Here is a 72089-nt window from a genome sequence, read left to right as displayed (position 1 = left end):
AGACCAAGTCACCTTCTGAGAAGACACAGGGTTTGACATTTTTGTCGAACTGCACCTTGACTCATTTCTTATGGTCTTCGTTAGCCAAAGCAGGCATCACGACGGGTTTCATCCAATTGGATTAATTCCAAGAAACGAGCTTCTTCTTCTAAAGTTCCGGGGAGGAGATCAATTGCGAGTTTGAGAGACAAGATTTCGGACTGGATTGGTAAGACTGCTTCCAGGCCATATACCAGTTGGAAAGGTGTAAACCCTGTTGCATTCCTTACCGATGTTCGGTAAGCCCACAAAGCTGAGTACAGGATTAGGTGCCATCTTCTTTTGTGAACTCCAATCATCCTTTGCAGCATGCGCTTTAGGACCTTGTTGATTGCTTCAACTTGTCCGTTGGCTTGCGGATAATATGGAGTAGAGCTGTCGTGAGACAACCCTAGTTTGGCAACTAATTCGACCATCATGTGATTGTGAAAATGCGATCCATGATCTGTGACTATAGCCTGTGGTACGCCGAATCTGGTGACTACATGATTGAAAAAAAAGAGGGCAGTTGTTTCACCAGTATTATCTAATGTAGGCATCGCCTCGGCCCATTTGGTAAAATAGTCAACTGCGACTATGATATACCCATGCCCCATGGTCGAGGTGGGGTTACATGTCATGAAATCGATGCCCCATTTGGCAAATGGCCCAACAGCCACTATTGGCTGTAGAGGTGCGGGTGGTCTTCTAGTTTTGCTATCAAAAATTTGACAAGCATGGCAACTTCTGACTGCGGTTATGCAATCTTTGAACATTGTTGGCCAGAAGTATCCTGCTCGTAAGATTTTTTGCGCTGTAGCATATCCAGATTGATGCCCCCCACACGTGCCTGAATGACAATCATTCAGGACTTTTTCGGCCTCCTCATGGGTGAGGCACCTTCTCAGAACTGTATCGATACCACGACGGTAAAGTGTATCACCGACGATCATGTAGTCTTTTGCTCGGTATCGAATACGTTTTTGTTCGGAGTGGGAGGTGTTTGGCCTGTATTTTTGGGTTTGGAGATAAATAATTATATCCCCATACCACTCATTGCTTGAAGATATCAGAAACAAATTTTCGTCCACGATTGTTTCTTCTGATGTTTCATCGTTGGACGACGATGGGAGGTCGCACAATAATTCTGCGAAAACTAGAGCTTTCTTCGACTTGGATTTTACAAATTCTAGATCAAACTCTTGTAGGATTGCTATCCATTTTGAATATTTTCCCCCCAGCAACTGTCGTGACAATATATAAGTCATGGGGTTTCAATCTGACAGAATGGTAGTTTTCCGAAAGAGGACATAGTGTCGAAATCTCTGTATCGCTTGAACAGCTGCAAGTGCTAGCTTTTCAACGTAAGAATATTTGCTTTCTGTATCATTTAAGTTTTTACTTAAATAATATATAGGATGTTCAATTCCATCGACTTCTTGAACTAAAACCATTGCGATGGTCGTATCCGTTGCCGCCAGATATAGATTAAAATCTTTTTGATAATCAGGAGTGTACATTAATGATGCTTTCATTAGTGATTCTTTTAAAGCATCAAAGGAAGCTTGCGCAACCTGATCCCAGACAAAGGGCACTTCCTTTTTCAAAAGACGTGTATAACCTTTAACAAGTTCGGCGTAATTTGGAATGAACCTCCTCAGAAAGTTCGCTTTCCCTTGGAGTTTCTGAATCTGAAGCAAATTCGTAGGTGGAGGCAAATTCATGATTGCCTGGACCTTACATGGGTCGAGACGAATCCTGTCCTTTGAGACTACAAAGCCAAGCAAACGACCAAAACTGATGCAAAATACACATTTGTGTGGATTGAGTCGTATCTTGTAATGTCGGCAACGTAGAAATATCGCTCTTAGATGCTGAGGGTGATCAGTCCGCTTTCGCGAATGAGCCGGAAGGTCGTTGAGGTATGGTTGAACGATGTTTTTGATGTCATGGAAGGCATAATTCATTGCCCTCTGAAATGTCACCCCTGCGTTCTTCAAACCAAAAGGTAATTTTTTATATGCGAACGTGCCCCACGGACAAATAAATGCCGTCTTTGACTGGTCCTGTGGGCGGATATTTATTTGATTATACCCGGAGAATCCATCCATGAATGAAAAGATTTCGCATCCGGCGCATTCATCAATTATCTGGTCAATGAAGGCTGTAGGGTAGTTGTCTTTTGGACAAGCTTGATTTACATCCCTATAATCGACGCACACTCTAATTGTTCCTTGTTTTTTCATCACAGGGACAATATTCGATACCCAATCGGTTAGAGGAATCGGGTAGATGAAACCAGCATGGAGGAGTTTTTCAACTTCTGTCTTAATGGCAACGGCTTTCTTGGGGTGCACCTGCCGTAGCCGTTGTCGTACTGGTTTGACATCTGGATACATCTTAATTTCGTGTTCAACGATACTCGAGTCAATGCCTGGCATTTCACTATATGACCAAGCAAAGACATCTCTGAATTCGCGAAAAAGAGCGTTATATATTTCCAGTTCTGAAGGAGAACAACATTTGCCAACATAAATATTCTCTACAACATCTGTTTTGGTCGAGATATTTATGGCGATAGTCTCTTCAATGTTGGACAAGTTTCACTCGAAATCCACCGTGTTTACAGTGTTTGATAGGAAATCAAAAACTAAAGGATGATAAAGGTCATGTTGAGTATCTTCTCCACAATTCGGAAGAAGGGAACGATGGTGGGAATCATTCCATGGTGCCCCTTCAATTACCATTGATTGGACAATTCCTTCGTCGGTGACATGCACTTGCAACCAAGGATCTGAAGGGTTATCATATCCTTTAGACCTATCTATCCAAATGCTTGATGAGCGTTGATTTGGGCTTGCCTCCCATGCTAGGAACATTGATTGCTACAATATTTCCGTCGGGCTTGGGGGAAAAACCATTACATGATCCATGTCGATATCGTTTTCTAAGATCTTTTTAGAAGATATCATATTGCAGGTTCCTATTGACGCTACTTCTGCCAGGTTGATTGGAGGTGGAAGGGCGAAAGTTCCCATTAATATAGGATCTTTTAGTAGGCCTACTCCGATATTTTGAAGCGAATGGGGGCTTCCATGGATCATGGGAATGCTTCCTGTAACTTGAGAACCATTTGGGAGGAAGTTTTGTTGATCGACGATTGTAATCCCTCCTTGAAAGGGAAATGCAATCTTCCTAAAATAGGTCGACACAACAGCAGCCATAGCATATATCCATGGTCTTCCTAGTAGGATGTTGTAGTCAAGATTTCCATCGATTACTTCAACATCTACTTCTACCGTTTTCCCTCCTAGTTCAACTTTCAAGTTACTTAATATACCATATGGGGTATATGTCCTTCCGTCAAATGCTTTTAATGTCGTTGAAGATCGCGACAAGGTTGGAGATCCTAAAGTTTTCCAGTAACTCATCGACATAATGCATGTAGATGCTCCCTCATCAATAATTGTTCGATGAACAGTTTTGTTGAGGGCTTTCACTTGAACAAGGAAAGCTAGTTGAGCTGGTAATTGAGGATCGTATCCTTTATGGTTGAAGGATACAAGATTGGAATCCTTTGGGTCTATCCCACCAATGGCTGATAATAAAGCCTGCCTTTGGGATGGGCAATTCTGTAGTACTTCAAGAGTCGACATAGCGGATGGCGATTGGGCCAAATCTTCCACTATATTATAATGTTGTGCCGCTCTAGCGTGGGGATTAAATGTCGACTTGTGTACTACTCCCTTTGGTTTTTTTATTGTCAATTCAGGAGTGACGGGCGGCGCAACTTCTGTCGAAGTTGTTGTCGAATTACTAGGTTGATCTTTATCCTTGTTGTTCGACAGCTGTGGATTCCCATAATCTTTGTTCCTTGTCGATATCAAAGCATCATTTTGCTGTTCTGAAACCGACAACATTAGCACTTGAGACGAGGAAGCATTTCCACTTTCAACCAGATTTGTTCCCAGATTTGGAAACGGATCAGTTAACACTGCAGAGGCTTTTGAATTCTTGAAGAATTTCTTAAGCTCAGCTCTGTGTGGACAACTTGCGGTCCAATGATCCTCATCGCATATAAGGCATGGATTTTTTGGTTTCCTATCTCTAGGAGGGTTTGAAGAAGATTTTTCAGGTGATGATTCCTCCTGTTTCTTCTTCTTCCCTTTGCCTTTCTTCTTGCTCCCTGGTTGTTTGGTTTCTTTGCCTTTATCTATTGATACGGCATTTACTTCCGAGGCAAGAAGTTCATCTTTTGCATTTTGACCTGAAATCTTACAGGCCTTTTTGGATGTAGCTTTTGTCGATTTCGTGTCTGTTGTGCCAATCACGCCATCGCCGGCATGAGAGTCATTGTTTGATTTAGGAGGAGGAGGAATTGAGAATTCCAGTCTAGGGGCGTCAGGTATTTTATTGTAGAGCGTGCCGCACTGAGTGTAAATCAAGTCCAAATATTGCGCACGAGCGATAACTTGCTCTTCTGTTACGACCCTCCCCTTTGCCACATCTTCCGTGATGGAAGGTAGTAATGACTTGATAAACCATTCAGCTAGGAGCTGATTGGGGACATACGTTTTTACCATTCTACGACGATGTCGCCACTCATGTATATGATCAGATATGTGAGTGGCCGTTGTCTGTTTGAAATTGGTAAGAAGTTCTATTCCCGTTTCGTACCTTATTGGTAACTGAAAATGGGTTAAAAAGGTTGTGGCTAGGGTACTGAAGTTGTCAAACGAAGCTCTAGGCAATTCGATGTACCATTTTGCCGCTGGACCCATTAACGTCCTCTGAAAGAGGCGAAGTCTTATCGAATCATTATTTAGGGTGTTTGATGAACACCATAGATGAAAGGTCATCACATGATTCGATGGATCTTCACCCGGATTTCCATTAAATTTAGGAATATCTGATGGAAGTTTATGCGGGATCGCTGGCCACCAAGGGGCATAAGCGATTGGATCGTTTGTTAACCGATTTAAATCAGGTAACTCTAAAGTTGCCACAAAGGGTAACTGCTGATTCAGGTTAGGCGAAGCATACCCAGGATATGATGGGATTGCCTGAGCAGTTGGTCTTTGCATACCGGCATAATGCATTTGATGCTGGTAACTTTGGTAAGGTTGGTGGGCATGACTATTGTAAAATGGTTGATTTTGACCGTTTTGAATATACAGCTGTCCACTATTTGCAAATATTTGTTGCTCAGAACCTTGGTATACTTGTTGGAATTGCGGTTGTTGGTATTGTACTAGCCATGGTTGTGAAGCCATGTGTTGTTGACCGATACTAACAGTTTGACCAAGATGAGGGGTAATTGTACCCATCTAAACCTGTGTCATTCCACCAGTCGGCGATTGTGGTTGAGTCGCAGGGTCAAGGGGTTGTTGCATGACAACCTGAGAAACCTGAGGTTGGCATACAACAGGCAGCGCTTGAACTTGCGACACCGTCACAATAGCTGACGTAGTTGGTATATTTGACATAGGTAAGCATTGTTACATCGAGTATACAACTCTTGGTTGTTGAGGTAGTATAGGTACCCAACTGCTTGAGGTAATTCCAGTATAACCTGAATGTGGTTGTGAACTCCCATATGGATATCCTCCCGGAGGGGATAATGAAAGGGTATACTGCCCCCCATACGGCGGTAATCCAGAACTCAAGGGAATGGTTTTCCCTTGGGAGCCGGACTGCCCAAATTGAACTCCAAATGGATCAATTTGTTGAGACTCAACATAAGAGTTTCCGGATATTATTCTGGATGAACAAACAGGAACAAACCATACTATCGAAATGGCCCCTGAGTGGGATCCTTCTAGCGGTTGAGAGCTAGTCGGGACAGATGGTATACCGACAAACATTGTCGGAGTGATAGCAGGGAGTTCTGCCGTCACTGTGTCAGATGACACAGTCCTAGATATTGACGGTTGTTCAAACATTTGTAGTCTATCCAAAAGATTACCTAGCGATTCTACAGGAACTTCAGCTGGTGGTAGACTAACTTCTGATGAAGAAGGATATAGAGTGATCTCGACCCCAAATTGCGATGAAGTATTTGTTGGAGGATCTTCTACAATCTCTTCTATGGCAATCAGACCAGGTGGAAGGGGAAGACCGTCAGGTCCGTAGAATATTTATGGTGCCGAAGAAGGTATGAAATCAGCAGCGACAAATGTTTTGTTTATCATTCCTTGTTGTCTATTTCATAAACTTACAAGTAGCATTCGAACTGAATTTGCCATAACAAATGCAAAGTAGATAACTGCTAATTCAATCCATCCACTGGATCTGTTTATGATTTAAACAACTGATTCACAAACTATCTGATTTCCCTTGTGATAGCTCTTAGATCCTCCTTAGATCTACCCCTGATTGTTGCATTACTGATTGCTTTTTGCTCGGCCAAAACGCAAGAACTAAACTGCAAACTGTGACCCCGAACCCGAACAGAGTCTCGTTTCTGGCCCAGCGCAGGTACTGTTCAGAGATTCTGAATTTCAGCGCACTTCTCGAGTGGACAACCTACGCTGCATTTCAGATTCTCTGTGTTACAGGTGCGCTGATCAGACTAGCTCTGTGCAGTTGTGGCTTCTGTGGTTCATTCTTTCCAGTTCTATTCCTAAATTTTGCTGCCTGTGATCAGTATATGTCTGTTTGAAACCCCTTTTCCTTGCTATTATTCCGCCTCCTTTGTACAAAAGAACTGTAGATGTTTTTGTGTGTTTGTTGAGTCATTTACAGTTCTCCTTTGCAAAAGTAGCATAATCGTACTGTCGTCCTTTGATTTGAAACCGTCGCAAGTGTCAATTTCAATCGTAGGAAAGAGTTTGATTGTTGTTGATGGTTGATTATCCTGTTACTATTGCTTTTGGTCTGAATTTGTAATTTTCTAGTGTCGAGAACAAGTATTCAGTTCAAAATCGTAAAGTGTTGTGATCATCTCCATTTTTTGATTTCAAAAAGAAACTTGTTGATATTTGTCGCTTGAAAAGAAATTCAGATTTGTGCATCAACTTTATTTTTAGCATTCATATACTAAGAAAGTCGAAAACAAATACATGCATATGCATTTGCATCTAGACAGTCTGATTGGCTTGATTTAGGAAAGTGCATTTAGAGTGTGCTCTTTGCTCTTTGTGAAAAAATTCTGTCTTTCTTTTCCCTAGTAGCTAGGATTTTCATTGCATAAAAGAGATAAAAAGTTTGTTTATCATCTTAGATTGCATTTTAGGAATTACATCTACATCTCGTGGTGAACCTGAAAGGCAAACTTCATAAACAAGATCAACTTAAAATAAATTCAATGAATCTAACAACGCTTTGGAACTTAACGCACAACATTTAGAAGTCTAGGCTAGAGACGTATTCCGGCGTCGTAAAGCCTGGTAACTATTGTTCTCACTGATGGTTGGGTGATTCCTCCACTTTGAGACGATAAGTGCCAGTACGGACTTGTGCTCCCACGTACCGTCAAGTATATTTTGGGAGACCCCAATAGGCTTAATCCTTTATCCATAGGAAGCCGTGTCTGCCACCCTATCGATCGCAATGCACTGAACACAGCATTCGGGAAGATTGACTGCCATACCGTAAAAAGTATTCTGCAGTTTTGCGATTGGTTTGGTAATCCCTCTACCTAGATTTCCAGAGCAGTCCCTTTCGTTCCTTTTCAAACTCCTTAACGGAAAAGGTCCATCTGAGCACTTTAGGCTCATTAAAAATCGAAGGAGACTAGAGTCATCTTTTGTTTTTTCTCGACTCTTAAAAATTGAAGAAGCAAGTTGTGTCAAAGTGTCTAAAATTCATCTAATTCGGAAACATACTTCCCCAGTGGAGTCGCCATTTTGTTACAGGGAAAAGTGTCTATATAGAACTACTCTATCCCACTAAGGTGTGACAGCTGCCTTAGAAACAAACAGAGAAAAGCTACTTTTGTTTTTCCTTTATGAATTATAGATAGAGAGGAACAGAAAGACCAACCTCTGTCTTGCGCTAATCTCTTGATTCGATCCCTCTCTTCTTTGATAGTCCTCAGCTACCTGCTCCCTTGCACGCCCAGCTTCACAAAGTACTTGTAAGATCATAGCAGCATAGCACTATACAAAGACATGGATCTATAATAATAAACAATCTAGGATCAGATGTAAATTGACCATACAAATGTAACAAGCATCAATGATACAAAAGCATGGAGGAAAACTCAAATAGCTTTTATTGATAAACAAGAAAAGAGCCAAGAGGAGTTACAACCAGTTGTTCTGACCCAGCATCAACCTCCCAGCAAAGAAGCCCCTCTTCACCTCAAACAAAGCTTAGATCACCCAACAATCTGATGTTTGTCTCAAAAAACAACAGCAATTCCTTACAATATGCAAAATTCCAGCCTCTGGATCCCTGGGATGAGGGATCCATATATAGATATCTATAAGGGGGATGAGTCAGCTTGTGATTTGATTAGTGTCTTCTCTCTGATAGTTCTTGCTTCCACTTGGAGACTGATGGCCTCTTACTCATCCTTGGTCGAATTCAGTGAGGCAAGTGTCATAGGAGAAGATTCTGGAAGCTTCCATTGCCTCTCCACCTTGCGGAATGACACTGCCATTTGTCATTTCTCGCCCATCGCACCCCACAGAAGGGACTTTTGAAATGCAATGCACCCTCACATTGTATTTGGGTGAGATGCAACGCACTTAGCCAGTGGAGCAGCTGCAATGATCCTGTTTTGACCAATTCTGAGCAGTTTCTCATGGAGAACTTTTGGGAGAAGCTGTAATCTGTTGACCTTGTTCCTTTAGGGGTTAGAACAACACTTTTATGGACTTAGGAGCCCTTGGTTTATGGACATTTCATGCTTGGGGTTGTAGGGCCCAAAAATGTCTATAACAAGCATGATCTCTAGAAGTTGATGACATAGAACAATGTGAACGAGAAGACCATTCTTCTAAGATCTGAGGAATATCAGGACAATTTCGAAGAAGATGGTCTCTCGTACAAAGTTTGCATGGATATCGAACTTTGTGAGGCTTATATGATGGTTTCTCATTAGACGTTGCATTCAAGGCAATGGTTGCTTGGTTGCCCCCTGCTAAATTTTTTTCTTCTTCTTCTTCTTCTTAGCCACCTAGTTACTAGTGTCAATACTTTCACCAAGTGAAGAGGAAGAAGGGGAGGAAGAAAAAACCGAAGAAGAAGGCAAAGGGTCAACTTTAGGAACAACTGGAGGTTGATTTTGTCCAGCTGGAGGAGTACTCGATTGCAGAGAAATCATGACATTTTGAACCAAGGAGGTTGAAAACAACCATACTAGCAAGCCAATGGTAAATCCCAGAAGGGACAATGTAGCCATATAAGGAGCACCAATATTTATGAAAGGAGGAAAAGGACTAGGATTCCCATCAAAAGGAATTCCTTGATTGGTGGACTTTGGATTTATTCCCATATGTCTCAACCTAAGATCAACTAAGGAGTGAGTGTGGAGGATGTTATCCACGGTCAATTAATTTTATTTTAATCAAAATAACATAACAAAACAAAAGAGGGATAATCTAGGCAAAAAGATTACCAAGCAACTATGAACTGCAATATACTGCCTTAGTAAAAGGACTTAACATACGTGTAGGCAATCTCCCCAAATGTTGTGTTCAATGTATCACAGTGTACAGGGAGGCCGACTCGGTTACCTAAGGATGGATAGTAACCTAATGTAGTCCTCGCATATATACCCGAAAGTACGTGGAGGCCCAATCCACGTTAGCGTTGTCTAATGCGAAACCACACAATGAGAGCATTCCTTTATACTTTACATACTGTAACACCGCCCTATATACCCGAAGGTACATGGACGAACTACAATATACTTACGTACGTGGAACGAGGTATCACACTCGAAATGTATCGCATACAATTTAGCGACAACTGCTATGTTTAACGATGCCAAAACACGTCTCTAGCCTAGACCTCTAAATGTTATGCATTAAGTTACAATGATCCATTAGGTTAATTGAGATAACTTTTAAGTTGATCTTCTTAAGATTTTTCCTTTCAAGGTTCACCACGTGATGTATGTTTGCAATTCCAAGAATGCAACTAACACGAGAAACATTCTTTCATTCAATTAATAATGAAAATCATAGCTAGTAAGGGATAGAGCAATCAGATCTTTGACAAAGAGCACACCTAATGCAATTTCCCTAGCTATTCCTATCAATCATTCACAAACTACAATATGCAAAATGCAAGTTTTTCTTTTCAGTCCCTTTAGTGTTTAGATGAAAAAAAAGGAACTAAATGCATAAACAATAAATCAATACTTTTCACAAGAAACGAAGACTTTACAACAGTTTCTTTTTCAAATAAATGAAGACTTTACGACACTTCCTTTTCAGAAAAGACTAATCGATATAACCTAACTTTGACAATGAATTGATAATGATAAAGAAAACTCTTAAGAAACACTAAACAATCAAGGTCAATTAGGGCTAGGAGAAGAGATATAAGTTGATTTTAGAACCATAGAAACATTGATCTTTAAACAAACAACTTCAGAAGCAAAATTGGAAAAATCCAAGCTAAAGATGGGTTTTTAAGCTTAAGGAGGATCAGTGCAGGTCAAAGTGGGAGTAACTACACTGCAGAGAACTATCTCTAAGCCAAGGGTGCTATTCAAAGCATTGTCCCTTGACCAAGCTTACACTAGTGCCGGAGAGGCCAATAAAAAGACATCCAACCTCAAATTTTCGACCAAAAACACTTCAAAAAGACTGAAATAAGATCAATGAAAGCAAGTAAAGTCTACTATGGTGTACTATGATGAGGATAAAATACCCAGAACGATGGTCGTTTCACAGTATGGTCGCCAATTTCTTATGTGGAATTTTGCATCTACGGATAAACACAACTTCCCTAAGTGGGTAGCTACACTTAGAACAACAAAATTAAAGAGTTTAGCCTTTTCCTATAGAAGATAAATTAGAAAAGGGACCTACTTGTTATCTTTCACTTCCCTTTGTCTCCTTTGAGTATCTCCCATCACTCTTTCTAGAACTGAAACCACTCGATTAGTACCTGCAATCATAGACAAAGGACAAAAACCAATCAAACAAAGAGATCTATCTACTATAAGTAAATGGAATTTAAATAATCTACACATATAATCATCATACATAAAGACAAGAATATGGGAAAAGGTGTAAACAAATTTATTAAGTAGAAGGAAGAGTTACAACCAAAGAAGTCTGATCCCATGTCACTCATCCAGCTTGAGTTCCATCCTTCATCACACCAAAATCACAACACTTCGGCAGCATAACAATACTTGCTTATGATCTCAAACCTCAAACCAACAATATCTCCTTACAATTCTTCAAAGTCTAGCCCCTGATCACTATGATGAGTGCTCAAATTATAGGGAAATGGAGGTGGTTTTGTCATAAATTTGGCATTGAATGGCTTTCAAATTTGGGAGTTAGTTTCCATGGAGGAAGGGATGAGAGCATAAGAGGTTATTTGATTCATTCCCTATCCAATTTTGAGTTCATATGAGAGGATAAGAGGTGGGAATCTTCTAGAATGGTCTAGAATGTAGGAATATTCCCAGAACCCTATGAATATTTCACTCAATCTCACCCAACGCAGGTCAAAGTGGGCCTAGGTGCTCTGTGGAGCAAGCTTGAATGGGCCTAAGTTCTCTGCAGCACATTTACCCCTCACCAAGGCTACGCTAGTCCCTGAATGAGTAATTTTAGGATGTCTTCAGGATAGTGTTAGGTGTGGAGCCTGATTATCTTCTGTATTCAAAGGTATCGCCACATTGGACCCCAGTTCGAAATGGGGCAACAATGCTTCCCATAAAATATTCGCTGCAGGGGGGTCCAAGGGGGGCGGTTGTGACCTTTAGGGAGCCCCCCCCTGGTAGGGGGTTTCGGGGGCAGCGCCCCCGAAGCTAAGAATAGATGTAAAATTGCCTTGTAAAAGTATAGTAATTTCTAGTCAATCTGGGCCGTTCATTAGGCAGAGATCTGACGGTAGAAGTTATGTTTAATTTAGGATCTTTTGCCCTAGAAGGCAACCCCTCACTATATATGAGGGAATTATATTGTGTCTATGTAGATCTGTATTCTGAGTGAGAAAGAGAGAGGAGATTAAGAACGAAGAGGGTGTTATAGCGGATCTGCTGTAGGTTGTATCTCTTCAGTTTGCTGGATAATACAAAAGGAAGGACTAGTTGTTTCTCCATGGACGTAGCCCAAATTGGGTGAACCACCTATATCTGTGTCTCTCTTGTTTTATGCATTTTTTGTGTTTATATTTCTGCAATATTTTATGTGTTCCATTGCTCCGTAATATATAATTTTCTAACAATTGGTATCAAAACTGAAGGTCGATTTGGTTGATAAACTTGCAGGAAAGAAGGGTTCCTTGTTCGAGTGGGAGAAATGGTGTAAGATGGTAAGGTTAGGGTCGAGAAATTTAACGGCCGAATTTTCTCACTGTGGAAGATGCAGATGGAAGATTATCTGTATCAGAAAGATCTGTACCTACCATTGGGCGGAAAAACAAAGATGCCGACGGGTATGACAGATGAAGAATGGAACCGTCTCGATAGAAAGGCACTCGGAACAGTACGGTTGTGCCTCGCAGTGTTGGTCGCCTTCAACATTTCGAAGGAAACAATGACAGAGGGTTTGATTAAGGTGTTGGCGAAACTATATGAAAAACCCTCGACCTCAAACAAGGTATTTCTCATGAAACAGTTATTTAATATGAAGATGTCGGAAGGTGGATTTGTTGCAGACCATTTAAATGATTTTAATACTATTACAAGTCAATTAAGTTCTATAGGGGTAAACTTTGATGATGAAGTTAGAGCTCTGATATTCTTGTGTTCATTGCTAGAAATTTGGAATGGTTTAGTCATGGCCATTAGTAACTCTGTTTCTAGATCTAGTACTTTAAAGTTTGATGATGTTGTCGGTGCTATCCTTAGCGAGGAAATGTGACGGAAAAGCTCCGGTGAGACATCGGGTAATGCTTTGAGTGCAGAGTCTAGGGGAAGAAAAATGGAAAGAAGAAAGAGCTCAGGATAACGCAGTAAATCAAGGAAAGGCAGATCCAAGTCCAGATCAGGGATAGTCTGCTGGAAATGCGGAAGGAAAGAACACCTAAAGAAGGATTGTAGATCTCGGAAGGGAAAAGAAGGAGATGCACAACAAGAAAACTATCATGAAGCAAATGTGACAGGTGAGGTGTTACAAGATGCTTTGATTATTTCTTTTGAAACTATTATTGATTCCTGGGTGATAGATTCAGGGGCCTCATTCCATGCCACACCTGATAAGAAATATTTTCATGACTATGTTCAAGGAGATTTTGGACAAGTTCGTTTGGGTGATGATAAACCTTGTAAAATTGTTGGAATGGGTAAGGTTCTTGTAAAATAGCAGAATGGAAACCAATGGCTACTAAAGGAGGTAAGGCATGTTCCAGATTTGAAGAAAAATTTGATTTCAACAGGGCAGTTAGGTGGTGAAGGTTGTGTGACAATTTTGACAGATAAAGCTTGGAAGGTAACCAAAGGAGCCTTGGTAATAACAAAAGGAGAAAAGGTTGGTACATTGTATTTATGCAATGGTATTTCTAACTCTGTTAATGCTTTAACTTCCAAAGTAGTAGATGCAGCATTATGGCATCATAGGCTCGGACACATGAGTGAGAAGGGGATGAAGATCCTTCAATCAAGGAATTTGTTGATGGGTTTGAAGAATGTCGATTTGGACTTCTGTGAGAATTGCATTTATGGAAAACAGAAGAGATTCAGATTTCTCAGAGTTGGGAAAGAAAGGAAGAGCGAAAAATTAGAGCTTGTTGATACAAATGTATGGGGACCTGCTCAGGTATCATCTCTTGGTGGCTCTCGTTATTATGTTACTTTTATTGATGATGCAACTAGAAAAACTTGGATTTATTGTATTAAGAATAAATCTGATGTATTTGATACTTTCAAGAAATGGAAAGCTTTGGTTGAGATTGAGATAGGAAAGAAATTGAAGTGTCTCAGATCAGACAATGGAGGTGAATATTGCAACAACAAGTTTGATAGGTATTGTTCAGAGCATGTAATTCACAGAGAGAAGACAGTTCCAAGAACACCACAAGAAAATGGTGTGTCAGAAAGGATGAACAGAACAATCATGGAGCGTGCAAGGTGCATGAGATTGCATGCAGGATTGCCTTTACAATTTTGGGCAGATGCTGTAGATACTGTTGTTTATCTAATAAATAGAGGGCCTTCAAGTTCCTTGGATGGTTGTGTTCCAGAGGAATCATGGATAGGTAAAAAGGTAAACTACTCATTTTTAAATCCTTTTGGTTGTGAGGCCTTTGTCCATATTAATAAAGAAAATAGAACAAAGCTTGAGGCAAAATCAAAGAAATGTACCTTTATTGGATATGGTGTTAATGATTTTGGCTATCGCTTATATGATTATGAAAATCACAAAATCATTAGGAGCAGAGATGTAATATTCAATGAAAAGGTCTTGTATAAGAATCAGTTGCAGGAAAAGAAACAAGAAAAAGAAAACAAGGAATACACAGTTCTTGATGAGATCATTGAAAAAGTAAAGGTGCCTGAAAATAATAATAATCAACAAACACAACAACAACAACCACCACAACAGCAACAGGCACCCCAAACACCTGAAAGTGGTGTTAGAAGATCTACTAGGATAAGTAGACCCCCTGAACGATACTCTCCTTCATTATATTATTTATTGTTGACTAATTCTAGTGAACTTGAATGTTATGAAGAAGCAATGCAGGTTGAAGCAGGAAGAAGTGGGAGATAGCCATGGAAGAAAGATGGACTCCTTAATGCATAACCAGACTCGGGACTTAGTCAGGTTGCCTACAGGTAAAACTACATTGCAAAATAAATGGGTTTACAGGCTGAAGGAAGAAGATGGAGGAAAACAGAGGTACAAAGCTAGACTTGTGGTGAAGGGGTTTGCACAGAAGAAAGGTATTGATTTTGATGAAATATTTTCTCCTGTTGTTAAAATGACTTCAATCAGAACTATTCTAAGTCTAGTAGCAGCTGAATATTTTCATCTTGAGCAATTAGATGTAAAGACAACCTTTCTCCATGGGGATTTGGAGGAAGAGATATATATGTAGCAGCCACAAGGATATGAGGTAAAATGGAAGGAGAAACTAGTGTGCAGGTTGAAGAAGAGCTTGTATGGATTAAAACAGGCCCCAAGGTAGTGGTATCTAAAATTTGACAAGTTTATGTCTGAACAAGGTTATACTAGATGTCACTCTGATCATTGTGTTTATCTGAAAAAGCAAAATGATGGCAGCTATATTATATTGTTATTGTATGTGGATGACATGCTTGTTGCAGGGTCTAACATGCAGGAAATAAATGTGTTCAAAAGAAAATTGGCAAATTCATTTGCAATAAAGGATTTGGCAGCTGCAAAACAAATCCTTGTTATGAGAATAACTAGAGACAGAAAAAATTACAAATTAACATTGTCTCAGAATGAGTACATGCAAAAGGTGTTGAGAAGATTTAATATGCACAATGCAAAACCAATCAGTACACCTTTTGCTAGCCATTTTAAACTTAGTAAGGAAATGTCCCAAAGACGCAAGAAGACATGGATTATATGTCTAAAGTTGCATATGCATCAGCAGTTAGAAGCTTAATGTATGCAATGGTCTGCACAAGGCCTAATATTGCACATGCAGTGGGAGTTGTAAGCAGATACATGAACAATCCAAGAAAGGAACATTGGATGGCAGTGAAATGGATTCTCACATATTTGAAAGGTGCCACAATTCAAGCATTATGTTTTGGTGGTTCAAACATTTCTATACAGGGATATGTTGATGCAGATATGGCAGGTGACAGAGATAAAAGGAGGAGCACTACAGGATATGTATTTACTGTAGGTGGAACAGCTGTCAGTTGGGTTTCAAAAATCCAAAGTGTTGTTGCACTTTCAACAATAGAAGTAGAGTATGTTGCTGCTATAGAGGCTAGTAAATAAGTGATTTGGTTACAAAGGTTTATGAGTGAATTGGGTAAGGAGCATGATATGGGCACGTTATACAGTGATAGCCAAAGTGCCATTCATCTTGCAAAGAACTCAACATTTCATTCTAGGACTAAACACATACAACTCAAGTACCATTTCATATGATCAGTGTTGGAAGATAGAGAGTTGAAGTTGGAAAAGATACACACTAGCCAGAATCCTGCAGACATGCTAACAAAAGTTGTAACTAGGGAGAAACTGAGAATATGGTCAATTTCAATTGGTCTTCAAGTATGATGAAGAAGATGAGAAACAACCAGGTCTAAAGAGGAGTCATTATCCAACAAATGAAGCAACGGTGGAGTTGTTATAATCAGTCTCCAAGTGGGAGATTGTTGGGTGTGGAGCCTGATTATCTTCTATATTCAAAGGTATCGCCACATTGGACCCCAGTTCAAAATGGGGAAAATATTCGCTGCAGGGGGGTCCGGGGGGGGGGGCGGCTGTGACCTTTGGGGAGCCCCCCCCCCCAGCAGGGATTTTCGGGGGTAGCGCCCCCAAAGCTAAGAATAGATGTAAAATTGCCTTGTAAAAGTATAGTAATTTCTAGTCAATCTGGGTCGTTCATTAGGTGGAGATCTGACAGTAGAAGTTATGTTTAATTTAGGATTTTTTGCTCTAGAAGGCAACCCCTCATTATATATGATGGAATTGTATTGCGTCTATGTAGATTTGTATTCTGAGTCAGAAAGAGAGAGGATATTGAGAGTGAAGAGGGTGTTACAACGGATCTACTATAGGTTGTATCTCTTCAGTTTGCTGGATAATACAAAAGGAGGGACTAGTTGTTTCTCCGTGGATGTAGCCCAAACTGGGTGAACCACTTATATCTTTGTCTCTCTTGTTTTATGCATTTTCTATGTTTATATTTCTGCAATATTTTATGTGTTCCATTGCTCCGTAATATATAATTTTCTAATAGCTAGGAAACTCTCAGGAATGATGGCATTCAATGTGATGACTTGTCTAGGGCATGGAGCAATTGAATTAGGTTTTGATAAGCCCTAATATAATTGATATGAATGGTGGGAGTGATGTTCCCAAATATACCTGTAACACAGCCTCCCCATTGGGATAATTTTCTATTGATTCACCATTCTTAATTGTATCGGAGACCACTGGAGTGCAGGTCTCCCATTCTCTCCCAGGTTTGTTTTGGAAAAACATTCGCGTCAGACCTCAAATCCAGGATAAATTGGTCCATCTCGTATTCCCCTATCTATGCGGTGAGTCTTGTCTCTCATCTAGTCCTTGCCTTGTGCTTGCCAAGCTTCCTGACCACACGTGATTCGCAAGTAGTGCTACCCTTACCAATGCATTGATTGATCAATTCCTGCGGGCCCTTCACAACCTTACTGTCACAGAGCAGCTTCATGCAGGTCTCTAAGAATGTGGTAAGCATGGACGGGTCCATTTCTTCAACTGGTTTCTCCTAACCTCCAGAGGTAGAGGCCTCAACAAAGATTTTCTTTGCTTCCATAAATGTTTCTTTTGTGCGCTCCAAATTGACAAACTCAGTCTCCTTTTCAGGTTCTTTGCGGACCCATGCACCTTCTGCAGGTTGCTTCCCTTTATCTTCCCCAGTCATGGTTCCACTCCGTAGCATAATGTTTACCTTTGGGTCTTCCTCGCGAGGCTCAGCCCTCATCATCTAGAGGTTCTGCTTCAGTTGTGGAGGTTGCTCCCCCTTCTCGTGAATCTTAGCCAACAATAATGGGCAATCCTTAGTCACATGGTCAAACTGAGTATAGTAGCGGCATGACAATCACATCGGGTTCAGACAATCCCTTGCATAATGTCTTGGGCCTTCGCAATTATAACAAATCAACTGTCCTCGGCCCCTCCCAGGCCCTCCTCCACCTCAGCCCCGCCCATGCCCCTGATATTCACCTCGCTTTCCCCCAACGCCTTGTTCTGGAGGCCATGTTTCTGTCTGCATTCTGTATGTGGGTGTCCTATCCATCATTAGTTCGTAACTTCAGAAATTGTGCTCGTCATGGCCTATGATTGACAGAAATTGTAGAATATTTGTTGCGACATTTGTACAAATTTCTATAGCAAATGGAAATTATCAGTCATGTGTTTCCCTACTACCTGACATATAGCACACTATAGCGTAGCCCCTGCACTTGGCCTTGCTGCGGCCTCCGGTCATAGAGGCATTGGTCCTCCTGCTACAACGTAGTTCACAAACACTGGGCAATGATCCTTGCCATGCCCTTGACCCTTGCATTTTATGCACCAAACCTCTTCGCGTGTTTCTAGCCGAGCACTTCTGTCCTGCTTCAGACTTTTCATTTCGAGACAAAGGTTTTGCAACTGTGCATGAATCTACTGAACCCCCATATTTGGATCTTGCATCAGCATTTCATGCAGTCTCATTGCAATCTCCAAGGATTTCTCCTGAGTCGTAATCTTATATTGTGACAGCGCAACCCTCAGGTGAGGCAGGAGTGAAGCCACGAACCACCCACGGTGTTACCCATCCATCAAATTCATATTAGCTTCGTGGATTTTACACTTCAATCTCTGATCTAATTCCCAAGGAGTCTCACCTGATTTCATCACAATTTCCTTGAATCCCATAATCAACTGCACTTCAGACTTATGCCTAATGAATTCTTTATTCAACGCAGTCTGGATCTCTGCTAGCGTAGCTGTCTCGTTGTCATTAGAGTACTTGATGTACCAGGTTAGCGCGCGATCCTGCAAAGCACTAACCAACATCACCTCCTTTATGTGATAATCTGCAATGCCCTGAGCTTCCCATACAATCTTTATGAAGAACCAAAATTAGTCTGAATCCTCATTCTCTATGCCCTTGAATACAGGTAGTTTTACGGAGTTCGCCATATTGAACAGTGGGGGTGGCAATGGTGTGGGGGATGGGGTGAGTGGTGGAGACAAGGGTGTAGGTGGTGTGGATGGATGTGATGAGGGTAGAGGTGGTGTAGGTATTCGCGGGAACCCTCGTCTTATCAATTGACTAGTGCTCAAGGGAGAGATCTGCGGTGTCCCTTCGTCATCACTTAAAGGGAGTCTAATCAGTGGGATATACTCAGGACCCTTTCTTCCTTCGTCCCTAAAAGGTTTTCCGCTTTGCATAGCTCCAAACATCAAGGTAACCGCATAACCCGCTATTCACACAAGAGCATCTTAATCCAAGTATTCAGTGATTTTAAATACTTACCTCGCGGTCCTTTGAAGAAGTGGCACTCTGCTTCATTGTAACTGACAAAGGTATCAACCGTGAACGCGGTCACAAATCCTCCTATGGTGCGGTCGATCCAATGGTCGACAGTGCTCACAATCTTATCTTCAGAAGCTTCTAACCTCCTAACTAGCTTCGATGTCCAAACAATCGGCTTGTCAAGCCTCCATCTTCCTTGACTGTCTGCCAACTTCGCGATCCACTCGTATAACTCAACCGGGAAGGAACAAAAGAATATTTCGTGTATTTCTGTGTACATTTATTTTTCCAACCATTGTTCTTTCGTTAATCGCAGGTTCTTGTTTTCTTGTGCCATGAATTCATGGATCTTTCTATCCAACCAAGTTTCAATTTCTTTTATAGTTCGATTCCAATGATACGACATCACACATCTCTCATGCAGATCTCGGTCCCGGCAACAGAACCATTTGTTGGCTTGATGGGCCCTGGCCCAGGTTCAGCATTAGTCAACCAAGAAAATCCCTGCATTACTGGCCCTTTCGGCATTAGCCTGCGGAGCGCAGACCGAAGTTTCACTCGAAGCAGTATGGGAGGATGCAGGAACCAAGTTTCCGCACCCTGAGATGCTCGTGATGTCGATCTATACTTCTTGATCCTGCCTTCGTGCAGATCGACAAGCCTTTAGGGCTTATTGATGTTCCTCCTCTTCCATCCTTCAGCACCTCCGCGAAGGCACTCGATTGATCTTCATGTAGTCCTAACCTAAGGTCCAGGCACTCATGCGCCTCTATGACTACATTACTGTATAAGTTACCAAGTTATCTTAAGTGTTTCCCTAATTTGCCATGCATTTACAGTTACCTTCGTGTAAGCCTTTACTCTTGCTTGCGTTCAATTAATATATATAATCAAATATATTTGCGCATCAAATAAGCATTATAATGTAAAGCCAGATCATAACATAATATAATCAAATGCATTAAACAGAGGCAAAATACACAGTGGTTTCAGAATACTCCTCTTTATTGATATCTCAATTTCAGTACAGACTCTATCCGCCCTGCGCACATAGCTGCAAGGGTCCACGCACTCAGCTACGGACTTCCTCCATGCACTTAGTTGCGGACTTCCACCCTAGGCCTCTGCGCACTCAGCTGCAGAGCCTCTACCTACACTAACACTCGAGAACACTTGGAACTTCTTACCCAAAATCCTTTTTCTTCTGTCTACTCCCCTCTTAGAGTCTTCTAAGACTCCCTTTTTATACAATCCCATGGTCCATGGACCATGGGTAGATATTTACAGCCAACATGATACTTCACAAAACAAGGGTGGACAACCCTTTAACCTTTTTGCACTCCGTGACCATAAAATGTGGAGACTTTACATCTTTATTACAAAATTTGGGCCTTTTGCCCCAAAACTAGCTCTTGGGGGAACTCGTTCCCAACAACAGGGATGGGGGTGTTGAGGTTAGTAACAACTAGATTCCTTTACTCTCCATGTTTAACATATTTCTCCTATTTTCTTATTTCTCCATTTTTTCCCTCCCTTTCATGTTCTTCACTATGTTCCTTCTTCTCTTCCTCTCTCACTACTTTCCTTCTTCCTTCTCCCCTCTTTCTTTTCTTTCCTTGTTTTTTCATTTTTCATTTCATTTTATTTTATTTTATATATTTTCATTTTTCTTTATCTATTTAATCATGTTATTTATTTTATTTTACTTAATTTATTATTGGGTTCTTTTTTCTCTATTTTATTATTTTATTACATTTTACTTTTATTTAGTTTTATCTCCTTATTTTATTTTTTATATTTTACTTTATATTGTTTTTGTTTATTTTATTACTTCCTTCTTCCTTGATTTTTATTTAATATTTTTATTTCATTATATTAGTTTATTGTTGAATTGAGACTTCTGTGATCCATAATAGTTATAAGAAGAGCTTCGGCGTAAATCACATATAGAAAGACCTTTATCGATGCGTTTCGAGCCAGCAAGTGTGGCTCATCGTCAGGACAAGTTGAAGAAACAGATCCAGCTTTGTGTGTTAAATAGTCCGAGCAGGGCCTCCAACAGCTATCTAGATTAACGGCTAGCTTTGACTCAGGGACAGTCAAAAAGTCAAATTGATTATTTAAAGGAAGATAGTTAATGACCATACCTATATATAAATATATAATTAAATGAAATAATTTTAGAAGGGGTTTACGTTAATAATTAGTTAAAATGTATAATTTAATAAATAAAAAAATTTATTAAATGGGAATTAGTTAAATTGAAGACCTAACTTATTTATAAATAAGGTAAATGTAATTAAATAAAATAAATAATAATAATACAAATCAGCAAATAAATAAATAATAATAATATATATTCGTTAGATAAATAAATAAATAGATAAAAATATATATAAAATAAAAATAATAATAATATATATAAATTAGTTATGAAAGAAATATTAAAGTAAATAATAATTAGAAAATAAAAATGATAATAATACTAATATATATTCGTTAATAAATAAATAAATTACCAATAATAACAATATATAAAAATTAGTTACGAAAAAATAATAAAATAGATAATAATAGATAAATAAATAAATTAATTAAAATCTATAATAAAATATATATAAAAATAATTATATATATATATATATATATATATATATATATATATATATAATTTAGTTACGAAAAACTAATAAAATAAATAAATAAATAATAATAATAAAAATAAAAATAAGTAAATAAATATTTGTAATGACTATAAATAACAATAATAATTAGGGAAAAGGGAGCGACTCACCAATAAACAAATAAATAAATAATAATAATAATAATAATAAGTAAATAAATATTAGTTATGAAAATAGATACCAATATCAATCAGGGAAAAAGGAGCGACACAAAATAAACAGGAGAAGGACTGGAAAGAGTCCAGAGCCAAAAAGGATAAACCCTAGGAGATAGGAAGGCTCCAGGGGAACGATGAAAGCGAAAAAGATGAAGGGGGGGGGGGGGGGGGGGGGGGGAGACTAAGATGAAAGGGCAGGGATCCAACATCTACTGATCTTCCAGCCGTCATCTCTATTGAGATTGTTAGGCCTTCTTTCGATCTCAATAGCTTCCCTGAGTTTCCGATGATGGAACTGGGCAACCTTGGCAACAAATTTAGCCTCCTCAATACAAACGTGATGCTTGGTATTATCCACATGCTCTACTAGCGCTGAAGACTTGGCTCTCCCATGTCTTAGGTCAGCTGCATGTTCGCTAATCCTCTGATGGTTGCCATGGGCTCCCCCCTTTCTCCGATTGTTGCGAATCTTTTTATGGAAGATTTTGAAGCCAAAGCTTTAGCCTCGGCTCGTCTCCTTCCCAAGCTTTGGAAAAGGTATGTGGATGACACTAACGTCATCTGGTCCCATGGCCAAGAGGAGCTGGATCACTTCTTCAATCACCTCAACGGTCAGTCCTCTGCCATTAAGTTCACCATGGAGAAAGAGGTCAATGATTGCCTCCCTTTCCTAGATATTCTTATTTCTAAGAATAAGGACGGCTATCTCTCCCACTCTGTGTTTCGGAAGAAAACGCATACTGAGCAGTATCTTCATGCCGATTCCCATCATTTCCCTGCTCAGAAGATGGGTGTCCTTAACACCCTCGTTACTCGTGCCCTCAGGATTTCTGATAATGGGAGCTTTGATAAGGAGAGATCCCATCTCCTTGATGTCTTTGTGGAAAATGGATATAGTAGGCGCCTAGGTCAGAAGGCTTTCCTTAAAGCATCTAGAAATGCAGTTATTAGGAAAGAACCTAAGGAGCGCCGACTAGGTGTCCACCTTCCATATGTCCAAGGAACCACGGACAAGATTGCTCGGATCCTTAAGAGGTATGATATTCCCTCTACATTTAGACCCCTCAAAACTATTCGTAATTCCCTCCGATCGGTTAAAGATCCCGTTAACCCCAAGGACATGAAGGGTGTCTACTTGATCCCTTGTTCTTGTGGGACCCCCTACATCGGGGAAACAGGGCGCTCCATCCATCAGAGGATTAGCGAACATGCAGCTGACCTAAGACATGGGAGAACCAAGTCTTCAGCACTAGCAGAGCATGTGGATAAGACCAAGCATCACGTTTGTATTGAGGAGGCTAAGGTTGTTGCCAAGGTTGCCCAGTTCCATCATCGGAAACTCAGGGAAGCTATTGAGATTGAAAGAAGGCCTAACAATCTCAATAGAGATGATGGCTGGAAGATCAGTAGATGTTGGATCCCTGCCCTTTCATCTTAGTCTCCCCCCCCCCCTCCTCTTTCATCTTTTTCGCTTTCGTCGTTCCCCTGGAGCCTTCCTATCTCCTAGGGTTTATCCTTTTTGGCTCTGGACTCTTTCCAGTCCTTCTCCTGTTTATTTTGTGTTGCTCCTTTTTCCCTGATTGATATTGGTATCTATTATCATAACTAATATTTATTTACTTATTATTATTATTATTATTATTATTATTTATTTATTTATTTATTTATTTATTTATTTTATTAGTTTTTCGTAACTAATTTATATATATATTATTATTATTTATATATATCTATATATATATATATATATATATATATATATATATATATATATATATATATTTTATTATAGATTTTAATTAATTAATTAATTAATTTATCTATTATTATCTATTTTATTATTTTTTTGTAACTAATTTTTATATATTGTTATTATTGGTAATTTATTTATTTATTAACGAATATATATTAGTATTATTATCATTGTTATTTTCTTATTATTATTTACTTTATTATTTCTTTCATAACTAATTTATATATATTATTATTATTTTTATTTTATATATATTTTTATCTATTTATTTATTTATATAACGAATATATATTATTATTATTTATTTATTTGCTGATTTGTATTATTATTATTTATTTTATTTAATTACATTTACCTTATTTATAAATAAGTTAGGTCTTCAATTTAACTAATTCCCATTTAATAAAAAATTTTATTTATTAAATTATACATTTTAACTAATTATTAACGTAATCCCCTTCTAAAATTGTTTCATTTAATTACATATTTATATATAGGTATGGTCATTAACTATCTTCCTTTAAATAATCAATTTGACTTTTTAACTGTCCCTAAGTCAAAGCTAGTCGTTAATCTAGATAGTTGTTGGAGGCCCTGCTCGGACTATTTAACATGCAACGCTGGATCTGTTTCTTCAACTTGTCCGGACGATGAGCCACACTTGCTGGCTCGAAACACGTCGACAAAGGTCTTTCTATATGTGATTTACGCCGAAGCTCTTCTTATATATATTAGTTTATTTTATCTTATTTTTCTTTGTGTGTTTAATCTTACTATTTATTTATTTTTCTTATTTCTCCCATTACTTTCTACTTTTGTTTAGTTTTATTTCTTTCTTCTTTATTTATTTATTTTTATTTTACCGTTATTTATTTTTACTATTTCTATTTTTATTTCTTTTATATTTTCTATCTTCTTTATTATTCTATTTTATTTTTATTTCCACTCTTATATTTCTTTCTTTTTAAGATTCCCTTTAATTTCCTAACTACCGACTCCTCCCTTCTTCTTCTTGTTTTACCTCCTTTCTTATTATTTCTCTATTTATTCATTATTCATCTGCTTCTTTCTCTCAATAATCATGTCCCGATGATGATTCATGTTTGTGTTAAATTTCCAGATTGTTCTATGCTGTATCAATTACTTTAGCCCAATTCAATATTTCAATTAGTAATATTTCAAATAAAAATTATTGTTTCCAATCATCAACAATAATTTAAGATAGAAAAATAAATGAAATGACAAATAAGACAATCAACACATCAACAAGAGACACCAAGTTTGGTCAAAGACCAGGGGAAAACCCCAGAAGGGGGAAAACCCTTTGAAATTATTCTTCTATTATATTGTCATAAAATGTTCAACAGAGAGTAAAATGAGGCCAACACAATATCATCCAACAACCCAATAACATTCAGAAATATATTTCCAGTTTCAAAATATATCAGAGGCAACTTTTCCTGTTTGCGATAAATTGCGGTCAACTTCAGTCAACGGTCAAATTTTAGTCAAACTTCTTGGTTGCATGGACGAGGAATTGCGTGAGCAACTAAATGGTTGTGGGTTCCACCTTAAGCCTACAATCCAATGAATATGATCAATTTTTTCCTGTGACGAGCCAACGATTGTAACCCAAAACCCTAAAATAGATGCGAGCGTCAGACATTGTAATTTTGGACCTTTTCGAACTTATTTTGTTGTCGCAGCCTCAGACCTGTGAAAACCAATCAATGAATAAGAGAAGAAGATGATTCTTGGTTATTTCCAAATGAGGTTGAGGCCACTTGGATTTATAGCCTTCCAAGGGTGACTAATTTACCATTAGGGCCGACCTGTCCAAATGTGCATATGTGGGATTTTCTTCATAAGTACACTTTCCCTTATCCGATTTGAGTGCTATTTAGGTCGATCTTGGTCCTCTCAAAAAGATAAATTGAATTAAATCATAATATCCATCAAATAATATATATAAAGTGGGATTTGACCCTAGTTTAGTAATTTAACACTCCCTCTCAACTAGGGAGAATTCCACCTGTCAATATCTGACCATTGATAAACATGTTATCTTTCCATCATATCATGTCCCATCTCTTTTCAACTCCAAATGCTACAAAATTCTCGAATCTAAAGAAGAAGAATAATCGAGGAGTTAAATCTACCACCCTCCACATCGTTGGAGAGAACAAATCAATATGACACAACATCGGGGAGTACATCTCAACCCATAATATCACTAGGGAGCTAAATATATTTGACCCCATATTGAGCAATAGGTGATATAGGGGATCACATCTCAATCGATCCTATTGCCTACCGATCTTCCCAACAATGACTCTCAAGAGTCATGTGGTAGAACACTTGCATCATAATTTGAGCTTGGGCTAGATACTCGACTTACCAAAAGGTAAGGATCACATCCCCCAAGCCTCCTCAACCCGTTGGACAGACGAGGAGGGACAATCCCAATAAACCCAGCTTGTGGGTATGATGCCAACTAGGGTATACTCTGCAAAGACCAATATAGGGGAGAAACATCTCCAACCCTATGGGTAACAAATAGGGGCGATACCCTATTGTCTAGATATCCCTCAACCCCAAGAACCCCCATCTCAATTCCACACCTTGGGAGCTCAAATAGGGGGAAGATTTGGCTCAATGTCCTCGATCAACGATGCTCATTACCAGGAGGGGTCACATCCATTAGTCTAAACTTCTCTCTAAAGACCAAGAACCTCCCTTTCAACAAAGCCTTGGTGAGAATATCTACAATCTTCTCATTTGTCAATATGTTATGGAGTCTAACAAATCCTCTCTGCACCATGTGCGAATAAAGTGATATCAGATCTCTATGTTCCTCGACTTGTCATGAAATACAATATTCTTTGCTAGAAAGATCCCACTCTTGTTGCTACAATATATCATTGTAGTGTCTAGGACCTGCTCAAATATCTCTCCAAAGGGCTTCCTTAACCAATCTTCTTTGCAAGATATCATGACATATCCAAGGCAAGTCAAAATCAATGTGTTCTTCTTCTATTAGATCGACCCATGCAAATATCTCAAAATGTGTTTGGCAATGATCCAATGTGCATGGATGGGCTTGGTCATGAATCGAATCAATGTATTCACTGCATAGCATATCTCTGGATGGGTGTTTGCTAGGAATAACAAAGCCCCAATCAACTGTCTATACTCGAATGGATTCGCTAAATTAGGTCCTGTAGCCTCTCCACATAACATATTGAAGTTCATTTCCATCGGTGTGGGTAGGGACTTGCATTATGTCATTCCAAATATTTCCAACAACTTCAAAATACATTTTCCTTGTGAAAGGAAAATGTCACTGGGCCTTTGCCACACCTCAAGGCCTGGAAAGTAGTGCATGAGTCCAAGGTCCTTCATCTCTAATTCAGAGTCTAGATCCCTCTTACACTTGATCATCAGGGGCTCACTACCTATCAAGAATAGATTGTCAACATATAAAACCAAAATCAATGACATGCCTTGAACTACCTTAAAGTAGAGTTTAGGATTGACATTGTTGCTTGTGACTCCCAACTTCACCAAATAATTATCTATTTAGGTGTACTATGCTATGGGCGCTTGCTTCAAACCATGCAATGTCTTCTTTAACCTACAAACATGTATCTTTTGACCACCTACTTCAAATCTTTGTGGCTTCTCAACGTACACTTCTTCTAGTAATATGCCATGGAGGAATGTAGTATTCAAGTCCATCTGATGAAGGGTCCATCCTTGACTTGCAGAAAAAGAAACTATCAAATGAATGGGTGTATATCGAGCCACACATGCAAATATATCATCATAATATTCTCCCTCTTTCCAGGAGAATCCTCGAGCCACAAACTTTTGCTTGTATTTCTCAATGCTACCATGAACTCCATGCTTGATCTTGAATAGCCACTTTGAAGTCACCACATATTTCCCCTTCAGTCTTAGCACAACATCCCATATGTCATTATTTATAATTGATTCATATTCTTCGACCATAACAAATTTGCAAACTTGTTCTTTTATGGCTTCTTCGAAGGTGCAAGGTTTTACTTGAATCATAGTGCTTATGACTACAACATGTCCCTGGTATCTACATGGCTTATTCCTTTCTATAAAGGATATTTGAATGAGAGCTCATCTCTCATCATCTTGTAATGCGTCTCGAAGCCGAAGTGGCCTCTTCCTGGGAGGAGGATCACATGGAGGAGGATCTAAGGAATCCATGGGTTCCATGGGTCATAAAAAATATCTATCTCAAATTCGAGCATGGGAATATTAGTGCTCCATGGGATCTTCCAGTGGCCTCCAACTTATTTCTTTTGTCCTTTGGCACATGAAAGTATACGAGGAAGCCAAAGATATGGATATGGCCAACATTGGGCTTGACACCTGTGAACACTTCTTCAGGGGTCTTGTTGTCCAATGCTTGATGAGGTACCTTGTTTTGAACATATACGATGACATTCATTGCTTCTCCCTAAAGGAACTTCAACAACTTTTGATCATGGAGCATGGATGTTGTGGGGAAAAATGCCTATGCAGGACGATCCTATCCACCTAAGGTGTGACAGTGCCTTAGCAACAAACAGACACAGCTATTCTAGTATTCTTCCTTTATGAATTAAGAATGAAGAGAGATGGATGGACTAACCGGTGTCTTCCGTTTGTCCCTCGATCCGGTTTCTCTTCTCTTTGAGAGTTCCCAGCTTCTCGCCTTCTCGCTCGCCCGGCTTCAACAGGTTTCTGCAAGATCACAAGAAGAGAACACTACACAAAGACATAGATTCATATTCATAACTAGTTCAGGATTAGAGATAAACTAAACATACTAATGTAGTCATACATCAAAGACACATTAGCATATAGGAGAAACCAAGATAGCTTTATTGATGAATAACAAGGTTCAGGAAGAGATACAACCTAGAGGGCTCCAATCCAGCATCTCCTTCCCAGCAAATGAAATTCCTATCTTCACCTTCCTTCAAAGCATTAAGCACCCAATAATTCCAGTCTCAAACCAACAGCAATTCTTTGCAATAACAAAATTCCAGCCTCTAGATCTCATGGAGGAGAGATCCATATATAGATGTTTGGAGAGAGGATGAGTGAGCTTGAGATCTGACTAGTGTCCTCTCCCTCTGTCAGTTCTTGTTTCCACTTGGAGGTTCTTGCTTCCACTTGGAGTTTGAGAACCCCTTACTCATCATGAGTCGAATTCATTGAGGCAAGTGTCATTGAGGAAGATTCTGGAAGCTTCCAGGGTCTTGACACCTCGTTGAATGAACTTTCCATTTGTCAATTCCCGCTCAGCGCACCCTGGTAGTGCTTCTACCTGCGTTGCAGTGCAGGTAGCCAGTTCAGACTTTGCATTTCAGCGCAGACAGCTAGTGGAGCTCTTGAATTGATCCTGAATTGACTTGTTTTTTAGCAGTTTCTGGTGGAGAACTTTTGTGAATTGCTGTGGTTTGTTAGCCTTGTTCCTCTAGGGGTAGGAACAACATGTTTAGGGACTTTGGATCCCTTAGATTATGGACATTTCATGCTTATAGCTGTAAGGCACAAAAATGTCTATAACAGTTGCCCCCTAAAGTATGAGGCCGTTTATCGGGTGAAATGCTTTATCAGGAGGATCCAAAGTTCATTCATTGCTGGGAGGAGACCTGTAATACAATACAATACATTATTTTTCATACTGCTTTCATGATCTAGCTGAGGTGGGCATTCCCATGCTCAGCTTTATAAATTCATTTTTCTATACATAGAACAGACAATCGTCTGATAGTAGACTGATAATTTTGATGAAATTATCATCCTTTGGGTAGGATGATTATCTGCTGCAATGATGTACATGTCAATGTATTTATCTTTCCTGAATATATATCGCAGCCTGGATGGATGAAACTAGATCCGGGGTCTTCAAACTCGTTCGATCTTCACTCTAAGTACAAGTCGATCCATGTGAGAAATGTTCTGAAGTCGAACATGGAAAGACATCGCTTGATTACCGGTCAATGAGGTAAACCGTTAACAAGCGCGAGAGGAATCACCGATAATGATAATGACCCTCAAGGTACTGCAGTACAATTCACGTGGTGTGAATAAAGGACTTGGCATCGAACACCACGCAAAATCTTTCAGTCGAAGGTCATTGATGTATACCTATCGCCGGAAGTGAGAAACTTGCCATTGAGGCATGCAAGCTTCAAAGTACTGAAGGGGTTGTTCCTAGATCAACTTCTTGGATAATGAGCTGATGTCGACAAGAAGCGATCCGTCAAAGGAGGGCCTTAATGAATCCCACATCAGTGACACGGAACGGAGCAAATGATTTTGATGGAGGTGAAAACGATCTGATGACATATGATTCAGGGTGGCGGTCATGAAAGGATGAATGATAATGTATGGCAGTGGATGGGACACGGTTGACTTCTCTGAATGACTTCTCTTGAACATATGGCGACACTTATGCGATGGATCGGTAGCATTACCCCAAATATGGATGGTATGGCGAGACCATGGTGATGTGACCGGTGAATGAAACAACCCAACCCGACTGTGGTACGGAGGAAAAGTGTCATGTTCAAGAGCGACTTGCTACCATCAAAGTTTTCTTGAGTTTCTCCCAATTTTTCCCCAGTCATTGTTGACCAGTACCTCTTTATTTTTGTCAAGCTTGAGGAGGATAACATATGCTTGTTCTATAACTTTCCCTTCGGGCAAGCCCATCGCTATGTTTTAACGAGCCTAGCGATAGTGAAACTCGTTCTCGTCTAAAGACAAGTTTGTCGCTATTTAATGCTTTTAACGAGTCTAACGACAAAGATAACTCGGTCCTTTTCATTTTTAGAGAGTCTGAAAAGGTACGTAAAGTCAACTCCGAAAGTCCTTTTTCGTCATCTAATCCCTTAAGTCCGAAAAAGTATAAAACAATACAAAAGGGATGAGTTTCGATAGTTTTAACGAGCCGAACAAAACAAGCGCTCGATTTTTTGTGCAATAATCCCTCAGGTCCAAAAAGATTAAAATCTAGAGGAGGGATAGCACTTCCGGTCGCTTTAACGATCTGGAAGGCCAAAACTCGGCAATCTTTTCATATTTTACGAGTCAGATGAAAAGAGCTTAAAGAAGACTCGTCTTTTGAGGAATGAGTGATAAAACGGGTTAGCAGCTGATTCCAGGTACGGGTTGGAATTTTCCAATCACGGCAGTGTCACAAGGATGGCTAGTGAAATCACTCTTCACAGCTGTTCCTCAAAATGGGTAAACAATCATATGGAGGTGAACGATCGGCCAATGGAAAAGTGGAGGTGACGGTGCAAACACGACCAAGGCTTTAATGGCTGATAAGGCTTTTATGGCTATAGTCTCCTCAATATTGGATAAGTTTCGTTCTGAATCCACCGTGTTTATAGTATTCGATAGAAATTCAAAAACTGAAGGGTGATATAGGTCGCCTTGAGTAGCTTCTTCATAATCTGGAAGAAGGGAACGATGGTGGCAATCATTCCATGGTGCCCCTTCAATCAACATTGATTGTAGAATTCCTTCGTCGGTTCCATGCACTCGCGACCAAGGATCTAATGGGGTACCATATTCTCTAGACCTATCTACCCAAACGCTTGATGAGCATTGATTTGGGTTCGCCTCCCATGCCAGAAACATTGATTGCTACAAAATTTCTATTGGGCTTGGGGGCAAAACCATTGCATGATCCATGTTGATATCGTCTTCTGAGATCTTCGTGGAAGATATCATATTGCAGGCTCCTACCAATGCTACTTCTCCTATATAGATTGGAGGTGGAAGTGCGAAAGTTCCCATTAATGTGGGGTCTTTCAGTAGGCCTACTCCGATATCCTGAAGCGAATGGTTGCTTCCATGGATCATGGGAATGCTTCCTATAACTTGTGAACCATTAGGGAGGAAGTTTTGTTGGTCGACGATCGTAATCCCTCCTTGAAAAGGGAATGCGATCTTTCTAAAATAGGTCGACACTACAACTGCCATGGCATATATCCACGGTCTTCCCAGTAGGATGTTGTAGTCAAGATTCCCATCGATGACTTCAACATCTATTTCTACGGTTTTTCCCTCTAGTTCAACCTTCAAGTTATTTAGGATGCCATATGGGGTATATGTCCTTCCGTCGAATGCTTTTAATGTCGTCGAAGATCGCAACAAGGTTGGAGATCCTAAAGTTTTCCAGCAACTCATCGACATGATACATGTAGATGCCCCTTCATCAATAATTGTTCGGTGAACAGTTTTGTTGAGGGCTTTCACTTGAATAAGGAAAGCTAGTTGAGCTGGTAACTGAGGATCGTATCCTTTGTGGTCGAAGGATACAAGATTGGAATCCTTAGGATCAACCCCACCAATGGCTGATAACAAAGCCTGCCTTTGGGATGGACAATTTTGTAGTACTTCAAGAGTCGACATAGTGGATGGCGATTGTGCCAAATCTTCCACTATGTTATAATGCTGCGCTGCTCTAGCGCGAGGATTAAATGTCGACTTGTGTACTACTCCCTTTGGCGGTTTTATTGTTAATTCAGGAATGATGGGTGGTACAACTTCTGTCGAAGTTGTTGTCGAACCACTTGGTTGATCTTTACCTTTGTCGTTCGACAGCTACGGATTCCCGTAATCTTTGTTCCTTGTCGAAATCAAAGCATCATTTTGTTGCTTGGAAATCAACAACATTAGCACTTGCGACGGGGAAGCATTTCCACTATCAACCATATTTGTGCCTGGATTTGGAAACGGATCAGTTAACACAGCTGAGGTTTGCGAACTCTTAAAGAATTTCTTAGGCTCAGCTTTGTATGGACATTCTCTTGTCCAGTGATTCTCATTACATATCTGACACCCAAAAGGGGGTTTCCTATCTCCAGGAGGGTTTGAAGAAGTTTTTTCAGGAGATGTCTCTCCTTGTTTCTTCTTCTTCCCTTTGTTTTTTTTCTTCTTGCTTCCTGGTTGTTTGGTTTCTTTGCCCTTATCTGCTGATACGGCATTTACTTCCGAAGCAAGAATTTCGGCTTTTGCATTTTGATCTGAAATATTACGGGCTTTCTTGGACGAAGCCTTTATCGATTTCGCGTTTGTCGTGCCAATCACGCCATCGCCGGCATGAGAGTCATTATTTGATTTAGGAGGAGGAGGAATTGAGAATTCCGATCTAGGGGCGTCAGGTATTTTGTCGTAGAGCGTGCCAAACTGAGTATAGACCAAGTCTAGATATTGAGCACGAGCGATAACTTGCTCTTCCGTTACGACTCCCCCCTTCGCCACATCTTCCGTTATGGCAGGAAGTAACGACTTGATAAACCATTCAGCTAATAGCTGATCGGGAACGTACGTTGTTACCATCTTACGACGACGTCGCCACTCATGTATATGATCAGATATGTGAGTGGCCATTGTCTGTTTGAAGTTGGTTAAGATTTCCGTTCCCATTTCATACCTTATCGGTAATTGAAAATGGGTTAAGAAAGTCGTGGCTAAGGTGCTGAAATTGTCGAACGAAGCTCTAGGCAATTCAATATACCATTTTGTCGCTGGACCCGTTAACGTCCTCTGAAAAAGGCGAAGCCTTATCGAATCATCGTTTAGGGTGTTTGATGAACACCACAGATGAAATGTCATCACGTGATTCGATGGGTCTTCACCTAGATTTCCATTAAATTTAGGAATGTCCGATGGAAGTTTGTGAGGAATCGCTGGCCACCAAGGGGCGTAAGCAATTGGATCGTTTGTTAACCGGTGTAAATCGGGTAACTCTAAAGTTGCCACGAATGGTAACTGTTGATTCAGGTTAGGTGAAGCATACCCAGGGTACGATGGAATTGCCTGAGCAGTTGGCCTTTGCATACCAGCATAATGCAATTGATGTTGGTATGACTGATACGGTTGGTGGACTTGACCACTGTAAAGTGGTTGATTTTGACCGTTTTGAATGTATGATTGTCCACTGTTCGCAAAGATCTGCTGCTCAAAACCTTGGTATACTTGTTGGAATTGTGGTTGTTGGTATTGCACCAGCCATGGTTGTGAAGCCATGCTCTGTTGTGCTATACTAACCGTCGGACCAAGATGCGGGGTAATTGTACCTGTTTGGACCTGTGTCGTCCCACCAGTTGGCGATTGTGGTTGAGTCACAGGGTCAAGGGGCTGTTGCATTGCAACCTGAGAAATCTGAGGTTGACATACGACAGGGATTGTTTGAACCTGTGACACTGTTACAATAGCTGGTGTTGTCGGGATGTTCGACATAGGTACACATTGTTGCATAGAATACACAACTCTTGGTTGTTGGGGTAGCATAGGTACCCAACCACTTGTCGTAACTCCAGTATAACCTGAATACTATTGAGAACTCCCGTATGGATATCCTCCCAGAGGGGGTAATGAAAGGGCATACTGCCCCCCATACGATGGCAATCCGGAACTCAAGGGGATTGTTTGTCCTTGGGGACTGGATTGCCCAAATTGACCTCCAAATGGATCAATCTGGCGAGTCTCAACATAAGAGTTTCCGGATATTATTCCGGAGGAACAAACAGGAACGGAACACACTGTCGAAATAGTCCCTGGATGGACTCCTTCTAGCGGTTGTGAGCTAGTTGGGACAGATGGTACGCCGGCAAACATTGTCGGAGTGACGGTAGGGAGTTCTGCTGTCGCTGTGTCATTCGACACAGTGCTAGATGTTGACGGTTGTTCAGACATTTTGAGTCTATCCAATAGATTGCCTAGCGATTCTACACGAACTTCCACTGGTGGTAGACCAACTTCTGATGTCGAAGGAAATAGAGTGACCCCGACTCCAAAATGTGTTGGAGTACTTGCTTGCGGATCTTCTACAATTTCCTCTATTGCAATCAAACCAGGTGGAAGGGGATGACCGTCAGGTTCGTAAAATATATCTGGTGCCGAAGAAGGGGTTGAATCAACAACGATAGATGTTTGAGGAACAAGACTCTCTGAACCGGTTACAGATGGAACTGGTTCAGTAACACAAGTGTTTGTTCTCAGACTAGGATCAGTATCACTGTCCCTTTGTGGCTGTTGAACTTCTTCTGTGGAGGCAGGGTTTCCAGAAGTGTTTGGAGTAACCGGAATCTCAGATGTTGTTGGAACACTTGTTCTAACTTTGATAGGAGATTTCGAATCGGTTAAACGAGTTCGCTTTGTCCGTACTGTTTTCGATTCCGGAGACAAAGACGGTTGACTCATAAGCCTCCGCGAACGACGGGGTTTCAATTGACTTTCTTCCACGATTGCGGATTACTTGATCAACCAAAATACAAAAGGGGAAAGTGTGTTTCCGAATTGAATGAATTTTTTTTTTTAGACGCTTTAGACACAGCTTGCTTTTTCAATTTTAAAGAGTCGAGAAAAAGCTAAAGATGACTCTAGTCTCCTTCGATGTTTTAACGAGCCCGAAGTGACAAATGCTCGGATGGACTTTTTCCGTTATAGAGTCTGAAAAAGGCCAAAAGGAACTGCTATGGAGTTCTAGGTAGAGGGTGTGCCAAACTTTTCACAAAACCGCAGAATACTTTTTAAGGTACGGGCGGTCAATCTTCCTGAATGTTGTGTTCAGTGCATTGTGATCAGTAGGGCGGCCGACACGGCTTCCTAAGGATAAAGGTTTTATGCCTATAGGGGTCTCCCAATATATACTCGACAGTACGTGGGAGCACAATCCGTACTGGCGCTATCGTCCCTCAGGAGGAATCACCCACCATCAACGAGATCGACAGTCACCAGGCTTTACGACGTCGGAACACGTCTCTAGCCTAGACCTCTATGTTGTGCGTTAAGTTACAAAGCGTTGTTAAGTTCATTCAATTTATTTTAGGTTGATCTTTCTTAGAAGTTTGCCTTTTTGGATCACCACGAGATGTATGATACAATTCCTAAATGCAGTCTAAAGATGATAAGCAAGCCTTTATATCTTTTCAACGATGAAAATCCTAGCTACAAAGGGAAAAGAAAGACACCATCTTTTCTCAAAGAGAAATCAGCACACTCTAAATGCACTTTTCCTAAATCAAGCATGCAAACTATCAAGATGCAAATGCACAATGCAGGTGTTTGTTTTACGCTCTCTTAATATTGATGCCTAAAAAGAAAGCTTTTTGTACAACTTTGAATTTGCTTTTAAATGACAAAGACAAGCAAGTTTACTTTTTTGAAATCAGAAAGGGTAGAAGAGAATACAACACTTTACGACTTTCGAAATGAACACTTGTTTCGACACTTAAAAGAGACAAACTCAAACCAAAAGCAAAAGTAAATGTATAATCAACTGTAAACAGCCAATGAACTCTCTCTTAAGATCACAATCAACAGATCTAAATCAAGGGCTACAGGATGATTATTTCAATCTTGCAAAGGAAAACTGTAAATGACGCCACAAACACATAAAAACACTCACAGTCTTTTTGTACAAAAGGAGGCGGAATTTAAGCAGAGAAAAGGAGTTATCAGATAGGTACCTATGCTGGTTACAGGCTGCAAAAATCAGAGATCAAAACAAGGCAAAACAGAGCAGAGAATCCCAGTTGCACAAGGCCTAACTGGATCAACGCACCCTCAACACAGAGGTTTTGACATTCAGCGCAGGTAGCCTTCACGGGACCTGCGTTGAAATGCAGAACCTTTTCACAGGGTCTGCACTGAAGGAGAAACGAGAGTTCCTCACTGGGTTCTGGGTCACAGTTTGCTGATTAATCTACGGTTTCAGGCCAAATAAAAGCAACAAGCAAGGTACAATCAAAGGGATGCTTTGAGGGAGGACTAAGATCTATCACAAAGGATCATCAAATCATTTGTGAGTCCATTGTTCAGATCATATACAAATCCAGTGATTGGATCAAAGCAGCAGCTGTCTACTTTGCATCTGAGAACAGCAGATGCAGTTCGATTGTTGCTGTTGAGTCTATGAAACAAACAATGATAGAGACACAAATAAAATGACTAAACAGATCTCCCCAGCGGAGTCGCCAATTTTTTGTGGGGAAAAATGCCTATGCAGGACGATCCTATCCACCTAAGGTGTGACAGTGCCTTAGCAACAAACAGACACAGCTATTCTAGTATTCTTCCTTTATGAATTAAGAATGAAGAGAGATGGATGGACTAACCGGTGTCTTCCATTTGTCCCTCGATCCGGTTTCTCTTCTCTTTGAGAGTTCCCAGCTACTCGCCTTCTCGCTCGCCCGGCTTCAACAGGTTTCTGCAAGATCACAAGAAGAGAACACTACACAAAGACATAGATTCATATTCATAACTAGTTCAGGATTAGAGATAAACTAAACATACTAATGTAGTCATACATCAAAGACACATTAGCATATAGGAGAAACCAAGATAGCTTTATTGATGAATAACAAGGTTCAGGAAGAGATACAACCCAGAGGGCTCCAATCCAGCATCTCCTTCCCAGCGAATGAAATTCCTATCTTCACCTTCCTTCAAAGCATTAAGCACCCAATAATTCCAGTCTCAAACCAACAGCAATTCTTTGCAATAACAAAATTCCAGCCTCTAGATCTCATGGAGGAGAGATCCATATATAGATGTTTGGAGAGAGGATGAGTGAGCTTGAGATCTGACTAGTGTCCTCTCCCTCTATCAGTTCTTGTTTCCACTTGGAGGTTCTTGCTTCCACTTGGAGTTTGAGAACCTCTTACTCATCATGAGTCGAATTCATTGAGGCAAGTGTCATTGAGGAAGATTCTGGAAGCTTCCAGGGTCTTGACACCTCGTTGAATGAACTTGCCATTTGTCAATTCCCGCTCAGTGCACCCTGGTAGTGCTTCTACCTGCGTTGCAGTGCAGGTAGCCAGTTCAGACTTTGCATTTCAGCGCAGACAGCTAGTGGAGCTCTTGAATTGATCCTGAATTGACTTGTTTTTGAGCAGTTTCTGGTGGAGAACTTTTGTGAATTGCTGTGGTTTGTTAGCCTTGTTCCTCTAGGGGTAGGAACAACATGTTTAGGGACTTTGGATCCCTTAGATTATGGACATTTCATGCTTATAGCTGTAAGGCACAACATGTCTATAACAATGGCACGGGTAGATTCTATAATGGATCTATTATTTCTTTCAGCCACTCCATTTTATTCGGGAGTATAGGGCACAATTGTCTCTTTCTTGATACCTTCCTTCTTACAAAAATCAATGAAATCATTTTATATGTACTCTCCACCATTGTCAGACCTGAATATTTTTATTTTCTTCCTTGTTTGATTTTCGATCAAAGATTTGAACTCCTTGAACATTTCAAAGGCTTCATCCTTTTTCTTCAAATAATATATCCATGTCTTTCTTGAGAAGTCGTCAATGAAGGTGATATAGAAGATATGGAAACCAATAGAATGTACGAGCATTGGATCACATATATTAAAATGAATGAGATGGAGGGTGTCATTTGTCTTGTTCTCGTTGGAGAGGAATGCCCCCCTTGTCTTATTTCCACTAGAACAACTTGGACATAGTCCATCATGATGGGCTTGAACCTTGGGAATCCTTGAGACCAATCTCTCCAACTTTAGGAGAGCATCATAATATAGATGGGCCAATCGTCGATGCCATAGCTTTCTTAGATGATTAGTGTCATCTACCAATGCTATAAGAGGTCTTCCAGTAACCCTATAGAGTCCTTCATATCTTAATCCCAATGTGAATGCATTTCTCATAGGTGATACAACAATCCAAGTAAGAACCTTTCCCTTGATGAAGGAAAACTTCATCCCTTTGTCTTCCAAAGCAGATATTGATACCAAATTATTTTTCAATCTTAGTACATACATCACATCATGGATAAAAATAGATTCCCCATAATTCAAATGAAATTTGATGGACCCAAAACCTTTAACGGGATGAGTGGAGTTGCCTCCAAGAATAATTTTCAAATTTCACTCCCTCTCTACCAAATTAGAGAGAACTTCCTTATAACCAGAGAAGTGATGGGTGGCCACACTATCACCCAACCAACTATCCCATGAATCCAAAGGAGATGAACTAGTAAGAGAAAAAATAAGAATATATTCAGATTGATTTGCAACACTACTTTTATACTTGGAGAATATTGACTTCTTTTGTGGATGACGATCTTCTTCATGATCACTTAGGGAATCTCTTATTCTTCTTTCATCTCTTCCATTTTGATTATTCCTTCAGTCATCTCTTCTTCTTTGATCATTGAGCCTATTGTTGTTGCTTCTAGTATTGTTGTGTGGTCCATTGTTCTTCTCGGGGCAATATCGAGCATAGTGGCATTTCTTATGACAAGTGTAGCATTTAATGTACAATAATTCCTTCCTTCTATTTGAATTTCGAGGAGAAGGCTTTCTTGAATTTGATGGACCTCCTTTTCCTTTCTTTTTCTTCTCTTCATGAGTGATGAATGCAACAGGCTCTCCTTCTCCATGCTTTTGAATCCTTCCTCTTGATATCATCCTTGATTCTTCTTGAGTTAGCTTTCCAACAATTTCATCAAATGACAGGAGGACATTGTTGTTTCTTATAGTAGTAATAAAGGTTTCCAAAATAGGAGGGATACCTCTTAAAGTCAAAATCACCAATTCCCTGTCAGGAAAAAAATCCCCAACTCTTTGCAATTTATCTCTAAGACGAGATATCCTCATTATGTAGGATTGCACTAACTCTCCTTTGTTCATTTTTCAAGGATATAATTTCATTGAAATTGTTGACTTCATACATGCCAACTATATTATCATACATGTCCTTAGACTTCTTCAAATTTCCAACATATAAAAGTAAATTATCTTGTAGACCATCAACTATAATTTTCTTTTCTTTCAAATCACCTTTCTTGTACTTGTACTTGGCAGCAACATAAGAATTCTCCAGAGGCTTAGGTACTTTTCCTTGAATGTATTCTGAAACATCATTGTTATCAACTATGATCTCCAACCTAACTTTCCATGCAATAAAATTGGATGAGTCACCCAACTTATCATTTTACTTGAAGAAGGAAGACATCTTGACTTGACTAGATTGGCTCCTTCAACTTTCCAAACATGATTGCTTCAATTCTTATCTCCTTTTGGGCTTGTCCTTCACCTTAGCTCTGATACGATGTTAAATTTCATATTGTTCTATGTTGTATCAATTACTTTAGCCCAATTCAATACTTCAATTAGAAATCTTTCAAATAACAATTAGTCTTTCCAATCATCAACAATAATTTAAGATAGAACAATAAATTCAATGACAAAGGAGACAATCAACACATCAACAAGAGACACTAGGTTTGGTCAAAGACCAGGGGAAAACCCTTTGAAATTATTCTTCTATTAAGTTGTCATAAAATGTTCAACAGAGAGTACAATGAGATCAATAGAATATCATCCAACAACCCAATAACATTCAGAAATATGTTTCCAACATCAAAATATATCAAAGGAATTTTTTTCCTATCTGTGATCAACTACGGTTAATTTTGGCCATGGTCAAATTTTAGTCAAACTTCTCGGTCATATGGAGGAGTTGTGCGAGCAACTAAAGTCTTCTAGTCACTCCCTTGAGCTTGTAAGCCAGTGACTATGGTCGAATTTGTCCTATAAAGATCCAACGACTGTAACCCAAAACCTTAAAATAGATGTGAGCCTTAGATCCTATAATTTCATACCTTTGCAAACTTCTTTTGTCGTCCCAACCTCAGACCTGTGCGAACCAATCAATGAATAAGAGAAGAAGATGATGCTTGGTGATGTCCAAACGTGCTTGAAGTCACTTGTATTTATAGGCTTCCAAGGGTGACCAATTTACCATTAGGGCCGACCTATCCAAATGTGCATCTGTTGGATTTTATTCATAAGTACACTTTCTCTTTTCTGATTTAAGTGATATTTAGGTTGATTTTTGTCCTCTCAAAAAGATAACTTCAATGAAATCACCATATCCATTAAATGAGCTATCCAAAGTGGGATTTTACCCTAGTTTCGTAATTTAACAGTTTGTGATTCGAAACATTGACTTATCAATGGAACCCGTGGATTTATTTCCGAAACAACAGTCCTCAAACTCTTACCACAAAAGTCTCCAAAGAACAGGAAAATATTTGTTACTATAATTACATTGCGTATTTCTAGGTTACTTCATACATTAATTATGTAATTCAGTTTCATACTTCAATTGCAAATATTTTCTCAATTATTCACTTGAGGTTCTCACATTGTAAGTGAACAAAGAAATATATAGCCACGAGAAATTGAGTGAACAACTCAACCCTTGAAAATTTAACACTGGTAGCAATTGTGAAATTGTAACTCATCTTGTAATTACCCATCTATGCACTATTTATTTCTTCTATCTTTCTCACTTGTTAACTCCTCCTTCAATATTTTTAACTTTGTGTTCATTAATTGAAGTGACGGTTTTCGAGTTTAACACCCTTTGGCTTCCTAATATCATGATGAGAATGTATTTTGGCTTTTTAAGAGTTCGATTCTGAATTATTGATCTATCTATGCTTTGTAAGTATCAAATATCATTGTGTGGGTGTTGCGTGTTAAGGGTTTCTTTTTTTGTGCGAAGCTCCACACAATGAGCTAAGTTTATTGTGCGGAGCTCTGCACTTCTGCACAATGAAAATGTTCTCGTTTAAACATAAATTTTGTTGATTCTAATCACTAATTAATTATTTCTTATTGTTATTTATTTCAATAATTAATATAGTTTTAAAATAAATGGAGGAAGCTCACTGTGTAGGAGTGTGGAGTTGCACATAGTGAACTTCCTTTGCACTTTGATCCCTTCAATCCCATGAACTTTTAACTTGAAAAAACTAAATAATCAAGGTATGTTTTTTTTATAAATACCCCTCTTTATATATCTATAACTTTGTTTATAGAGTTTAAACGTTTTTTGAAATATTTCTTTTATTAAAAAACCTCTAAATATAAACATTTTCGTACAATTTATGATTATATTTCTGAACAATGAGCTTTTTTAACATACGTTTTTTTCTATATAATATTTTGGATGGCATTGAGTGTTTTTATTGATATAGGAGTTTGACATCATGCCAAACGTTTTATATTAAAGCCAAATAGAAAATGCCCTTTCCCAAATTGGGAAGTTGTTTAAGTTTTAACATTTTCTTTCATAATCTGAGCATGGTTGTCGGTCTTTTGCGCATTCCTTGCAATTAAACTATATTAAAAAAAATGGGCTTGAAGGCCCTAGAGAACCATGTTGAATGCTATAGTGTTGATGGAATGAGTCTCTAATAATCTTTTTTTTCTATTGAATTAGTTTGTTCATACCGTGTGTGATTGAGCAGATTTTATTTTTTTAAAACAAACGAAGTACGATGTGTTTTGATTTTTTATCAAACCAACTTCCAATGCATGTGGCCACTTCACATTACGTTCCATTGAAAACAATCTCATTTGAACATAAATTTCATTGATTTCCAGTCGTTAATTAATTGTTTCTTATTTTATTTTTTAAGCTAATTAATTTAGGTTTTAAAATGAACGAATGTGGACGAAAATCATTGTGCATGAGTTCAAAGCTCCACATAATGTGCTAAGTTCATTGTGCATAGCTCCACATAATGAAACCCTTAAAGTGAAACACCTTTAAAGTGAAAACCTTTGCCTTTTTTTTGTTGGGTTGTGTTATATTCTTTTTGTTGGGTTGCGTAGAGTAGGTGGGAGGGAGGAAGGAGTGTCACAGGGGGTTTGAGGGGTGCAAGGAACCCCACTCTATGGATTCCGAGGTAACGCCCTGGAAAATTTTAAATTTTATTTTTGGATCCTATATTAGGTTTGGCGGACCTACCTATGGTTTTGTGCATGATTTTTTCTCACATGGTTTTGGATGCGATGGTTTTCGGTCCATGGTTTTGGACGCGATGGATTTCGGTCCATGGTATTGGATGCTTTGGCATGTATAATTATGTATTGTAACATTGAAAGGAACATAATGAAAAATCAAACTGGTAGTCCTGGTTTTGGGATCCAGGGGAAAATCTCTGTGTATATGTGTTTTATGTGTTATGTTCTCGCATTATTTATTTTATGTGTTTTAGAATTCGTATGCAGGTAATTTATGTACAGGGTTAAAACCTACATTTAATATCGGCGTTGTTTTGGCTTCAAGGGGACACCTTTGTTACTGAGGGGTTTCACTCGGGCCTGTGGTAGACCCTGTTCAGTGGGAGATTTGTGGGATCGATTCTGGTGGTAAAAGAAGATGGCGAGTAGTGGAAGGATAGAGATCGAGAAATTTAATGGTTAGAGTTTTGATTTGTGGAAACTCAAGATGGAGGATCTGTTGGTGGATAAAGATCAGTGGATCGCAGTAGATTTGGGTACTAAACCAACGGGAGTGTCCGATGAAGAATGGAAGAAGTTGGATCGGAAGGCAAAGAGCACAATACGATTGTGTGTCTCAGATTCAATATTGTTGAATGTATCAGGGGAAGTTACGACGAAGGCTTTGTGGGACAAGTTAGGGACTTTGTACCAATCTAAGTCTCTGGTGAATAAACTGTTCCTGCGGAAAAAGCTGTATAACTTAAGGATGAAAGATGGAGACTCAGTGACAGAGCATATGAACGCATTTAATACTATGGTAAATCAGTTATTATCTGTTGATATTAAAATTTCAGATGAAGGTAAGTGCATCAATTTATTGTATTCTCAACCAGATTCATGGGATAGTCTGGTTATTGCAATAGGTAGCAATACAACTGCCTCACAGTTTGATGAAATAGTCTCATCCTTACTAACGGAGGAGATGAGACGGAAAAATATGGAGAGCTAAAATGGTGATTCCTTGTCTGTATGAGGACGGTCCCAAAACAGAAACAAAAATAAGTCATCTAGTGGGAGATCTAAATCTAGAGGGTGGTGTGCTGGAAATGCGGAAAGGAAGGGCACTACAAAAGGGACTGTAAATCTAAAGCTCCTGGTAAAGGAAAGGGATCTGATGATACTCCTTCTGCAGAGGCGAAAATCCCCTCAGATGAAGGTGGGGATGTGTACTTGGCTTCTTCAAGTACACATGTAGATCATGAGGCATGGTTGATTGACTCAGGTGCATCCTTTCACTTCACTCCCCATAGAGAGTGATTCTACGAGTATGAGAAATATGATGGTGGTGATGTCTTCTTAGGGGATGATAGGAAGGCTAGAATCGTTGGTCGCGGAAAAGTAAAGTTGAAGTTGCAAGGTAGAAGGGTTAGGACACTTCCGGGGTTCTGCATATTCCTGCATTAGCTAGAAATCTGATTTATGTAAGCAAGTTGGATGATGCAGATGTAAAAACAGTGTTCGAGAAGGATACCTACAAAATAGTTCAGAGAGCATTGGTATCAATGCAGGGAGTTCAGATTGGAACTCTGTACAAGCTGCAAGGTAGCACTATTATTGATGGGTGCAATAGTTTTGTGGTTCCTGAAAGTGGAGCAGAAAATCTAGTGGTCTTTGGAGAGAAGACCATGCTGTCGCATCAAAGGCTTGGACATATTGGAGAGAAGGGCCTTCGAATACTTCATGGTAAAGGTATGGTAGAAAGTATGAGTAATAGCTCTCTGGATTTTGATTTCTGTGAAAATTTTGTATATGGGAAGCATAAACGGGTAAGTGAGTTTCCCCTCTGGTGGTAAGAGGGCGAAAAATATATTAGAGCTTGTGCACAATGATGTGTTTGGACCTGTGAAGGTTCCATCACTGGGTAAGTCTGTGTACTATGTATCATTTATAGACGACTTCTCAAGGAATACATGGATATATTTCCTTAAGAAGAAATTTGAAGTCTTTGATAGATTTAAAGAATTTAAGGCTCTGGTGGAAAACTAGACAGAAAAGAAGATAAAGGTGTTGAGGACAAATAATGGTGGAGAGTTTTGCAGTAAGTAATTTAAAGAATTCTGTAAGAAGTGTGGTATAGCATGACAGAAGACTACTCCATATACACCTCAGCGAAATGGAGTTGCAAAAAGAATGAACAATATGTTGATGGAAAGGGAAAGAAGCATGCTCAGTGGTGCCAGGTTAGAACAAGAATTCTGGGCAGAGGAGGTGGAGACTACATGTTACCTAGTCAACGGATCACCTTCATCAGCATTGGAAGATAAGACTCCACAAGAGGTATGGACTAATAAGAAACCTTCTCTTTCACATCTTAGGGTATTTGGATGTGATGCATATGTACATGTTCCAAAGGAGAAAAAAACCAAGTTGGATAGTAAGTGTGAAAAGTGCATCTTTATTGGATATAAGGATGGTTTAAAGGGTTATAAGCTTTGGAACCCAGTAACAAGAAAGGTTGTGTACAACTGATATGTGATGTTCAGAGAGGTGAAAGATGTTATTAAACATGAAGTCCAACCAAAGGAACCCGAGAAGATAGAGTTTGAGCTTAAGGAGGAAGATTCAGACTCTACAGTAGAGGAGGAATCAGAAGATGAAGAGCCACAAACTCCGGGTGTGAGAAGATCAGTTCGAGAAAGAAGGCAGCTAAAAAGGTATAGTCCATCTGCTTTATGTTCAAATTTTGCTTTATCTATTACTGATGATGATCCCAGAACTGTGAAGGACGCAGTAGTTTCAGAGGATGGCAAACTCCGAAAAGAGGCCATGGTTGATAAAATGACATCTTTGCACAAAAATGAGGCATGGGATCTGGTGGAGTTGCTAGCTGGAAGGAAAACCATTGGTAGAAAATGGGTGTTCAAGAAGAAGACAAATGCAGAAAGAAAGGTGGAGAAATACAAAGCTCGGTTGGTAGCAAAAGGTTATTCCCAAGTGCCAGGAATTGATTTTGGTGATATTTTTTCTCCTATTGCCAAGGTAGCTTCTATTAAATTACTATTATTTGTTGCTGCTAATTTTGATTTTGAGGTAGAACAAATGGATGTGAAGACAACATTTCTTCACAGGGATCTAGAAGAGGAGATTTACATGAAGCAACCTGAAGGTTTTGTGGTGAAGGGTAAGAAAGAACTGGTATGCAAGTTAAAGAAGTCTCTGTATGGATTAAAACAATTACCAAGGATGTGGTATCAGAAATTTGATACATTTATACGGGGACTTGGCTTCACCAGAAGCAAAGCAGATCAATGTGTGTATTTTAAATTAATTGGTGAGCATGTTATTTATCTGGTATTGTACGTCGATGATATGTTGCTGGTTGGAAATTACAAAGAAATTATCCAGGATTTGAAGACCCATTTGTCCTCCAAATTCGACATGAAAGATCTTGGTGCTACAAACTATATTTTGGGCATGGAAATTAAAAGAGATTAGACAAGGAGGAAGCTCTAGTTAAACCAGAGGAAGTATGTCGAGACAATATTGCAGAGGTTTAATATGCAGGATAGTAAATCGGTGAAGGTTCCTATTCCTGTAGGTGTAAAGTTATCTGCTGAACAGTGTCCCAAGACACAAGAAGAGGAAGACGACATGTCTCGTGTTCCATATGCAAGTGCAATCAGTAGCCTGATGTATGCGATGGTCTATACTAGACCAGACATTGCACATGCAGTGGGAGTATTGAGCAGGTTTATGTCAAAACCAGGGAAGGAGCACTGGACAGTAATGAAGCAGTTTTTTAGGTATTTGTGTGGCACTAGTGACTATGGTTTGTGCTACCAAGGAAGACCAGGATTTGATAGAGTGCTAGATATTCATGGCTTTTTTGATGCAGACTAGGTTGGAGATCTAGATTAGAGAAGATCTATAAGTGGGTATGTGTTTAACCTATTTGGAGGTGCAGTCAGTTAGATGAGTAAGAAACAATCTGTAGTGGCACTATCAACTACAGAAGCAGAATACATGGCAGCCACTCATGCAAGAAAGGAAGCAGTTTGGTTGAAGAGATTGTGTTCAAGTATGGGGTTAGTACAAAGAGCTATAAGGATAGATTGTGACAACCAAAGTGCAATTTTCTTGGCAAAGAACCCTGCATATCATTCAAAGACAAAGCACATTGATGTTCAGTATCACTTTGTGAGGGATATCATAGAAGACAAAAAGGTGTTGCTGGTAGAGGTACACACTTTGAAGAATACTGCAGATGCATTGACAAAATCTGTGAGCTCTGAGAAGTTCTCTTAGTGTAGAGAAATAATGGGCATTGTAGGGCTGGATAAATGACTAAGATCTCTTATGGCCCCCTGTGGAAAGAAAACAACAAGTGGGAGAATGTTGGGTTGTGTTATATTCTTTCCACGACTAGCCCATGTAGTTAACCAGGGGGTTAGAAGGGGGGCAGAGCCCCCCCTCATTGCGTCGATTGCGTAGTGGCCGGGGGGGGTCACAGAGGGTTTAAGGGGTGTAGGTAACCCCACTCTATGGGGTCCAGGGCAGTGCCCTAGATTTTTTTTTTTTGGACCCTATATTAGGTTGGGCGGACCTACCTATGGTTTTGTGCATGATTTTTTTGCAAATGGTTTTGGACGCGATGGTTTTCGATCCATGGTTTTGGATGTGATGGTTTTTGGTCCATGGTATTGGATGCTTTAGCATGTATAATTATATATAGCAACATTGAAAGGAACATGATGAAAAATCAAGCTAGTAGTCTCGGTTTTGGGATCCAGGGGAAATCCTCTGTGTATATGTGTTTTATGTGTTATGCTCTCGCATTATTTATTTTATGTGTTTTAGAATTCGTATGCAGGTAATTTTTGTACGGGGTTAAAACCTACACCTTTTATATTATTTGCGTGATTACCTATCAATTTGTCAGGAGTTGCACCAACCTTGGAACATAAATGTATAATTTGACAAAATGTACTTCCAGCATTAAAAACTATATACAGGCAGATGCTCATGTTTCTACATGCCACTCTAAAGTGGGTGTAGATTATTCGTGAAATCAAAGTCAAATTCCCAACCAGTCAAGGATTTAGTATAATATGATAGATATATCCTATAGGATTCGTTGAGGTGGTGACCCCACTCATCTAATAGTGTCATGCTACATCAGTGGTAGTCAGCACATTCCTCCTGCTCTGCGAACATCACAAAATATATGCAATCCATCCCCTCTAGGGAATATTCAACAGTCACTAGTATCTTAACGCCCCTGCATTCAATTTTTCATTTGCTATTTTCAGTCAGTAACCATGTCCGGAATCCTAGCGGTGTCTGATTGCTTAAATACATTGCAGGCCAAGTGTGGTCGGGTGCTCCAACTCTCGTGCAGGCTTGATAAAACTCTAATCCAATATGATTTTGTATGTGTGTAGAAAAATGTATAAAACTAGATAATGCATTCCATTTCCAAAAATATAGAAAATTTTCATTTCAATACAAAGTATGATCCTTTTTTGTTGTAGCACTCAGATCAAATATTTGTTTTAATAGAGATTCACTTTAAGTTTTAATATTTTACCTTTCTTTCATGAGTAGGATATGACATAGAAGCCCTGACTGGAGCGAGTTGTATGAGAGCGAGAATTCCTTTCTTTCTCACCAGAGGTTAGCCATTTTAGATCCTTCCTTTGAGGATCAACCCTTGTACAATGAAGATAGACAAATAGTTGTTACTGTGAGTCCATTGCATCTTGCCAAGTTACTTAATACATTAATTATGTAATTCAATTTCATATTAAATTGCAAACTTTTGCTGAATTATTACCTTGAGCTTTTGACATTGTAAGTGAATGGAGAAATATGTAATTGTTGATGGTGCTGGACCTGCCAACATGTCAAGGGGATCTCTCCGGTAAGAAGTCCCAATTATACCTCAGACCGTTTGGTGTAGGAGTCCCAGAAGTGGGTCGTAAGGTAATGCCTTGACCGCGATGCCGCACAGAGGTAAGTAAGATAACTCTGTCAGTAGCAAGGGTGTGACTGATGCAGTGAGTCAAGGAAGATGCATGAGAGGTTCTAACACTTCGAAGGGAGAAGAAGGTGAAGGTGAGTTCCAAGTTGAAAGGGATTAGTTCCAACTCGGCTAGGAACACACAACACAAAAGGACATGCACACCTTCCACTGGAGCAGTCCACTCAGATGTGGCAATCACATCATACAAGGTAAGATAACATGTACAACACTCATGGATCAGTCCGAGACGAGTGCGATGGTTGTTACAGCAAGGTTCATGTGAAAGTTCTGTCTTATGTCCGATAGAGCAGGCAACATAGACAGTGAAAACATTAACAACATATATAACACATTAAAAACAAGATTCATATGATTGCATGTGAATCATTTCATACACAGGTATGTAAGTTAAACAACATATATCATTAAGGAAACCTGAGTAGTCCAACTACAATAACAACATATGCATGAAAATTTGTTGGCTCTTACTATATAAAGAAGTGTTTTTCTGAATCATACAATATATTGATGTAAACCTGCTAGCCCCAACAGTGGAACATTACAACCACATCCTCCTGCTCCTCCAAAGAGATGTACTAGCTCCGTGTAGTGGAGAAGCCAAGGCAAGTTACAATATTTTCCAATCCTTCTTCAAGATAGCCTTAGTAGAATCTTGGCTAACCAAAAGCCTGTACAATGAGTTATGAGGGACTATTTATAGCTAAGGGTGGGGTGACCCTTAACATTCCCCTTTGTGACCATTCCACTACCCTCACGACTCTTCACCTGCTCTATGACAGTTACATCCACTATTGAGACTCGACTTACACTTGACATGACTCAACATTACAATGCACATGTACGCATCTGAACAATGGCTTGAACAAGCCAAACTAGACATCGTTCGGACTTAGACAACCATAGAAGTCCAACTGCTCGAAATCCTCATGCTAATCAATAGTGACATATTGATGCCAAGACTAGTAGTCCTTGATAGTGTCTGTGTGTTCTACTATTACATCTGTATGAAATCTAAACCTTGCCTCCATAGCATCTGGGTACATTACTCAGGCTCCTCTTTCTAACTCATCTGTGAGCATGCACATCATTGTCTTCATTATGGCTAGACCAGCAATGTACTTGTGCATGATGTCTGCACTGATAGGAAAGTTTGTGATGGTGGCAGTGCACATCAACTCGTCGAAGTACGAGTCAAGCTCTTGTTAGACCTGCTTCTTTGTCTTCGCGTGGGTGAGAGTCTCGAGTGATGGGATCGCATGAGTGTGCACTATAACATCCATGCTTTTGAATACTCGTGCATGGGAAGCCTGTATGCTAGTGATGAGTTGCAGTAGGTCTTCATAGTTTCATATCTGACTCCGGATACGTGCCTGTACCTCGACCACATTGGCCTTCATCATCTTTGGAAAGTGAAGCAGGGCTCCCTTGTACTTCATTGTCCATGCTTGCATGATATCAATAGAAGCATGTATTTTCTTCAAGACGCGTGCTCTTCTCGCACATCGTTGTTGCCATCCATGGAGATGAATGACTTCTTGATGCACAGTACCAAACTTGGAGTACAATGCTCGCATAACTGTGTCCAAGGATAATACTTCATGTAGTATTTGCTTCTTCAGTTCAGCTCGGGCAGACATTGTCAACAAGTCTCCTCCCTGCTTGGCCACCTATAGTTCCTTCTCCATTCGCTCATTCTCAGCTATGAGAAAACGAAAAATTGAGCTAGTGGCTTCACTATACACTCTAGTTGCATTGACCAAAGAAGTTGGATGCTTGCACACATCAGTCACGATCACTTTCTCTTAAAATTTCATAGAGGATGTTTGGTCCTCCGGAGTTGGTACTCTCTAAGACTTCACACCTATGTGATGAGATTAGTCAAAGGAGATGTTGTTCATCTCTGCTTCCGGCTAACCACCAAGGATCTTAGTGCCCCCTTGGTCATTTGAGACTTTCTCATCATTAAGATGCAATGAAGTGGGTGAGTCGACCTCTTTGTGATGATGCATGAGGTTGGTATCCTGTTCCAACTCCTGCTACTCCATGTCTCCATCCAACTATTCAAGTGCCTGTTTTATCTCATGAGCAAGGTCTTGCCCCTGCGATGGTTCACCTTGTTCACCTGATGCCAGTTATTCATATGAATCAACTACCTGTACAGGCACTGCTTCTTCTGTCTGCACATGATGCGCCCCCTGCTGTGACTATTGCTGTTGCGCTTCCTTCTCCTGTTGGCGCAGCTCTTGTTCTCTCTAGAGTTTCTCCCTCAGCTCATTCAACTCCTTCTCTGCTTCTTCCATTCTCTTCTTATCCCTCTGCCTTCGTGCGATGCACTTGTCACACTTCTGCCTCTTTGCCTGAATAGCCATAACTACTTGTTCTACAAGTGGATTTGCTTGAAACTTGTAGCTTTTCTCCTCCTCCATGCAGTCGAAAATATTCCTCTTCCCTTTGCTGCGCACGAGTATGCTTGGCTCTACTGCCTCTGTTGTTACTGCTAATGTTGCTATTGTCGATGCTCTCCGTGATGCTGCTTCATGCTGCTTTGCTAACCACTCTACGGCGAATCTGACCTGTTCATTAGGTCTGGAGGAATTGTAGTTGTACCTCCATGAGTCCTCCTCAGCTCAATGACATGCCCCATGGATCTAGTTGAACTGAACTCTCGCACAGTGATCCTTCACAATGCAATGTAGGTCATATGGGTTGAAGCTTCGGAGGTCGAAAGGATATTTCCTCATCTGTTCTGCTTCGACATCCACTTGCTTGATACTTCGAATCTCATATAACCCAAGCCGCAATGGAAGAGCAAGCCAAGGTGCCTTCTTCTACCGCTGCAGTCTAGCTTTCAATCCTACTGAGATGTGGTACATGTAGGTTTTAACCCCGTACATAAATTACTTGCATACAAATTCTAAAACACTGAAAATAAACAATGTGAGAGCATAACACATCAAACACATATACACAGAGATTTTCCCCTAGATCCCAAAACCGAGACTACCAGATTGATTTTTCATTATGTTCCTTTCAATGTTATAATACATATTTATACATGCTGAAGCATCCAATACCTTGGACCGAAAACCATCGTGTCCAAAACCATGGACCGAAAACCATCGCATCCAAAACCATGTGCGAAAGTCATGCACAAAACCATAGGTAGGTCCGCCCAACCTAACATAAGGTCCAAAACCAAAATTTTACCAGGGTGCTGCCCCGGACCCCATAGACTGGGGTTACCTGCACCCCTCAAACCCCCTGTGACTGCCCCTGCTATGCAATCAGTGCAACGAAGGGGGGGGGGGGGGGCGGCTCTGCCCCCCTTCTAACCCCTTGGTTAACTACGTGGGCTAGTTGTGGAAAGAATATAACACAACCCAACATTCTCCCACTTGTTGTTTTCTTTCGACAGGGGGCCACAAGAGAGCTTAGTCATTTATCCAGCCCTACAATGCCTATTGTTTCTCTACACCAAGAGAACTTCTTAGAACTCACAGATTTTGTCAATGCATCTACAGTATTCTTCAAAGTGTCCACCTTTACCAGTAACACCTTTTTGTCTTCTATCATATCCCTCACAAAGTGATACTGAACATCAATGTGCTTTGTCTTTGAATGATATGTAGGGTTCTTTGCCAAGAAAATTGCACTTTGGCTGTCACAGTCTATCCTTATAGCTCCCTGTACTAACCCCATATTTGAACACAATCTCTACAACCAAACTGCTTCCTTGCTTGCATGAGTGGCTGCCATGTATTCTGCCTCTGTAGTTGATAGTGCCACTACAGATTGTTTCTTACTCATCCAACTGACTGCACCTCCAAATAGGTTAAACACATACCCAATTGTAGATCTTCTTTGATCCAGCTCTCCAGCCCAAGCTACATCAACAAAGCCACAAATATCCAACACTTTGTCCAATCTTGGTCTTCTTTGGTGGCACAAACCATAATCACTAGTGCCACGCAAATACCAGAAATCCCGTTTCACTGCTGTCCAATGCTCCTTCCCTGGTTTTGACATAAACTTGCTCAATAATCCTACTGCATGTGCAATTTCTGGTCTACTATAGACCATCGCATACATCAAGCTACCGAATGCACTTGCATATGGAACATGGAACATGTCCTCTTCCTCTTCTTGTGTCTTGGGACACTGTTCAGCAAATAACTTTACACCTACAGGAATAGGAACCTTCACCGGTTTACTATCTTGCATATTAAACCTCTACAATATTGTCTTGACATACTTCCTCTGGTTTAAGCAAAGCTTCCTCTTTGTCCGATCTCTTTTAATTTCCATGCCAAAAATATAGTTTGCAGCACCAAGATCTTTCATGTCAAATTTGGAGGACAAATGGGTCTTCAAATCTTGGATAATATTTGTCATTTCCCACCAGCAACATATCATCCACATACAAGACCAGATAAATAACATAGTCACCAATTAATTTAAAATACACACAGTGATCTTCTTTGCTTCTGGTGAAGCCAAGTCCTCGTATAAATGTATCAATTTTTTGATACCACATCCTTGGTGACTATTTTAACCCATACAAAGACTTCTTTAACTTACATACCAGCTCTTTCTTACCCTTCACCACAAAGCCTTTAGGTTGCTTCATGTAGATCTCCTCTTCCAGATCCCCATGAAGAAATGTTGTCTTCACATCCATCTGTTCTACCTCAAAATCAAAAGCAGCAATAGCAAATAAAAGTAATCTAATAGAAGTTACCTTGGCAACAGGAGAAAAAATATCACCAAAATCAATTCCGGGCACCTGGGAATAACCTTTTGCTACCAACCGAGCTTTGTATTTTTCCACCTTTCCTTCTGCATTTATCTTCTTCTTGAACACCCATTTGCTGCCAATGGGTTTCCTTCCATCCGGCAAGTCCACTAGATCCCAAGCCTCATTCTTGTGCAAAGATGCCATTTCATCAACCATGGCCTCTTTCCAGAGTTTTCCATCCTCTGAATCTACTGCTTCCTTCACAGTTCTATGATCATCATCAGTAATAGATAAAGAAAAATTTGGAGAGAAAGCAGATGGACTATACCTTTCTGGATACCTTCTTTCTCGAACTGATCTTCTCACACTCAGAGTTTGTGGCTTTTCATCTTCTAATTCCTCCTCTACTATAGAGTCTGATTCTTCCTCCTTTAGATCAAACTCTATCTTCTCAGGTTCCTTTGGTTGGACTTTATGTTTAATAACATCTTTCACCTCTCTAAACACCACATCTCGACTGTACACAACCTTCCTTGTTACTGGTTTCCAAAGCTTATAACCCTTTAAACCATCCTTATACCCAAAAAAGATGCACTTTTTTAGATTTACTATCCAACTTGGTTCATTTATCCTTTGGAACATGTACATATGCATCACATCCAAATACCCTCAGAAGTGAAAGAGAGGGTTTCTTACCAGTCCATACCTCTTGTGGAGTCTGATCGTCCAACGCTGATGATGGTGATCTGTTGGCCAAGTAACATGCAGTCTCCACTGCCTCTGCCGAGAATTCCTGTCCTAACTCATCACCACTGAGCATGCTTCTTGCCCTTTCCATCAATGTCTTGTTCATTCTTTCTACAACTCCATTTTTTTGAGGTGTATATGGAGTAGTCTTCTACCGTGCTATACCACACTTCTTACAAAATTCTTCAAATTCATTATTGCAAAACTCTCCACCGTTATTTTTCCTCAGCACCTTTATCTTCTTCTCCATCTGGTTTTCCACCAAAGCCTTAAATTCTTTAAACCTATCAAAGACTTCAGATTTATTCTTAAGGAAATATATCCATGTGTTCCTTGAGAATTCATCTATAAATGATACATACTACATAGACTTACCCAGTGATGGAACCTTCACAGGTCCAAACACATCAATGTGCACAAGCTCTAATATTTGTTTCGCCCTCTTACCACCAGAGGGGAAACTGACCCGATTTTGCTTATACACAATTTTCACAGAAATCAAAATCCAGAGAGCTATTACTCATACCTTCTACCATACCTTTACCATGAAGTATTCGAAGGCCCTTCTCTCCAATATGTCCAAGACTTTGATGCCACGGCATGGTCTTCTCTCTAGAGACCACTAGATTTTCTGCTCCACTTTCAGGAACCACAGAACTGTTGCACCCATCAACAATAGTGCTACCTTGCATCTTGTACAGAGTTCCAATCTGAACTCCCCGCATCAATACTAGTGCTCCCCGAACCATCTTGCAGGTATCCTCCTCGAACATTGTTTTTACACCTGCATCATCTAGCTTGCTTACAGAAATCAGATTTCTAGCTAATGCAGGGATATGAAGATTACCCGGAAGTATTCTAACCCTTCCACCTTACAACTTCAACTTTACTTTTCTGCGACCAACGAATCTAACCTTCCTGTCATCCCCCAAGAAGACATCACCACCATCATATTTCTCATACTCGCAGAACCACTCTCTATGGGGAGTGAAGTGAAAGGATGGACCTGAGTCAATCAACCATGCCTCATGATCTACATGTGTACTTGAAGAAGCCAAGTACACATTCCCACCTTCATCTGAGGTGGTTTTCCTCTGCAGAAGGAGCATGATCAAATCCCTTTCATTTATTAGGAGCTTTAGATTTACAATCCCTTTTGTAGTGCCCTTCCTTTCCGCATTTCCAGCACACCACCCTTACAGGTTTTCCTGGAGATTTAGATCTCCCACTCGATGACTTATTTTTGTTTCTGTTCTGGGACCATCCTCGTACAGACAAGGCATCACCATTTTGGCTCTCCATATTTTTCTGTCTCATCTCCTTCATCAGTAAGGATGAGAATATTTCATCAAACTGCAAGGCAGTTGTATTGCTACCTATTGCAATAACTAGACTATCCCACGAATCTGGTAGAGAACACAACAAACTGATGCACTTATCTTCATCTAAAATTTTAATATCAACTAATAATAACTAACTTACCACAGTATTAAATACGTTCAGATGCTCTGTCACCGAGTCTCCATATTTCATCCTCAGGTTATACAGCTTTTTCCGCAGGCATAGTTTATTCACCAGACACTTAGATTGGTACAAAACCCCTAACTTGTTCCATAAAGCCTTAGTCGTAGCTTCCCCTAATACATTCAGCAATACTGAATCTGAGACACACAATCGTATTGTGCTCTTTACCTTCTGATCTAACTTATTCCATTCTTCATCGGACACTCCCATTGGTTTAGTACCCCGATCTACCGCGATCCACTGATCTTTATCCACCAACAGATCCTCCATCTTGATTTTCCACAACTAAAAACTCTGAACATTAAATTTATCTATCTCTATCTTTCCACTGCTCGCCATCTTCTTTCACCACCAGGATCGATCTCGTAGATCTCCCACTGAACAGGGTCTACCACAGGCTCGAGCGAAATCCCTTAGCAACAAAGGCATCCCCTTGAAGCCAAAAATTGGCTCTGATACCAAATGTAGGTTTTAACCCCGTATAGAAATTACTTGCATACAAATTCTAAAACACAAAAAATAAACAATGTGAAAGCATAACACATAAAACACATATACACAGAGATTTTCCCCTGGATCCCAAAACCAGGACTACCAAATTGATTTTTCATTATGTTCCTTTCAATGTTACAATACATATTTATACATGCCAAAGCATCCAATACCATGGACCGAAAACCATCGCGTCCAAAACCATGTGCGAAAATCATGCACAAAACCATCTGTAGGTCCGCCCAACCTAACATAGGGTCCAAAACCAAAATTTTCCGGGGCGTTGCCTCGGACCCCATAGAGTGGGGTTACCTGCACCCCTCAAACCCCCTGTGACTCCCCCTACTATGCAATCGGCGCAACGAAGGGGGGGATCTAGCCCCCTTCTAACCCCCTAGTTAACTACGTGGGCTAGTTGTGGAAAGAATATAACACAACCCAACAGTACGCTACTTCCTGCATGACAAGCACATCGAAGGCGAACTTTGGCAAAACATGCGGAGACTTCTCCACACTAAACACTCAGAAGAACATGTAGGATGGTGAGGCATACCAATATGCAATGCCTAACAATGCCTTCATCAGTTCCTCTGACATGGAGTGTGGATCTTGTTCGAATATCAACCTATACAATGGGGTGAAAAAATGGTCGAACAATCGTACGATCAATCCTCTGAAGCTGCATTCAGACTGTAAAAACTTTTTCTACAAATCATCTAGCTCTGATACCATGTAGAAATTTTGAATAGTAAACACATATTCAATAGAGATTATCCTGATTATACACTATTGCGGAATACATGCATAATACATAACCTCCTCTATGTTCATCATCAATTTAGCAGCATCAATAACAATGAAACATCAATCGCATGCACACATTAACACAGTATGTAACCCGGGGAAAGCTTACAGTTGAAAACCCCACACTATCTGTATATTAATGATTGAGAACATGTAACATTACATAGTACAATACTCCTCACAAGTACTCAGTACTATCTCCACTTGTTACACACAATACAGCTCAGATCTGATCTCCAAATCTCCCCCACTGCTTTGCCTGCCTCCACTACACAATCCTGCAAGAGAATGAATGAATCCAAACTCGTTCCAAGTTCTATTTACCTTGGAAAATCACTCACACTGGAAATCACGTGAGCACAGGCTATATCACTGGGCATATGCAATTCTCATGGGCATACTCAATCCTTTCATTGTGCAAAGATCTCATGCACAACTACAGTCACAACTGATAGCAATCTCAACCTCTAACACCTATCTCCACTGAACTGTACATGCACTAAGTTAACTAATGTATTCTTCAGTTGCATTATGAGTTAATAATTAGTGAATTAATTAATAACTAATTCACACAACTCATCACTTAGTCTATTAGCCAGTTAGACTAAATACAACTAGTTCAACTAAGTCAAACTGAACACAACTCCATTAACTACTCATCCAACTCCACAGAACTCAACCACATGAATTCTAACTAATGTCCTGCATGCAATAGCTCAACTAACCCACAAAGAATACGTATTTCCTTCTGACAGTTGCATGTGCCACATCTGTTGCTCAAACTGAAGTGCTCCAAGAGGATACGATAAAGTTTATAGTCTAAATATTATTATGAGACAATAATATTTGACTTTTCTATTTTTGATTAGCAGTCTAAAAATAGACTCTGATCACTCCTACTGTGATCACTCTTGCTGTGATCCAAAAATAGAAGTCCATCTATTTTTCCCAACATGACCAATCATCCATAAAAAACAAACTGCAACTCATAGACCATGATCCATATGTCTAAAAATAGACATAGTCTAAAAATAGACTTTGCACCAAAACTTGCCTGCAGGACCACTTAGTGAAGGCAACTCCTTTCCACTAAGCTCCGTCATCTTGTTGCATTCTCAACAAGCATTTCTTGTTGCACACTTTTCAACAATCCCTCTCAACAAGAAAGGCTTCCTCTCAAACCCAATCCTGTAACTCTGGAATGTTCTACATGCAACACATCTTCCCGGTCCACTTTGCTCCAACAACACTTGGAACAAAAACACTCCCAACTGACCACTCTGTTGGGCTAGGAACATACTCTGATGATGAAGCTCTACCTTCTGCTAACAAGTGCTCCCTCTCTGACATCTGCGCTACTGCAACATCTCCATGCATCTCGCACCATTGCACACCTCTCTGTGCCACCTAGCACTGTGCAAAACACTTGTGCCTCGCATTGCTGCAGCCTGCTAGCTATGCGCTGTCCTGGGACTCCCTACACTATCGCTCTCTTTTCCGCTCCATCTGCATCTGTCTCTACCCAATCAATCAGTTCCTGCTACTCCACATTGGGCTCCCGTAGCAAGGTCTCATCCAAGAGGTTGGGTACCTCAAGGATCCTGCCCCTCCTCCTTGGGACAATCAATCCACATCAGCCCACCTCCTACCTGGAGGTATGGCTGCATGCGATCCCTCAGCCCACCTGGCTTGAAGTTTCCCCCTACTAGAGGTCTCTGCATGAGTTGATGTCTCTACTCGATCTCCTCTCAACTTCCCTTGTTGTGGCTGCTCCACAACCTCCTGAAGCTACTGCACCAATCGTGGCTCCTCCATAATCGTCTGAGACTTCTTCTGGCTCTGCATGTTGAGAGGTAATATACGCTCCCTCTCAACCACCAAGTCTCCATCAGTTGCCTCGCTGCTCAAGGCTTTGCATGCATCTTGAACCTCAAGAGCATACAGGTTCTTGACCCGTGAACCAATCTGCTTCACCTGTCTAGTGATGATGTGTCTAAGGAAAACCTTTCCCTTACTGAAGACTACATCATAGCCTCCGTTTTCCAGTATCGCGATCGACACCAAGTTTCTCTTCAGTCCTGGTACATACTTGACATCGGTCAAGGTAAGGGGAGCTCCATGCTCCTTCTGAAAAATAACTGTGCCTACACCTGAGACACTATACTTCTCATCATTACCCATCGCTATGAGTATTTGGAGATCTTTCTCCTCCAAAGTACTGAACAAACTCTTGTCACCGGTCATGTGGAAAGAAGCTCCATTGTCAAGAAACCAACCACTTCCCACCATGGATGAAACCATGCATGCGAAGAGTGTGAAGTCCAACTCAAACTGTGAAGCAAGTGAGGCTGCCTCACCTTCAGATCCTTCCCTGGATCCCTTCTTGGACTTCTTATTTGGGCAATTAGTAGCATAATGGCCCAACTCATGACAACGAAAGCATTGCACCTTCGACTTGTCAACCTTCTTCCCATCATTGGAAGAACTGGATTCAGAAAGAGAAACCTTCCCCTTCCCCTTCTTCGCCTTACTCGCTAAGGCACAGTTCTCCTCATCATGCATAGATGAAGAACTATCTCTAGTGCGCCGTCTAATCTCCTCTTGCACAAGATCCGACCAAAGTCTCTCCCATCCTGGCAATTTCTCCCTTCCATTCACCGAGTCCTAGTAGCTATTCCAACTCTTAGGAAGGCCAAGGAGTGCTAGACTCACCATATCCTCATCCTCAACAGTTACCCCCACACTTCCCAAATCATCCTGGCATTGGGTGAACTTCGTGAGATACTGGGGCATATTGTCTCCATTCTCACACCTAATGTTTCTGAGTTTATCCTTGAGCGCCTACTTCCTCTGGTCGCTCTTGCTTGGAATAATTATGTCGACGTTTTCCACATCAAATATGGAGAAGCCTTTCCATGGAGGCTGGACACAATGTGATCCCTCATGCCCTGCAACAGAATCCTTCGACACTTTGCTGTCTTCTTTTGACAATCCCCGACTTGAACAACATCAGTAGGTTTTGGGACATCCGCATCTATGAACTCCCTCAACCCATTATCATCTAACACCGCCTCCATCCTGTCCTTCCATGCAATATAGTTCGAGCTGCCCTCAAGGGAATACTCCAATCACAATCCATTGAAAGACATTTCAACTTTGACACCAAGAAAACACTGCTGCAAATTCGAATTCCACCAGCTCAAAAAACTTAACCACTTATGATCTAAAATTCGTGAGAACAAAGTATTTCTTGTACAGAGATCAACTGTATGGGCATTCACCGGATATCTCACCTTCCAAAAAGAAGGATGAATCCGGAGGCTACCTGGCCCGATTACAGACTCTGCCTGAAGAAATAAATTGTAAACACTTTCTGAATAGTAGATATGATGATCAATCCTCGCTTTGATATCTTGTAGAACTTTTCCTACAAATCAAAGGGCTCCGATACCATGTAAAAACTTTTTCTACAAATCATCTAGCTCTGATACCATGTAGAAATTTTGAATAATAAACACATATTCAACAGAGATTATCTCGATTATACACTATTGCGGAATACATGCATAATACATAACCTCCTCTACGTTGATCATCAATTTAGTAGCATCAATAACAATGAAACATCAATCGCATGCACACATTAACACAGTATGTAACCCAGGGAAAGCTTACAGCTGAAAACCCCACACTATCTATATATTAATGATTGAGAACATGTAACATTACATAGTACAATACTCCTCACAAGTACTCAGTACTATCTCCACCTGTTACACACAATACAGCTCAGATCTGATCTCCAAATCTCCCCCGCTGCTTTGCCTGCCTCCACTGCACAATCCTGCAAGAGAATGAATGAATCCAAACTCGTTCCAAGTTCTATTTACCTTGGAAAATCACTCACACTGGAAATCACGTGAGCACAGGCTATATCACTGGGCATATGCAATTCTCATGGGCATACTCAATCCTTTGATTGTGCAAAGATCTCATGCACAACTATAGTCACAACTGATAGCAATCTCAACCTCTAACACCTGTCTCCACTGAACTATACATGCACTGAGTTAACTGATGTATTCTTCAGTTGCATTATGAGTTAATAATTAGTGAATTAATTAATAACTAATTCACACAACTCATCACTTAGTCTATTGGCCAGTTAGACTAAATACAACTAGTTCAACTAAGTCAAACTAAACACAACTCCATTAACTGCTCATCCAACTCCACAGAACTCAACCACATGAGTTCTAACTGATGTCCTGCATGCAATAGCTCAACTAACCCACAAAGAAAGCGTATTTCCTTCTGAGAGCTGCATGTGCCACATCTGTAGCTCAAACTGAAGTGCTCCAAGAGGATAAGATAAAGTTTACAGTCTAAATATTATTATGAGACAATAATATTTGACTTTTCTATTTTTGACTAGCAGTCTAAAAATAGACTCTGATCACTCCTGTTGTGATCCAAAAATAGAAGTCCATCTATTTTTCCCAACATGACCAATCATCCATAAACAACAAACTGCAACTCATAGACCATGATCCATATGTCTAAAAATAGACATAGTCTAAAAATAGACTTTGCGCCAAAACTTGCTTGCAAGACCACTTAGTGAAGGCGACTCCTTTCCACTAAGCTCCATCATCTTGTTGCATTCTCAACAAGAATTTCTTGTTGCACACTTTTCAACACAGACAACAACTTGAAATACATGTTCACAACAGTCTCCGTCAGTGACCATGCCCACTCCAAGCTAGGGAACTCATGTCGGGCACAAACTACATTAGAATGTAAGCAGACATATAAATCTCTTCATGCATAACCTTGGGTGATTTTCGAGCCTTCGTGACTTGTTCCTTCAACTGGTGAGCCAATATGACAGACCAGTTGCATGGTCTTCCTTCTCTAGCCAGTTGGTCCAATGCGATCACCCAACTCTAAGGAAAGGTTTTAGTGCTCGCTTGGCCACTCAGTCGACATGCAAATATGACCAAGTATTGGTACGCCTTCCTCAATATCTTTGTCTTGTAGATCTTGTCGAGTGTCATCCTGAAGTGAGCTAGCTCCTTTAACGAATCCTTCATAATGTCTCTAGAGTGAGCTACACTGTTGGGAAAGTTGAATGGATGGGTCATGACAGTCATGGGCTCGAACATCTAATACATATCATCGTAAGCTCATGCCCAAAAGGTTGCAAGCTTCATCCCACTGACACTACTCAAGGCCATTGTCTCGGGGTCAGTGTGAGAGACGATCCAATGAATCATGTCCATGCATGGGAACGCAAGGTACCTGCATGCAATCCGGTACAAGACAGACTTGTAAATGTTTACATACACCTGACGGTCTTTGAGGTATTCCCCAAAAGTGTCTGTGAATTCTTCATTAACCTCCTGCCACTTTAGTTTGATGTCCTTGTCTAGATACAGCTTTGTATCTTCGTATATTGGCAAACTAGAGGACACCTGCTCAACTGCTGCTCCAGCTGCAATACCATTAGTGTCCTAAGATCCTGTTCTTTTGGAAGCCATTGACATAGATGAACACCTAAAAGATCTGGAAACAAGTAGCATGCATGGCAAGAAATATGTCAGTGAAAACAAAGCAAATCCAGGGAAGGACACAACATATACATGGGGAACTAGTGAGCAAGATTGCGCAAATTTCACTAGGAGGTTGGGTGATTGGCTACCAGAACTGTGTAAAAGGAAGTTTGGGCTATCTAGGAGGTTGGACTAGCTATTGGATCGGTGAAATGCACAATCTAGTTAGGCATTTGGTTGCTGGGTTTGCTCAATGCGCAATCCCAGCTAGAGAGGATTGCTCACCCAGGGACAGATTTGCGCAATTTTTTGGGCCAAGCAACCACTATCCTCTAGAAATGTGCAAAACAGTCTTGGAAGCCATTTCTGGGCAATAATGCGAAAATTTGGAGAGGAAGGTGAGCCTTTCTTCCCCAGATTGCGCAATGCAGCCTTGGTGAAGGCAAAGCCTGAGCCAAGGTTGGCCCGACTCGCCGATGGGAAACTGAAAGCAAGTAAGACAATGAAATGCATGGAGACACTAAGTGATAGTAGAAGTGATTGATAGTGCATGTAAAACATGAATGAAAGATTCAGCAGACATATCAACATGCATGTGGGTGAGGCAGTTCGTCGGTTGGGCCAACATTCGTGCAAAACAGTTTCATGCATGCGATAGAAGTGGGATAGCAACGAAAACTAAAACAGAGCTAGGACAAGCTAGAATACATGTAAATGACAGCAAGCATTCAAATAAATAAAGAAAACAACATTCACACAAGTTAACACACAAAAAGCGACAGAAATTCTGAAAAAGACAAGTTGAGGCCACTTACCAGTGAATAGCTGAGGCGGATGTGTCGAAGAGTCCTGGATGTGCTATGGGATGTCAAAGGTCCAAGATCAATGTGAATGAATGAGCTTTGATGCATCAAATAAATAATTTTGGTCTCATGATGTGCATGCCATAAATCTATGAAAAAGCGACACTTGGAGGGAAACTTCTAAAACAACTTTGCATGTAAACCCCTGCTGATAAAAATAGCTCCCTGAATCATGGGATGCCTTTTGCATTTTGTATCTTGCTATTTTGGGAAGATCAAGTCATCCATGCATGCAAGTCAAGCTTCCTCAATCCCAGGTGGAACTGGTCAACCGTACTGTCCATGCAAGTGCTCAACTGCTTGGGAAAAATGCGCATTCCCAGTTGCGAGCTGGGATGACTACCCAGGAATTTTGCACAATTCCTGGGCAGAGAGGCTAACTGCTACCCAGATTTGAGAAAATCCTAGGCTGAACATCCTACTACTGAGAAAATATGCGCAAATCTTATTGAGAGGGTTGGTTGGCAAGATTGCACAATCCTGGAGCCCAGCAGGCTGTGAGAGAGGATTGCGCAATTCTTAGATGGAAGGTTGGTTTCCCTCCAGAAATGCTCAATTTTCAAGGGGAATCTACTTAGCCTATAGCTGGACCAAGTCTAGGAGAGCAACCTGTGAGGGGAATGGATCAACTGTGATCGACAGGTTGCCTTTGTGTGAGGAAAACACTAAAGCTTGAGTACTTGATGAAGCAAGACAAATTGCCATGTAAGGTTGGTAGGGAGGCTCCAAAACAAGCTAAAGGAAAAATTTTGGAGGGTGGTTGTAGCCACTACAACACTTGGTGACACACTGGTAGAACTCCAGCTCTCTAAATGGACCTTGTTCGTGAAAAGCAAGTCTAACACCTGTGGAAGTATTGTTCAGTTTTCAGCTCATCTTGGATTCACACTAGCTTGATTGTAATATGTAGCATCCGCCAGACCCTTGGTCGATTGACACACATTCCAAGCCAAGGAAACACAATTACTTCGACTAGGGTTGAGGGGTATATAGGTGCACAAGCAGTATAGTCGTCAGAGTCTTAGTTTCATCTCTGGTGTTGCTCCACTGCCAGTAGGCCTGGACAGTACCTCGATGGAGTCACATAGGAACACAAGCATGGCTCCACTACCAGCGAGCCTGGTTAGTACCCCGGTGGAGTTACTTGCATCACCTCCCTGTGCAGGAAGCCTTTCTCTTCTTTTGCCTTATTCATTTTTCATTTTGAATTTTTTGACTTTTCATTTTTTCATTTTCATTTTCACTGTGTGTAGCACTTATTCATTTCAGAGGCGGAAGGGGGATCCTGAATTATTGAGAGCAGAAGAGGTTTTTCTAGTAGAGAAGTAGTTTATTATATCTCCGATGTGCCTATTAAGGTTTTCCCCTTCACATTACTCAACTTGACTGGGCTGACAAGGGTTAAACCAAAAACAATCGACTAGAGAAGGTGACACTAGTTAACGCACAAGCATTGTGTTTTCACTAAGGTTCACCTCGAACAGTACGTATTTTCCTTCGGCATATCATGGACTAAGAGTAACAAGCTCACAAAATAGAGGAAAGATGACATATAACTAAGTAATAATAGTTGTACAAGCCCTCTTGTACTTTACCCAGCTTGCTTCAAGATTCATACATGGTTTCATGCAAGACTAACCTACGAACGAAACAAACGAGCTAACAAACATCAAATCAAAGTGAAAGCAGAAGTGAAAGTGAAAGAAAAGAAAGTAAGCAAACAAAGCATATAAGAAAACAAGCATCCAAGCAAACAACTGAAATCAAACACAACTCCTACTCCTACACTGACAATGCATTGGCCTAATCACGTGAAGTGATACTTCCAATGCAGCCACCGGCGCATTGGTAGACTCATGTTGGTGAAGGCTTGGTCTGCGAGTAACCCAGTGGTATCAACCAGCAAGCAAGAAAGATATAACAATGAAGACAACCACACTTCATGTTTCAAAGTGACCACGGGACATGAGTGAGTGCATGTGCATGACGGGCAACCCGTGGACTTTTCGTGGTGTTGTGTGACACTACGTGCAACTTTGAAGCATAAGCACACTCTTCACTGTGACATGCAAGCAAATGAAAGAGACAAAGATAACTTGCGTCACGAACGAGTGCTTTCAATGTAAGACTCCTCCAATGCATGAACTATGGGATCGTGTAGTTCGAGTGGAGGAAGTGTGATGTGTGAGTGAGATGGATCTTCAATCCATACAGATGAGCGATGAGTAGCCTTGGGTGATTGAACAATTTCATGATCGGAAGTGAGGCTAACCCCAAGAGAGTGACGACCTGACATAACCATAAATTTGGGCTGAAATGCCTCGACAGTCTTGGGTGTCTCAACTTCATCATCAGGTAGATCATCATACACTAGTGGCTTCGAAAGATCAACTGCGATAGATTCATGATTGTGATAAAAAAATGGAAGCAAATGGATCACGACTGCGATGATCAGAAAAATCAATGAATTCTTTGACATCCTCATGATCAGATGAATCGAACAGAGGGGTAGATGAAAAGTGAACAAACTCATCCTCTGTGTTTCTGGAAAAGATGAAGGATCAAGTGGATTTTCAACGAGTAACTTATCCTCTCCATTATTGAATGATGGACTAACATCTGGTGAGTCCTACCAGTGATCAACAATGGGTGCATCCATGGATGAAGATACACATGCAAAATCATGGATGGAAGGTTCACCAAAGAGGTTAGGAAAGAATGAAGGGGGCTTGGACAGAAAGGAGTCATCCTTCATTAGGTGTTGATGTTCAAGCTCCCACTCATACTCTTCATGAATGACAGTGCATGTTGGTTTTGCAACACCAACTTTGTCAGTGGGTTGTTCCTCATTCACAACAAGTGAAGAGTCTAGAATGGATGAACAAAAGACAACGTCATCTAGAGGAACACCTCAGTGCGAAGACGGAGGTCGAAGAAAAGAATGCATATGAGAACTCGAAGGACTCATAACCAAATTTGCACGAAAATTGAGTGGAGTGATGTTGGGAGAGTGTGAAGGATGAACATGTGTGTGAACATGATCCTCAACATCATTGGGCAGTGGTGGAGCTGTTGAATGAGAGGAAGGTGGACAATCAGTTGAGACAGTTCCCGCTCCCACATGAGATTGTGTAGTTCCATCAATGAAGAATGTTGAGTGAGGCTTGATATCAAGCTTCCTCTTGGGACGGGCATATTTCTTAAGGAAATACTTGAACCAGTCCCAAAGATAAGCAAGCTTCATCTGGCTCCTGGGAGCTTGAAACTGCAAGTCACGAAAGCACTCTCAAAAATCAATAATGGATTCATGCGGATACCTCCATTACTATAACAGTTTCCGGTCAAGATGGTTTGGATGAAAATGATAGAACATGTCTTCAATAAGATCACAAAAGTTCTCAAATGAGTGCATGGTATCAGCCGGTAAGCTGAGCACCCAACGAAATGGAGATTCGAAAAGTGTGTATGCAAGCAGCAAACCGACCTGTTCATTAGAAAACTCATCTTCCTCATGAATCATGGAAAAAAAAGTTATGTAAGTGCTCAAGCCAGGCCACTTCGCCTTCACCATCATATGTGTGAGTGGACAAGAGATCAAAAAGCTTCCCTGAGATGGAGACATCTTCACGATTCGAAAAACACCTCTGGGGAAGCAGAGTGCAAAACTCCATGAAAGATATGCAAAGGTTCAAAACTGGATGAGAGGACAATGCTTGTCATCAGGCCCTCCTTCTAGCGCCAGAAATTTTGATGGTGATGGACCCACCAACATGTCAAGGGGATCTCTCCAATAATAAGTCCCAATTAGACCTTAGACCTTTTGGTGTAGGAGTCCCAACAGTGGGTCATAAGGTAATGCCTTGACTGTGATGTCGCACAGAGGCAAGTAAGATAACTCTGTCAGTAGCAAGGGTGTGACTGATGCAGTGAGTCAAGGAAGATGCATGAGAGGTTCTAACACTTAGAAGGGAGAAGAAGGTGAAGGTGAGTTCCAAGTTGAAAGGGATCAGTCCCAACTCGGCTAGGAACACACAACACAAAAGGACATGCACAGCTTCTGGTGGAGCAGTCCACTTGAATACGAAAGTCACATCATACAAGGTAATATAACACGTACAACACTCATGGATCAGTCCGAGACAAGTGCGACATTGCTACAGCAAGGTTCATGTGAAAGGTTTGTTTGATGTCCAGCAGAGCAGTCGACACGGATGGTGACTGAATTAACAACATATACAACACATTAACAACAAGATTCATATAATTGCATGTGCATCAGTTCATACACAAGTTAAACAACATATATCATTAAGGCAACCGGAGCAATCCAACTGCAATAACCACATATGCATGAAAATGTGTTGGATCTTATTATATAAAGAAATGTAAGTCTCAATCATACAATACATCGATGTAAACCTGCTAGCCCCAATAGTGGAACGTTACAGCCACATCCGCCTACTCCTCCAAAGAGATGTACTAGCTCTGTGCAATGGAGAAGCCAAGGCGCGTTATAATATTGTCCAAGACTTCTTCAAGATAGTCGTAGTAGAATCTTGGTTGACCAAAAGCCTATACAATGAGTTATGAGGGACTATTTATAGCAAAGGGTGGGGTGACCCTTGACATTCCCCTTTGTGACCATTCCACTATCCTGATGACTCTTCACCTACTCTATGACTGTTATATCCACTATTGAGACTCGACTTACACTTGACATGACTCAACATTACAATGCACATGTACCCATGTGAACAATGGCTTGAACAAGCCAAAATAGACATCATTCAGACTTAGACAACCATAGAATTCCAACTGTTCAACATCCTCATGCTGATCAATAGTGACATATTGATGCCAAGATTGGTAGTCCTTGGTAGTGTCTGTGTGCTCTGTTGTTACATTTATCTGAAACCTGAACCTTGCCTCCATAGCATCTGGGTACACTTCTCAAGATCCTCTGTCCAACTCATCTGTGAGCATGTGCATCATTGTCTTTAGTGTGGTTGGGCCAACAACGTACTTGCACATGATGTCTGGGCTGGTGGCAGTGCACATCAACTCGTCGAAGTACGATTCAAGCTCCTATCAGACCTGCTTCTTTATCTTCACCTGGGTGAGAGTCCCAAGTGATGGGATCGCATGAGTGTGCACTATAACATCCATGCTTTTGAATACTTGTGCATGGGAAGCCTGTATGCTAGTGATGAGTTGCAGTAGGTCTTCATAGTTCTGGATCTGACTCCGGATACGTGCTTGCAGCTCGACCGCATTGGCCTTCATCATCTTTAGCAAGTGAAGCGGGGCTCCCTTGTACTTCATCGTCCATGCTTGCATGTTATCAACAACATGTATGTTCTTCAATATGCGTGCTCTTCTCGCACATCGTTGTTTCCATTCGTTAAGATGAATGACTGCTTGATGCACAGTACCAAACTTGGAGTACAATGCTCACATAACTGTGTCTAAGGACAATACTTCATCTAGTATTGCCTTCTTCAATTCAGCTCGGGCGGACATTGTCACCAAGTTTGCTCCCTGCTTGGCCACTTATAGTTCCTTTGCTATTTTCTCATTCTCAGCTATGAGAAAACATACACTTGAGCTAGTGGATTCGGCATACACTCTAGTTTCATCGACCAAAGCAGTTGGATGCTTGTGCACATTAGTCACGATCACTTGCTCTTCAAATTGCACAGGGGATGTTTGGTCCTCTGGAGTCGGTACTCTTTTATAATGCACACCTCTGTGATGAGATTCGTCAAGGGACATGTTGTGCATCTCTGCTTTTGGCTGACCACCAAGGATCTCAGTGCCCCCTTGGTCATTTGATACTTAATCATCATCAGGATGCAATGAAGCGTGTGAGTCGACCTATTTGTGATGAGGCATGAGGTTGGTATCCTGTTCCAACTCCTGTTGCTCCATGTCTATATCCAACTGTTCAAGCGCCTGTTTTATCTCATGAGCAAAGTCTTGCCCCTGCGATGGTTCACACTATTCACCTAATGCCAGCTGTTCAGATGACTCAACTACCTGTACGGGTGCTTCTTCGTTTGTTTGCACATGATGTGACCCCTCCTGTGTTTACTGCTACTGCCATTCCTTCTCCTATTGGTGCAACTCTTGTACTCTCGGGAGCTGCTCCCTCAACTCATGCAACTCCTTCTCTTCTTCTTCCATTCTCCTCTTATCCCTCTGCTTTTGCGTGATGTGCTTGTTGCGTTGCTGCCTCTTTTCTTGAATAGCCATAGTTGCTTGTTCTATAAGTGGATCTACTCGAAACTTGCAGCTTTGCTCCTCCTCCATGCGGTCGACAATCTTCCTCTTCCCTTTGTCACGCACAATTATGCTTGGCTTTGCTACCTCTATTGTTGTTGCTACTGTTGCTACTATCGGTGCTCTTCGTGATGCTGCTTCATGATGCTTTGTTAACCACTCTAGATTGAAGCCGACCTGTTCATTGGGTCTAGACGAATTATAGCAATACCTCCATGAGTCCTCCTCGACCCAATGACATGCCTCATGGATCCAGTTGAACTGAACTCTCACGCAATGATCCTTCACAATGCAATGTGAGTCATATGGGTTGAAGCTTCGGAAGTCGAAAGGATACTTCCTCATTTGTTCTGCTTCGACATCTACTTGCTTGATACTTTAGATATCATATAAACCAATCCGCAATGGAAGAGCGGGCCAAGGTGCCTTCTTCTTCCACTGCAGTCTAGCTGTCAATCCTATCGAGATGTGGTATGCTACTTCCTGCATGACAAGAACGTCCAAGGCGAACTTTGGCAGAACATGCGGAGACTTCTCCACACTGAACACTTGGATAAATGTGTCGGATGGTGAGGCATACCAATCTGCAATGCCTAGCAATTCCTTCATCGCTTCCTCTAACATGCAAGGTGGATCCTGTTCGAATATCAACCTGGACAATGGGGATGAAAAGATGGTCGGATAGCTATATGATCACTCCTTTGAAGTTACATTCGGACAATAGCTTGAAATACATGTTCACAACAGTCTTTGCCAATGACCATGCCCACTCCAAGCCCAGGTACTTATGTCAAGCACAGACTACATATAGAATGTAAGCGGACATATAAATCTCTACATCCATACCCTCAAGTGACTGTCGAGCCTTCATGACTTGTTCCTTCAGCTGGTGAGCCGGTATGTCGGACCAGTTGCATGGTCTTCCTTCTCTAGCCAGTTGGTCCAATGCAATCACCCAACTATGAGGAAAGGTTTTAGTGCTTGCTTAGCCACTCAGTCGACATGAAAATATGACCAAGTATTGGTATGCCTTTGTCAATATCTTTTTCTTGTAGATCTAGTTGGGTGTCATCCTGAAGCAAGCTGGCTCCTTTACCCAATCCTTAAGAATGTCTCTAGAGTGAGCTATGCTATTGAGCAAGCCGAATGGAGGGGTCATGACAATCATGGGCTTAGACATATGATACATCTCGTCATAATCTCATGCCCAGAAGGTTGCAAGATTCGTCCCATTGACACTGCTCAAGGTCATCGTCTCGGTGTCAGTGTGAGAGATGATCCAGTGAATCATGTATGCGTATGGGAACACGAGGTATCTGCATGCAATCCGGTACAAGCCGGACTTGTGAATGTTTACGTACACTTGATGGTCTTCAAGGTCTTCCCCAAAAGTGCCTGTGAATGCTTTATTAACCTCTTGTCACTTCAGTTTGATGTCCTTGTCTAGATACAACTTCGTATCTTCGTATATCAGTAGACTAGAGGACACCTAGTCAACTACTGCTCTAGCTACAATACCATCAGTGTCCTAAAATCCTGTTCTTTTGGAATCCATTGAGACAGATGAATACCTGAAAGATCTGGAAACAAGAAGCATGCATGGAAAGAAATATGTTAGTGAAAACAAAGCAAATCTGGGGAAGGACACAACACATACTTGGGGAACTGATGAGCAAGATTGTGCAAATTTCACTGGGAAGCTGGGTGAGTGACTGCTAGAATTGCGCAAAAGGTAGTCTGGGCTGTCTAGGAGTCTAGACTGGCTGTTGGATCTATGAAATGCACAATCCAATCAGGCAGCTGGCTACTGGGTTTGCACAATGTGCGATCCCAACAAGGAATGACTGCTGGCCCAGGGATAGATTTGTGCTATTTCTTAGGCCAAGTAGCCATTGTCCTCCAGAAATGCACAAAACAGTCTTGAAGGCCAGTGCTAGGCAATAATGCGCAAATCTAGAGAGGAAGGTGAGCCTTCCTTCCCCAGATTGTGCAATGCAGCCTTGGTGAAGGCAGATCTTGGGCCAAGGTTGGCCCAACTCGCTGACAAGAAACTAAAAGCAAGTAAGACAATGAAATGCATGGCGACACTAAGTGATAGTAGAAGTGATTAACAATGCATGTAAAACATGAGTGAAAGATTCAACAAACAGATCAACATGCATGTGGGTGAGGCAGTTCGCTGGTTGGGTGAACGTCCGTGCAAAACAGTTTCATGCATGCGACAGTAGTGAGATAGAAACGAAAACTAAAACAGAGCTAGGACAAGCTAGAATACATGTAAATGATAGAAGGCATTCAAATAAATCAAGCAAACAACAGTCACA

Source organism: Pinus tabuliformis, chromosome J, assembly GCF_031772625.1.
Source record: "Pinus tabuliformis cultivar Carrire ecotype Pingquan chromosome J, CPIR1, whole genome shotgun sequence".
NCBI classification, from domain to species: Eukaryota; Viridiplantae; Streptophyta; class Pinopsida; order Pinales; family Pinaceae; genus Pinus; species Pinus tabuliformis.
The sequence above is the reverse complement of the archived record's forward strand: the minus strand, read 5'-3'. Positions refer to the sequence as shown.